General features: G+C 37.1%; 2 long non-coding RNA genes across 3 annotated transcripts; both read left to right on the top strand.

Annotated features, from left to right (window-relative positions):
- The first annotated feature begins 16,898 nt into the window (after nucleotides 1-16,898).
- Nucleotides 16,899-42,915, top strand: LOC136285983 (uncharacterized). Of its 2 annotated transcripts, none has more exons than XR_010719644.1 (3): nucleotides 16,899-17,183; nucleotides 26,247-26,368; nucleotides 42,686-42,915. It is a non-coding gene; the product is annotated as an uncharacterized lncRNA (long non-coding RNA). The 2 variants fall into 2 exon arrangements; XR_010719643.1 differs by having other exon boundaries at nucleotides 16,899-17,190.
- A 13,783-nt stretch (nucleotides 42,916-56,698) lies between these two features.
- LOC136285982 (uncharacterized) lies at nucleotides 56,699-59,500 on the top strand. Its single transcript, XR_010719642.1, has 3 exons — nucleotides 56,699-57,250; nucleotides 57,864-57,956; nucleotides 58,776-59,500. It is a non-coding gene; the product is annotated as an uncharacterized lncRNA (long non-coding RNA).
- Nucleotides 59,501-72,089: the final 12,589 nt, after the last annotated feature.

Genomic DNA, 72,089 nt, shown 5'->3' with positions numbered 1-72,089 from the left:
CCATATCTACTATAATGCTACAGCTTTCCACACTCCCCCTGCTGAGTTTCTAATGCAAACTATCACAGTGTGTGGTCCCCACTACTATAAACATGAATTTCCTTCTCATTGTGACTTTTTATCTTCTGCACTGATTATAATGACTCTCTATCAGCTCAAAGCTGTCAATGTGCACCTGAAAGAAGAGTTAATGGCAGAAAAAAGGCAAAAAAAAAGTCTTGGATACCTAAAAAATATAAAGTGCAACTAGAATCAGGAAAAGTTCAAATTTCTTTTACTGCTTAGTTTGATATAAATGAGTACATGTTTATATATGCTGCTTCCTTTCTCTCTTTTTTTTCTTTTTCTCCTTTTTTTTTTTTTTTCTTTAAGTAATCTGAATAATTTAATGCAGGGAGTAGCTCTTCCCCTCCATTTCATATATTTTGGAGACATAAAGATGCATACATCACACAGTCGATCTATTCCATCAGTTTCTGTCCTTGCCAACATCAGTTTGCATTTATTATGTTCATCCACCCCACTTCAATATTAGATGTGAAGCAGGTCTGCTTTCTTAGATTGGAAACCTTATCCATGGTTAGTATCACTTACCTGTACCTATCAAAGGCAAAGCACTGACGAGGATGTCAAATTCTTTTTGCACAGAAGAGGACATTTTATTATTGCAAGAAAGAAAATAATAATGTCACAATGTAAAGCTACTGTGTATCTCCTTCATCAGCCACAGCAGGAAGCAATACAGTATGTGGTAGTTTAAACCTTCCTAAGTGATTTGACAGCCTCCAACAGAGTAAAAGAGTCCACATCCTCAGAGGGAATTAAAGGACTTGGAGCACCAGCCTTGGACTTCAAGAACTTGGAGTTACAGCACAAGCATGTGTCGCCCCGCCTTTGCCTGCTTTTCAGAGTTTGCATTTTGTTCTCACGCAGCTTCAAGAAAACAATGTATATTTTTAGAATTTATCTTTTTGTTTACATATTTCTCCTCTGGGAGGAGAAAGGTGACTGATGGTGGTCTTCACCAACGAGGTCAAAGAGGTGGCAACCTATGCAGCCAATCTTGTGCCTTCTGAAAGAATTGTATATAAGATGGAGTCAGAAAATTAAAGATGGAACTTTCCAGCTGACCTTCTTGCTGCCTGCCTCATTCTTTCGTGTCTCTACCGGAGACATTTGGTGACGCCGACGTGATCATCTGGTGACGCCACTGAGGGGCATCGGGTGACCCCCTCGACGTGGGATTTCTAAGTTGCTGTGTGTCTGAGATAACAAGTGGTAAAACACGATGGATTCCTCGGATCCCCTCGTTTTGGACCTTTGGTTTGAGGTCCTAGAGAGGGAGGGTACCTCCGTTCACAGAGAGGACTTCCAAGAATTGTTTTATTATGCTAGAAGCCATGGTTTCTTTTGCAGCGCTCAGGCTGCATTTTCCACAGAAAAGTGGGAGGTTTTGGGTGAGCATTTGTTGCAGTTTTTTTCTGCTGATTGCAGCGTGGAGTTTTTAGGGCTGGTCATGACCTGGAAGAGACTGGAAGTGCTGCTGCGTAATTCGCAGCTTTTCAGTCCTGGGGTTTCAGAGGATGACTCCAGCCTGGTCCTCTCTCCCGGGCTAGGTGCCAAGGGAGATGGCGGAGCCGTTCCTCCTGTTCCTGCCCCGCGGACGCGGCGCTGGAGTGGAGGGGATTTAGCACCCCCCGCACGCCCGCGGGGCCGGCGGGGACACCGATTCCGGCCCCACGCAGGCGCCGAAGTGCGGAAAGTCTCCCTTCTCTCAGCAAAGGCGCTGAGGAGGGCGCGGGGTCCGGGGAGCGGACTTCGCCCGTGCCTGCACCCCGCAGATGCTGGAGTGCAGGAGATCTCGGGACTTGCTGAACCCCTGAGGGACCAGCGCCGCTGGAGCCCCTGACCCCCGTGCCGCGGCGGCAAAGGGAGGTCTCTTCCCCCCCATGCATTCCCAGCGCTAGCAGCGCCGAAAGCGCGTTTGGATCGGGGAGGGGGGATGGTCACAGCGGTTTGCCCCCAGTGTGACAATTCTACCAGGTATTTTTTGGAAGAGGACGGCGCGACGGCCCCGGACCCCCGCGGCGGGGACTCGCAGCGCCCGTGCAGCTCCGGGCGCCGCTCCGGGCAGTCAGCCAAATTTGCTCAGAAAGGCGCGGTCCCGGAGAGTGGGAGACCCGCCCCGCAGCGGCTGGGGAAGCAGCCCGCCATCGGGGGCCGGGGGACTGGCGGGACCTTGTTGGGAGCGGTCCCCGCAGCCCCTGATGCGGCGGCGGGGTGGCGCTCGGCTGGCCCCCGAGCTGCCTCTTCTGCGAGTTCATCTCCCCCCGCGAGACCCCCTTCTTCCCGCGGTGCCCGCTGCCCCCCCCCCCCCAAGGCGTCTCCTCCCTGCTCGCCCGCGTCCTTGAAAAGCGGCGCTTGGCAGTGCCGCTGCGCCGCGCTCCCCCCCCGCGCTGAGTCGAAGCGGCGCTGCGTGCGCCGCCGCCGCCACCGCCAGGGCAGCGGTGGATCCCGGCTCCGCGGTGTTCACTTTTAGAGGGGATGGCACAGATGCCGACAGGCCGGTGTCCTCCCATGGCAAGGGGTCCCGGGACAACAGGTCGCCTTCGGCTGGCCATTGGACGCTGCCCCCGTGCCAGGTCACGGTCCAGCCACGGGACCGTGCACGGTTTTGGAAGGACGTCCGAACCAAGCCTGGTGCAGTGGGCGGCCGTGGTTTTGCACGGCGCCCCTTGCAGGGCAGGGGTGAATTCCCTAGCTCTGCTGGTGCTGCGAGAGCCTGTGCAAGAATAAAGCAGACACAGGTGAATGCTCAGGCCGGCAAGACCACCCTGCGGCCACCCTGGAAGGGGCAGCAGGGCGGGAAGCAGAAACAAGCAAATGCTCAGGCCGGCAAGAAAAAACGTAAGAAAGTGCAAAAGGAGACCACTCCTTTGTTTCTCAAAAAAGGGAAGAAGGTGCAAATGGGGATCACTCCTTTGTTTCTTTGTGGATGGTGTGGAAGGCCAAATCACATGGCCAATGCTTGTAAGGCAACAGTTCATGTGAATGGCCAGCCTCTATCAGGCTCAGGAAACGGGCAGTGGAGTGCGAAGAGAAGGCGCGCTCAGACACGAGTGTCTTCCCAATCACCAGAGCCGATGGAGATTGGCTGGGCAAGTTCACAGCCAGCCCCTGCGGTTTGGCAGGCCTAGATGTCTGCACCGCTGAAACTTTCCACACCCACCCTCCCCTGTCACTGACCCTGATGGAACAAAATTGCTCAACTTGCGGGTTTTTTTGAGTTTTCTGTTCACAGGACAGAGAGCCAGTGATGAGAAGAAGGCTGCTCTGACACTACGGGGCTGCCTCGAGTTCACTGGACTGTTGTTCTGACCAGAGACTGTCCTGAAATGATTTGTACCTCGTCTGTCTCTGGAGCGGACATTGCATTTCTCTTCCTTGCCATTTGGCATCTGGAATGGACCATTTTCTCAAGATGAATTAGTCGCCCTTCATGACTTGGTTTGGGATCTGTTGGACCAGGATCATCTGGTACTTTCTGTCAGCCCCTGGGACACTCCTGCTTTCTACATCGAACAGAAGTCTGGGAAGTGGAGGTTGTTACAGGACCTTCGAATAGTTACTTCATTGTGAATCCGAATGATTGTCTTAATGTGATTCATTTGCATCCTGCAGGTATCGTTGGCCAATGGAAATGAATGGTCCGATTCCTTGCACATTTTGGACTGGGTCTTTCTGCCCCATCAGCCGCAAAGGATGGCAAATACATTTTTTGAGCCCATTGCTCATCTGATAGTTAAATGCAGGCAACAGTGCTTGCACTTGATGGGAGTGGATTTTGCAAAATTCATACTCTTGGTATTACGGGGGAAATTTGATTGGATCTTTGCAAGGAGTGTTTCTCTGCCAAATGCTCTGGAAAATTTTTCAGGGCAGATCGCTTGTTATCTGCCCAGCCATGAGCTCTTGCAAGTGGCAAAATTCTTTGAAATTTTCTTTGCGGCCCAAAATATAGCCAGAAGTCAGTGCAAGGACCCATCGTCTTTTACTGACGGTTTGGGAAGACAAGACAGGCCATTGTTACTTGGAAGGATGGATGCAAGTTTTGGAAGGTCATGAGGATGGGGCAGCCCAATTGTTTGATTTGAGGGCTGCATGTTTGGCATTTCCAAAGTTTCCCAGGAACCTTTCGATTTTGTCATGGATTCCGTTTCTGTGGCCGACATGGCACAGTGGTTGGGTCATTCCATTTGAAGGGAGGCTGCAATGTTGTTTTGTTCCATTTGATGAAAACCTGTGTTATCCCACTGAGGCCCGGGTTCTTCAAAAACAAAAACGGGGAATGTAGGGTGAAACCCTGCACGGCCAGTTGGTAAAAGCAAAAATGGGGAATGCAGGGTGAAACCTCATCCAGGAGTCAATTGGCAAAGGCTTTCTATGCCATCAAGCACTGTAAGGTGCTGCAGAATTTTAATAACCCTGTCATGTTGGAAGCTGGAAACCGTGATCAAATGAAAAGCAATGAATGGATGAACCATGGAGTGACTCTGATGTCGATGACACGAGTGATCACTCCGATGGCCCTTTCATGGGAAGAAATTGAACACTGTTCATTTTCTTTTTTTCCTTTTCTTTTTGTAATGGTAAAAGGGTGAGATGTTGCCCCAACTTTGCCTGCTTTTCAGAGTTTGCATTTTGTTCTCACGCAGCTTCAAGAAAACAATGTATATTTTTAGAATTTATCTTTTTGTTTACATATTTCTCCTCTGGGAGGAGAAAGGTGACTGATGGTGGTCTTCACCAACGAGGTCAAAGAGGTGGCAACCTATGCAGCCAATCTTGTGCCTTCTGAAAGAATTGTATATAAGATGGAGTCAGAAAATTAAAGATATAACTATCCTGCTGACCTTCTTGCTGCCTGCCTCATTCTTTCGTGTCTCTACCGGAGACAAGCATGTGATCTCATGAGATTTTCACATAAACCTGGCAATAATGGTGAGCTGTGTTTTAACAGTGTTTCATGAGAAAGAAGCAACAATATTGTTTTTTTTATGAGGCAGAAGCAGTTCTCTCATTATTTTGAATATGAAGAATTTCAGGGACTCTAAGTGTGGACTATCTTTTTCTTAAATATATTAATTTCTCTATCAAAATTGAAGAAAATATGTAAGCATTGATGGATTTCTGCTACAAACCTGCACTATTCAGCTATGAAAAGTTCTTAATCTATGGTCTACTCCTGGAACAAACTTGGTCATAACATATCTCACACTTCCAAACAAGAAGTTCAGGTGGTAAAGAGCAGTTATTTTGTTTTAGCAACAGTTAGTGTCTACTTTCATTAATTACAGAAGGGATGAGAATCAGACAGCTTATCTACTATTAATTGAAATAAGCAAGTGATCAATGTGACTGTTAATTGCACAAAGGGCAGCAAATACCCTGGATACCTTCCCACAGGGTTACCAACTGAAGATAATTTTTGTTCTGCTGCATTCTTTACACCAATCATACTCATAGGAAAAGAAAGCACAACACTGATGTTCAGTAGACTAAATTTAGTGGTGTTCAGTGATAATCAGGGCCTTCAGATACAATACTAATAGTAATGTCAAGCACAATTATATTTTCAGACTTATGTGAAATTATTGAAATGCTATTTGCTATAATTTTTTCCAAGGTTCATCCAGTTGTTTATGCAGCATGTCAATATTGATTCTACATAGTAAAGTGTTTATAGCAGGGGCTCGGTGGCTAGTACATCCAACATGTCCAGTGCCAGCAGCAAGTGATTTCTGCCAAGGATTGGTGGCAGCATGCCAAGCCATCCAATGCACAATTCATTTTTGCTATCCTATCTGGCTTTGTATTATTGTGGGGTTTTTTAATTACTTGTTTTTCTCCTGAATATTTTTTCCTTTTACCTAACAGACCATGCAAAAAACTGCAAAACTACAGAGGCAGATAAAGGTCTTTTTGAGGGCTATTTCTCAATGTAAAAAAAAAAAAACAAAAAAACCAAAAAAACCCCCCATATCTAGTAAAGATACCACTTGAGTCGTTAGTGCCGTTATATGTGATTGGTGCTGTGTCATTTAGCAAAGTGTTGCTCAGTGGGTACAGCAGCTGGTATATATGATTTCCTATACCACCTGCGAAAATATCCCATACCATATAATCAACCACCTGGATAAAAAAAGAAAGGTAGCGAGACACTGTTTATTATGTAGCAGCACCCATATTTTCCTTAAACTTGTGAGTACATAAACAGACTGATAGTACAGGATGTGTACAGGATAAGGTTTGTTAAAGCTTTTCTGTTCAATAAAGCATCTACTGCCTGCTGTTCAGATAGTATTGAACAGATTTGCTTATTTCTAATGAAGGTGTTTGGGCAATTTTCTGGCACAAATGAAGTAAAATTATGTACTTTAAATGTTCATTAAAAAAAAAAAAAAGGCATTCAACCAGCCACCACCATTTTCCTGTAACAGATTGGAAACTACAAAACATACAAACGGAACCTCAGTGATGAATTGGTATCATTAGTACTGTTGGGATTACTTATTTGCTTAGAAAGATCCTGTCCAGTGGCAACATTTCAAACAACTGTTTTAACAACTTCTGATTAGCAAGCCGCCCTCTGACACAGGCAAGAGGTACCTCAGATCATCATTGCTCAGCCAGCTCCCTCCCCACAGTTCCCACTGCTATTACATTTGCAGTGGCCACTGTGATTCATTTCCATGAAGCTACAGCAGTTTAGTCCTGCTGGAAATCTGGCACTTCGTCTTCAGCCTCTAATACAACACACCTTTCCACAGCCTAATAATGCTTTGAGTGAGCCAGAAGGAGTTTTAATAAAGGCTTTGAAAGACATGTAATCTGGCTGCATGAGGTTTTTATGTATCTGTGATTCATTAGTAACACAAATTTTAATGCTGCATTACTGCCCAAATGAGGCTAAGGGTACCACATAGGAAGTTCTTGGGTGATCTTAGTTATCTGACATTAACAAATGTCTTGTAGCTTTTGTTTACTTTTTTTTATGCCTAAGTTCTCAGCATCCTTCACAACTGATACTTTGAAGGCAACATCATTTATTGAGCCAATAAAATAATGAGGTGTATAATAAAATAAAATAGTGAAGTAAGTAGACAAATTTTTCTTTCAGTTTTACTATGGTGGTTAGATTTGGTTTTTTTTTCAAAAGATTGTTTTTATATTACAATAACAAAAATATTTAAATAGAAATTTTAAATAGAAAATTTGCATTTATATATGAAAAAGAAAAAGTGTAGGATACAGACTCTTTCAACTTCAGGTCTCTAATTTGTGTCTGCTGAAGTAATACCTAACTTGGAATTTTGCCATCTGTTGGTTTGATGTTCTGCATAAAATGAGCAGAAAATCTGATTCCTGGTTCTGGTGGACCAGTAAAATCAAATGTGACTCCAACTGATACTTTAGTCTGTAAAGACAAAGAGTAATCAAAATTTCTAAATGAAGAGGAAAAATTGTTCTGCCAAGATCAGTCTGGCCAGGAGAGAAAAGAAATAAACTTAGAGAAAAAAAAAACAGGAGTCCAAAAATCATAAACGGAAATGAGGATAAAAGTTTTGGCGGAGAAAAAAGCATTTTCAGGACTATTAGCAGTATTCCATTAGAACAATGTATTTGTATAAACTGCAAAACTTCATGAACAGAATACATGAAATAATGCTAAACATAGCTTATCATGGAGAGGAAAAGCATAAAAATACCTACTGTTATCCCACCCTTAGGAAAAAGAGTTTATTCATTTAGAGCAGTAACACCAATTCTGTTTGCCTGATTTTAGAGAGCTTAACAGGTTATTTTCCTGGAAGTTCTTGCTTAACAGCTAGTGGAGAATGAAGCCTAGATAGTCACACACTTAGGAACTTAGAACAAGAACTATCACAGCAGATCAACAAAGAGATAGTAAAAATGGCAATAAAACAAAAACTAGAAAAACTCCCACCCTGATCGGTAAAACTGGTTGAGTTCTAGCCTTATACAGAATCATTGTATAGCTTCAAAGGGAGGTTGATTTTTCAGGGTTGTCAACTCAATATCTTACCCTGTTAAAAAAAAAACTCTTCAGGAATAAAAAAAATAAAAATAAAACAAAATGAATAGTGCTAAAACACTAATTAAGGCTGTTTTCAAATTATGTTAATGAAACTACAAAGAAAATGCAAATCTAGAAGTCTCCAGAAATTCTAACAGTTGTGGTGTAGCACCATGGCTGGTAGTCCCACAGCAATACTTCCATTGCCCCCAGGAGAATACCATATTAGTGGTTCACAAATGTGCATTAAATTAATCTGTTTGATCAGTAAGTGTTTTCAATTTTTTTGGCGAGCAGGGATTTATTTTGAATTCCATTCTGTGGGATTCAAAAAATTTGGAGTAATGCTGCCATTTGAGTCACAGAAGTAAAGTGAGCAAAAATCTGCCACCATTCATAACACTAATATCATTCTTCAAGCCTCATGACATCAGCCAGCAAGATTCTCTTCATTTTAAGTAAGATATAAGTACACTTATAAGTAATGCTATTTCAGCCCACTAGAAGTCTAAGAGGTCCCACTACAGCAGTATAACAGTCACAAGACTAGTGATGCAGCACTTTAGAAGTGCTTTGCCTGCCTAATCATATTATAAACATATTCATAGTAGTCCCATGGAAGTCCAAGACTGCTTTTGTAGTACGGTACTTATGCAGTACAAATGAAGCTCACTTTGTCACTGAGGAGAGGCTTTTTAACATTTTCTTTGGCACATGGGACTCCTGTTGCTACAAGTTTCCCATTATGTTTTTCCATACACAAACACCAACCATATACTTTGTCAGATTGACCTTTCTTTGGTATTAATTGAACAACAAAACAAACAAGAACAAAGCCGAGCATCTGTAAGAAAGCATGAGAGTGTGTATGTCTTTGCACTGTACTAAGCACAAACAAAAATAAAGCAGCAGCAATCTCTAAATAGAAGGGGGACATTCTTTTTTATGTAAAAATCAAGACAGAAAAAAGGACAATTTCTTATGCACATTGTATTCACATTCATTTTAATGGTTGTCTACAGCTCTGTTAAACCAGACTTATCTTTATTCCCTTATAACCTGAAGACCTCAGTTTATCTAAGGAAATCAGTTTGTTTGGAATGGACAGAAATAATCAATGGTCTATGTATATATATCAGTCCTCTTCTCTTTGTGTTTCTTCATCCCTTTTATAAGTAATATAAAACTGGAATTTCAATGGTCTTGTGTGCAAGAAATGCAAGAAATCTTCCCAAGGATACTGAAAAGTACATGAGGATACTAAATGATGAAATTTTGTTGATTCAGGTCTCCTTCAAATATCCAGCCTCCAGCTACTTTTAAAAAAGCTATTAATTACTTATTTAGGTACTTGACTTGATGTAAAGGAGGCTCTTAAATTTTCAAGTGAGCTCTCTAAAACTCTAATTCCTGTTAAACTACAGTGTGGTTAAAGCTTTCTTTGCCATTTGCAGAAGCAGTGGTTGGCCCTTGGATACTTGTCATGGGTCCTTCGTTAACTATAGGTTGCATATTGTCCATTGGTTACTGCCCTGAGCACTGATTTTTGGTTTCATTTACTTTTCAATTCTAGGCCTACTAGCCATCAAATGTTTGAGTTCTTTTAGATTTTTTTTTTAATATCTGTAATGCATATTTTTATGTATTATATATGTATAATATCTGTAATGCATATATGGTATGTGTGTATTACTAAGAATAACAATATGTACATAGAAGTTTATAAATGAGAATGAAATAACTGATACGAAGTCTAACACTAACATAAGGAATTTATAAGAGTTACGAATTTCAAAGCTTGAGCATAACTACTCACTTAAAACACAAGATTCTTTAAAGTATTCAAGTAAGGGATATTCTGGTCATTCTTTTCTATCTTTTTGCTTTGCTTCTTTTTTTGTAAGCCTTTTATAATAAGTGTCTGAATTCCATAAAATCAGGTATTTATTCTTCACATCACAATTCTAAGGAATAGAAGAGACACGCAATTCAATTTTCTGCTTTGATTCTGTTTTATAATTTGTAGTAACCAAACATTGTTTCTTTAACTGGTACTCCAGAATAAGAACCACTATAGTTTTCAAATTCAGTAAGCCAAGTGGTGAAAATGGACATTTCTTCACATGGGAGTAATTGCAGATTCTTCACAGGAACTTCTACACTGGAGGTATAGAAGTCAGTTCTATTTTTTTTTTTTTTTAATGAGCATGTAATTAGTCATTTTATGGTGTCTATTTACCACAACATTCTTTTCTAGCAGTATGATGATTTCTTCTCAGGTGCTAGAAATCTGAAGATGGAATAGGAAGGTAGAAGTTGGAATAATTTAGTTTTTGAGTGCTTTTTCAATGAGTCCTCTTACATTCATATATCACAGTAAGATGTTTTTGGAAAACTTAAAGATTGTTGTCACGTAATGATTCCTTTGAATATGCAGTAATGTGAAGTTATCCCACTGTGCATCCTTTCAGTACCTGAAAGTCTGCTTCTGAGAGTGTCAGATTGAGACTGAGTAAAGGTTGCAAGAATCATAGAAGTTACAAAATGAAAAGGTGTATTGTGTGCTCCCCCCTTCCACTCAGTCCAGCTGATTTCTTTTCTCCTCCATATAGATTTTATACTAGCCTGTTTTCCACTCTAAAAAAAAAAAAAAGAAAAAAAAAAAAAAGAAGGATCAGTAAAGTACTTATTTTTTCCAATAATACCTTTCAGTCTCTCCAGATTAAAGGTCAGAAATATAACTGATATAATGCATCAGAATTAGTGTAAATGCAAACAATATTGTCCTCAGAAAGTGGATGCTTAAGGAAAGAGTGTGGGAAAGAAGCTCTCTATTCAGTAATTTTTCCTTAATGTACCAGCTGAACTTTTGAAGCCACCAGTTAGGGGCTCCCTGAGCTGAAGACAGCACCAATACAGAACATCTAAAGGTCTAATCCTCATTATTTTGTCCAATTTCTTTCTGAACTAGGCCTCATTTTTTTCTTTTCATTTATTCAGTAGGGTCTTAGAGCTACCCTTTGGGAAGGTTGAGCCATTATGGCCCATTGGCAGAGATGCCCCCTTGAGGCTGGGTGTAGTTACCACGGCTGAGTAGATTGGTAAAGACAAAGAAACACTATCCTGCGAGCAGGGTTTGCCTCTTTCCCTCATCTAACACCCAGCTTGTAGTCTGGAGTGTTGGATGCACTGGGCAGCTGTTGCAAATGACCCTCTGCCAGAGACTGAAATATTATTGGTTTTGACTTAAACATTTTCATGGAGGACTTTCAGAACTGTGAATACCACCACACCCTGAATGGGCCTTTGGAGTGAGGCCCTGTGCAGCTCACTGATGAAGATAAGATAAAATTCGGAGTGGGGACATTCACAAAGCACAAGTTTAGAACCTTCAGGCTGCTATTAGCTGCCAAGCTCCCACAGACCCTCTCACCAAAGGGTGGGAGGAGAGAGGCTTTGGGTGTGTGTTGGAAAGCCTCTGGTAAGGCAGTGAACGCCCCTCCTCTGATGTGCAGACCAGCTCAGTTGAGGGGCCCTTCACTTGGGAAAAGCTTATCCACAGCAGAGAGTGTCATGGCCCATCAGAGGGCCCCCAAAGGGGTCCCCAGACCCTGCACCAGAGCACCAGAGATGATGCAACAGATCCTCAGTGTTGCAAGGGACAGTGTCAAACCAGGCCCCTGCAAGGGAGGCACGTAGACATTCCCGCCCGGCCCAAAGCCTGTATTAATTCACAGAATTCTATGCTCTTCACCGTGGTGTGGTGTGTGGCAGCGGCAACGGGGGACCCTCACCACCAAGAAGACCAGATAGAGGGGAGCAACATTGTGACCCTTGGATAGGTGAAATGTTTCCACCTAACCCCTGTCCCTCTGTCCCTGTCCCACCTCCCACCACTCCCCCACATACTCCTTCCTTCCTTCCTTCCTTCCCTCCTTCCCTCCTTCCCTCCTTCCCTCCTTCCCTCCTTCCCTCCTTCCCTCCTTCCCTCCTTCCCTCCTTCCTTCCTTCCTTCCTTCCCTCCTTCCTTCCCTCCTTCCTTCCCTCCTTCCTTCCCTCCTTCCTTCCCTCCTTCCTTCCTTCCTTCCTTCCCTCCTTCCTTCCCTCCTTCCTTCCCTCCTTCCTTCCCTCCTTCCTTCCTTCTCACAGTTGGCAACGGCACAGTTGAAAGCGTCTAGGTGAGAATCGAGGGGCAAAAAAAATGCATTCCGCTGGATGAACACATCATGCTGTAGATAAGCAACTGGCTCACAGGTTGGCATAAAGGGTCTCAGTAAATGGGGTGACATCAGACCAGCAATCTGTCACTGTTGGGCTACCTCAGGGCTCCACCCTCAGGTCTCTTCTCTTCAACATCTTCATAAATGACTTGGACACTGTACTGGAAGGGTTACTGAGCAAGTTCACTGTTGCTACAAAACTGGGAGGAGCTGTTGACTCCCTTAAAGGCAGGGAGGCCCAGCAGAGAGACCTTGACAAATCAGAGGAATGGACAATCACCAATTGTATGGAGTTCAACAAGGAGAAGTGCTGAATCCTGCACCTGGGGTGGGGCAACCCTGAATGTATGGATAGACTGGGGAATGAGGGGCTGGAAAGCAGACCCACAGAAAGGAACCTAGGGGACCTGGTCAATGGCAAGTTGAACATGAGTCAGCAGTGCCCTGGCAGCCAGGAGGGCCAACCCTGTCCTGAGTCCATCAGGCACAGCATGGCCAGCCAGGCAAGGGAAGGAATTGTCCCAGTCTGTTCGGCACTGGGGCAGCCTCACCTTGAATATTGTGTGCAGTTTTGAGCACCACAGTATGAAAAGGACATAAGGCTATTAAAGAGTGTCCAAAGGAGGGCAACATTGCAGTCTACAACATCCTCATGAGGGGAAGTTGAGGGGCACACACTCAATTTTTTGTTCTCTTCTCTGTGCTAACCAGTGACAGCACCTGAGGGAATGGCCTGAAGTTGTGTCAGGGAAGATTTAGCTTGGATATAAGAAAAGGTTCAGAGGGTGGTTGGGCACTGGAACAGGCTCCACAGGGAAGTGGTCACACCACAAAGCCTGATAGAGCTCAAGAAACATTTGGACAATATTCTTGGGCATATGATGTGACTTTTGGGGATGGTGCTCTGCAGGGCTAGGAGTTGGACTCTGTGATCCTCGTGGATCCCTTCCAACTCAGCTTATTCTGTGCTTCTGTGATTTGTCTGACCAGCATGGTCTGTCTTACCATCTAATTGCTTTTACTTCTAACTCTCTCCTGGGTTAGAGGGACTCTGTTTTGTGTGCATCTGTGTGTGTATGGGAGCCTGAAAGCAGTGGATCAGACTACAGGTTGTAGGGATTGTGTGTCCATGATGGCAGCAACTATCTATATCTATCTGTCTATCTATCTATCTGTCTATCTGTCTATCTGTCATCTATGTATCTCTATACACATGTGCATGTTCCTTATAGGATTACATCATCAGCCTTGCTACAGATTTAATCTGGAAGCAGGAAGAAGCAAGTCTTAACTGTCTTGTATTGTTGAATCCAGCATGATACGTTTTGCTGAAACTATAGAGCTCTATAATGCTATTTTATTTTTCAGCTTACTAGTGAAAGAAGAAGTAAAATGAAGCAAAAAAAATAATTAATGCTAAATTTTGTCTTGAATCACCACCACTCTTTGCTGCTGGAGTCATTTAGTTCTCTGCAAAATAAAGAAAAGGCTATCAGGTGGAGATAGCAGCATTGCTATCTTCTTTTCATAATCACAAATGACTACTTCAGGTGCACCACAAGTGGATTTTCAACAGCGTTCACTAAATGTGTGAACATAATGAAACTTTATTTAGTCAAATAGGATGAATTTCCCTACTCATTCTTGGGACTGTATTGGGATGAATCCTTTCAGCATGGTGCAATTTTTGTAGTAATGCTAGAGCATAGAACTAATTTAAAGAACTAGTATTCTGCTGGAATGCTCTGATTCAGAGTCCTTAACTTGACACATGGGACGAGGCTCCGTGCCCATTGTGCTTTATGCACCAGATTTGGTAACTGTCGGCTCATGGAGCATAAGCTCTTTCCCTTCACTGTCTGGGGGGCTACCTATGACAAATTTTAAACTCAGAAAACATTTCTCTAATATAGTGAGGGACTAGCTCCAATGTCCTGACTAGCCATTATCTTTCTCATTAAAATAATTATTGCGTCCTGGGTAGAATGTGAACTATTGTGTGTTATGACTGTGCATTTGTCTACAAAGTCATTGCGCTCCTGGAAGCTATTGTGGCACATTTCTATAGGAAACCTTCTTATTATCTTGACTGTGAAGGGGAGTGGGGAAGGAGGGAATTCTGCCTTTTCCATATTCTGCATTTATTAAACATCATCTAAAAGAAAATATTTTAAACCCATAAAAGCTTTTATATGCATTCTGCATCCAAGGGAACATATTTATTTTTTCTGCTATTAAGCAGTATGTATGTGGTGATGCTATTTTAAAGAAAATAGGTCAGGACCATTTTCAGCCTTTGTGAAGACAGAAGCATTTCACATTGTGCTGGGAAAAATAGTGGTCTTGCATTTTCTTGCATTCCTTAACTACAAAAAGTGTCCATGTATTTAGAAATCTCCAAACTGCATTATTTCCTACAAATGTCAGAAGTGACTAGAGATACTTCAGATTGCTTTAATATCTCTCAGCTAGTACAAAGTCAGCACCATAAAACCCTTTATATAAGTAGGATTTTCTTATATACTGTCCCACACTGGTAAAATTGAACAACCATGGCGATCACTTATGGTCCTAATCTGTCTTCTGAAGCAATTTTTTTTTCAATTTTTGGATACAAATCAAAATTTTCAGGCTAAACATCTGTGCATATCCTCCAGTTACAGATAAAGTAAATTATTTGTATATAATAACAAAATCTCCAACTTTTCCCTCCTTCACATCCTCAAAATTCCAACTTTGGTTATGTTGTTTATCAGCAGCTTGTATGTATCCATAATTATTTCAGTCACCCTCTGTTCTGGGAAATCTGTTCCAGTAGTTGATGAACTTAATAAAACAATCTTCCTTGTATCCAGACTGAATATACCATTGCTCCCTGTCCTATCACAACAGCTACTAAAGTTTGTCTCCATCTTTCTAAGAAGTCCCCTTTAAATTCTGAAAGACTACGATGAGGTCTCCCCAGAACCTTCTATTCTCCATACTGAGCAACTCCAGCTCTCTCAGTCTTTTGTCATAGGAGAGATATTCCATCCCTCCAATCATCTTCATGGTCCTCCTCTGGATCCATTACAACAGGTCCAAGTCTTTCCTGTGGTAAGGACTCAAGAGCTAGATCCAGTACTCCAGTTTGAGTCTCAAAAGAACAGGGTAGAAGGACACGATCAACTCCCTCGACCTATGGGCCATGCTTCTTTTGATGCAGCCCAGGATAAGATTGGCTTTCTGGGCTGCAAGCACACATTGCCAGCTCATGTTGAGTTTCTCACCTACCAGTACCCCAAAGTATGACAGCCTGCTCTCAATCCCATCATTCCCTAGTCTATGTGGATACTTGTCCTTGCAGGACTTTGCACTTGGCCTTTTTGAAACTTACGATGTTCCCATAGGCCCATTTCTTGAGCTTGGCTAAGTCCCTCTGTGTGGTATCCCACCCCTTGGGCATATTACTTGCACCATTCAGCTTGGTGTCTTCTGCAAACTCACTGGGTGTGCACCTGATCTCTTTGCCTGTGTCATTGTTGAAGAAAGCAGTAGTGGTCCCAGTGCAAACACCTGATGGACATAATTCATTACTGATCTCCATCTGGACAGTGAGCAATTGATCACCTTCATTTCGGTATGAAGGTACCTCATTCCTTTGAAGTTTAACTCCTGAACAGAGGATGTTGAAAGAAAAATCAGTGCAAATATCAAGTTTGAGATTTAGTCTAACAGTAATGCTGTTACTGTCACAGAGAAACACACCTGGCTAATGATATTTGCATGAATGCCAAAAGGCCACAGGACACCCACTGCCTAATTAGCAGAAATAGAGGTTATAATGACCTGATCTAGGTTTCAATGCCCACTTCAAAGGTATTTTCATTTTGCAAGCTTGGTATTTAGGCATTTATAATTAAAAGGATCAAAGACAAATCAAGATGAAAATAAAGAAAAACTATTTATACATCTAAAAGAGTATAACAATGCATGGTTATTTATTAATAAATATGAGTGACTTTTAAGACATTTTGACACATGCACTTATAGTGACAATTAGAATACGGATTTATCTAAGATTATTTTCTCATTTCTGTTCTGGTGTTTCTTGCCAACTTTACATCGGACACAATATGCACAACCACTGGATGAAAAAATTTGAATTAATTTAAAAAATTATTTCATGTGAAATGTAAATAATAATTTATGTTATAACAGTATGTATATGAATGTACATATACATGTGTTTTCATATGTACCATAAAAGACACTGCAAAAATTTTGTTTATCAGTTCACTGGAATGTTTGATTGAAAAAGGCTTCAGAGTTTGGTTGGCCCAACCTCCTTCACTGAGGCAGGCTCAAAGACATCTGTAAAGATTTTCATGTATATTATTAAATAAAAATCGATACAAATCCATTTCAGATTTGTCCTAGGGTGACTTTATGATGCCTGTATCTCCAGTCACCTGTTCTGTTTATCCTGGATATTAAGTTCTGCACCTTTAAGACTGGTTCTGAGAGTGAAGGGAGGAAAGAAGCGCGCAGTTTGTTTTCAGACACTGCACTTGCTCCCACGCATTCCAGCTCACGGGCTGTGTTGTCTGCAGCAGGGGAAGCGGGACAGAGCTCTCCTTTGTTTTTGCGTAGTTTTTTAGCTAGCTGAGGCAGAGAAGTTCCCCTGACTGTGGCATTTCGTTTTCTTGGAACTAATAGGCCTGCTCTGGACTGAAAACCCAGAAAACCACCAGGAGCTCACACCTGTGGCCCACCAGGGCCCAGGATGTGGCATTTACCAGCACCAGAGGGACTGATAAGAGACTGAGCCAGCCATGCTATACCCCATGACAAGGACTTGCTGAAGTTGCCATCTCTTCAGAACAGTGAGAGGTTTTATTTTTTAAGATTATTCTTTTTTTATACTTGTGAATATTTTGCTTGTTAAATAAAAAACTTCGCATGTTAACAAGAAAGGTTTTTTTCCACTTTCCTTCAAGGAAATTTTTCCTGAACCAGCTGGGGGAGGGGCTGCTTGAATCTGCTTTCTAGAGGGACCATTTGGAAGTTTCCTCCCAAATTTCCCCATAACCAGGACAAAATTAAATCAGAAATTATGACAGCAAATATATTGCCTAACTGAACAACAAACTGCCAGAGTGATTTAAATTAAGTAAAAGAAGTACTGCCCCCAATCTGGTAAGATGATGGAGTACTGACTAAGTATTTAGAAAAGTGCTTAGGAGTATTTTCCTAAGTTTCAAGAGCAATTCCTTTCCTCAAATGGAAAAAAAAAAAAAAAATTGCTTCTTTGTAAGTTTAATGACAAACTGATTGGAAGTTAAAGAGAAAGGACTGATTTTTTTTCCCCTTCTATTCTATGAGGGAAAAAATAAATGTTATGTATATGGGATGAGTGAGAGGTATTATATGCTGATTGTAGGAAATTAATCAACCTGTGAAACACAGATAATACTTTGTCTTGCCGAGTAAAACTAAGGCAGAATTAATAAAATATTTTTTACACTTGAACACAATTAAGAGTTTTACTTAAGTAATGAAAACCATCAAAAAAGGCATTTTATGCGTTTAATTTGTATTTACTTTGATTCAAATTTAGTTGCTGGAATTTTTAAGTGAATTAAACTTTGCCAACATTTCTCAGCATATTAAAAATAATAAATTAGAAAATGGAATAAATATTTGTGGGGTAATGCAACTACCTAAATGTGAATTGGCAAGATATATATTTCTGGGTAACAAGTAGGAATGTACTAACCTAAACCTTCGGTAGGACAATCATTAAGACATACGAGGATAGGAGTTTTTCTTGCCCAACTTAGACTTTTAAAGTTAACAGAGAGTAACCAGCCTTTCTGAAAGTCTCTTCTCTTTCAGAAATTCTCCATGCTCACCCTAAGTGAAGGGGTTGGATTTATACAAGTTACTCTTAAATGTGTAAGGCACTTGAGAAGATTCCTACCTGCATTTAGTTATTGATATTGGGGGGTGTGAGGCTCATAGATTTAAAGAGCATTGAAAGTCATAGGCAAGTCTAATTCCCTGATGAAAATCGAGAGCAGCCATGCAGTTCCTTTTGAATTTGCCCTTCTAGTTCTCAAAAAGTAATTTTCAGAGCTCTTTCATCCTCTTGTGGTGGGATAATAAAATGGACTCATGACTTCTCTTTTTCTCCTTCTTATCATATACAGTTTGGCTCACCCTCAAATGATGCTTGTGGACTGGGTTTTCTTTCAGGTTTTGGTGTCTTTTTTAAAGTGTTATCTACAGTAATAAGGAAAAATCTTATTGGCACAGCAACTGAAAGGATCTGTTCTTATCATTCCTCAATGTAACCAGTTGTTTGATTAATCAAAGCCACAGAAAAACAAGACTTTCCTCCTCTGTTGAACTGTCATGACACCTTTGCCAAAATTTGACTGTAATTTGACCCAAGCTGGAGTTAACATATTTTGTGTAGAGGAGAAAAAGCAGACACTAGCAAGAGTTAATTCCAGAAACATATAGCTCCTATAATAAGTCATGCTAACACATATAGCACATTTGCACACTTGAGTGGACACTTTCTGGTAGTTGACAGAATCTAACACCCTTTTTTCTTTGTCTGATTCATTGCTATTAGACTGGTTAGTTCATGTGTCTTTGTGCACATCCATAAATCCTCAGGTTTTTTTTGCTCCTTCTAGGAAAATTCTTGTTTATTTGCTATAATTTTAAGTTAGTATTATCATTAGCACCATTTGTAAAAAAAAAAAAAAAAAAACCAACCAAAACAACCCAAAAAACCAAACCTATCTAATGAAACAAAGAGAAGTAGTTTTCATTGCTATTTAGTCATAGTTAAAAGAGTAGAATTTTTAAAAAAATATGACTGAGGGTCTTCCTTCAAAGGATAGATTTCTATGACCTTTTCTTTTATTACTACTTGAATGTGGTTGAGTAGCCTCATTGAAACTATTTTAAATATTCAAGTTAACTCTGGTACAAGATCAGTTCTCTAGCCAAACTCTTCTGTGTCCATCTGTTCAGTACAAGGGGTGACTCTCTTTGACTAAAGCCTAAGATTTCTCAAAATTAGATGCCAGAAATGTGGATAAAGGCTAGGAAGATTCCTTCAACTGAAATCGAAATGTATATTATTAGTGTGAAATGGCGACTAGAAACATAATGAGAAAAGTTTTATGAAAATTATATAGACTTTTAGACAGAAAAGCATTCCTCCTTTGCCCCCTTTTTTACACTGGCCTGTAAAATTTAACAGAAAATAAGATAATCCAGTGTGTAAACTAGTGTTTCTACTGATTTGTATGAAATGATTCTACAAAGAAGTTTTTTTTTTTAATTTCACATACACTTTTCCTGTTATTTATGGAGCAGCAAACAAAATAATCATGTTAACTACTATGAATGGCAAATACGCTTTCATAATCAAGGACTTGTTTCTAAACTCTCAGTGGAAATTGACTTTATAGGTGAATGCAACCTCTTCCTAAGAATGCTTATAAATGTTTGCAATTCAGCTTAAAATTCTTGTGGGTTTTTTCCCCATCATTTTTTTAAACAATAAAAAATAGCCGTTGATATTGAAAGGAAAATGTTAACATCATTTGCCATTAGTCAGAAGTGTAACTTCATTAAAGCAGAAGGCCATATAATCCCTACAGGAGCTCTCTGCAGGAAGTACTTTATTCTTACTTAGCATATCTGTGAATTCTATCAGCATTAGTGTCTTTCACAATGTTTGTTTCTCCTGAATATTTATGAAGGACTGTCCAGTGACCTGCTTAGAATCTCCAGGCTTGCTCTGCCTTAACAATCTCTCAAGTAGAATGCAATCAGAAGACTCATTCTCCCTCAACAGTGATCAATATGGCAGAGGCCAAGGAAATGTCTGCAGAAAAGAGATTTCTATCAATGAAATGGAAGAAAGAAAACAAAATATAGGATTGACTATAACTCACAAAAGAAGTCCTAATACCTAAGTCATGATAGTCTCTCCTTTGTTCATTGTATAATCACATCACTACATTATAATGTTCACCACAAAAAAACTCTCCACAGAAAAAAAGATGTAGTTCTTTTAATAACAAATTAAGAGAGCTTTTGAGATCAGAGAAACAGTGTTTCTTCTTGACTTAGATACATAATAATTAATAATTAAAAAGTTTGGACTAATTCATTAGGACCAGAAGGTTTGAGGGTTTTTTGCTGTTTTTGGCATATTTAATTTTAATATTATTGCAACTCTTTGTTAAACATAAGTACTCAGTCACTATTAAGCTATGGGTTTTGTTATCCTCCTGAAAATTATGTCCCAATTTCCCAAATACATGCATGTTGCAAGCAGTGTTTGAGAATGTTGATGTAACACTAAGCTACACGTAACACTCTTGATATAACACTGTCATCTCATTGACTTTGTAACCTCCCACCCCCAGTAGATGAATTCCCTTGTAATTATTAGCATCTAAAACATTATCAGTTTTTCTTGTTTTAATTCCTCTGGAAGATTGTACACCTACGTTTGGTTGCACATTTTTATAGCTGTTGTTTGCGTTTACTGTCATGCCGAAGAGCTATCCCCAGCATTATATACAGATACTCCCTAGATATGTTCACATTAACCAACGCATTTTTTCATTTTCACAGAATCACAGAGTAAGAAAGGTTGGAAGGGACCAACCTCTCTGCTCAGGCATGGTCATCCTAGAGCACCTTTCACAGGATTGCATCCAGATAGTTCTTGAATACCTCCAGTGAGGGAGACTTCACAACTTCTCTGGGCAATCTGTTCCAGTGTGTGGTCACTCGCACAATAAAGTTCTTCTTTATGTTCAGGTGAACTTCCTGTGCATCAGTTTCTGTCCATTGCCTCTTGTCCTATTTGTTGACACCACTGAGAAGAGCCTGGGTCCATCCTCTTGATCCCCTCCATTTAGATACTTACAGACAATGAGGTCAATGAGGTGCCCGCTCACTTGTCTCTTCTGAAGTCTGTACAGGACCAGCTTTATCATCCTTCCTTCTAAGAGAGTTTCTACAGACCCTTGATCAACTTTGTAGCTCTCCACTGGACCCACTTCAGGAGCTCCATGTCTTGTCCTGAGGAGTCCAGAACTAGACACAGCACTCCAGACATGGCCTCACCAGGGTTGAGTAGGGGGCAGGATCACCTCCCTTGACCTGCTGGCAATGCTCTTCCTAATGCACCCCAGGATACCTTTGGTCTCCTTGACCCCCAGGTCACTCTGCTGACTCATGGACAGCTTGTTGTCCACCAGGACTGCCAGCTCCTTCTCCGCAGAGCTGCTTCCCAGCAGGTCAGCCCCCAGCCTATGTTGCCGCATGGGGTTACTCTTCCCCAGGTACAGGACCCTGCATTTCCCTTTGCTGAATTTTAGAGAGTTCCTCTCTGCCCATCTTTCCAGTCTGTCAGGATCCCTCTGAAGGGCTGTGCAGCTCTCTGGGCCATTCCTGCCAGCTTTGTGTCACCAGTGAACTTGCTGAGGGGGCATCTGTTCCTTCATTCAAGTCACTGATGTGTAAGTCAAACAATGCTGGGCCAAGTATTGAACCTTGGCGGACACCACTGGTGACAGGCCTCCAATTGGTCTCTGTGTCACCAAGAACAACCCTCTGGGATCTGCTGTTCAGCCGGCTCTCAATCCACCTCACTGTCCACTTATCCAGTGCACACTTCCTGACTTTGCCTATGAGGATTTCATGAGAGACAGAGTTGAAAGCCTTGCTGAAATCAAGGTAAACAATATTCACTGTTCTTCTCTCATCCATCCAGGTAGTTTTTTCATCATAGAAGGCAATCAGGTTGGTCAAGCATGATTTATCTTTAGTGAATCCATGCTGACTATCCTAATATCCTTCCTGTCCTCCATGCTGATAGAGATGGCCTCCAGAGTGAGGCTTCTCATCACCTTTCCAGGGATTGTGGTAAGGCTGAGGTAGTTCTCATCTCACACTTTTTGAAGACCAGGGTGAAATTTGCTTTCTTTCAGTCCTCAGGCACCTCCCCTGATCACCATGACCTTTAAAAGATGATCATGAGAAGTCTCGTTATGATGTCTGATCTCTCAGCATTCATGGATGCATCCCATCAGGGTCCATTCTGCAAATAAACTCTTAGGAAAATAGAACTAAATCTTCCAGGAAATACTTTGTCCTGTGTAGCGGCTAACTACACCTTGGCCCACAGACTACAACTTCTGGAAACTAAAAGTGACTGCTGAAAATTTTTTATGGTACATATCTAATGTTAACTGTACGAACAGGAAACATAAACCAATTTTAGGATATCATAGGGTAAAGATACATTTAACAAGAAAAATCAGGAGAAGGGCAATTTTATTGAAAACAAATATATTATTTTAGGTTTCCCGGAAGACAGTAACAATCAAGTAGAAGTAAACTGCTTCTTGTTTATAATCCCGCCCCATTTTGACTTCAATTTACTCCACATTACTTTTGTTTTCTAATTCTATGTTGGCGGATGAAATTCTTTTTTAAAGTGAAAAATAGATGTGGTTAGAGAGTGAATATTGTTATGTATTATATAAATTATTATGAAAAACCTTTCAGTTCAAGAAAAAATTTGAAAAACCATCACATTAAGTTATAAAATCATAAGGCTAAAACAATAGGGGTTTTTTACTTAAAGCAGGGGAGTACTATTAGATTTCAAAACAAATATACATGGGTATGTGCAGGTTAAAAAAGAAAAAGGAAAATTATCAAATGCATGAGGGTGAGAAGTTTGCCTGAGAACTCTGGATAACACTGAAAGCTTCAAGTGAGAGACTGTTGAGATTAAAGTGCTTTTCTCTATTTGACTATTCAGAAACACTCAAGTTTGTTATTCTTTGTAAATACAGACTGTTTTGACAGAAATAACTTGGCTTTATCTTGTTATTCTCTTGAGTATATTGGTTATTTTTCCTTACACATTTGAACAAAAGTGCTTGTTTTCTGAAAATGGAGCCTGCACAGAACATCCTATGATGACATATTCTGTGAATATTAAAGTTGATATAAATTTTGAGTTGATATAAATTATCAAAATAAACAAGTTCTGATTTACTTAGAACAAAAACGATCATATACTAATTCAAGAAAATAAAATAAAAAACCCCCAGACTCTTCATAACTACATGTGATAAGACCTTTGTTTTCTGTAACACCTAAGAGACTTAACTCTTAGTTTCAAAATTGACTCAAGTTCTGGTCAGTCCTACTGCTCCACCCAAAAAGTTTGTATAACTGAGGGAAGCTCTGGTATTCTTTCTATCTCATTCAGGTCACAGGTGTCTGTTGTTTTCCATTTTGACAGCTCTTGCTATCCACAATCTCACTCAGTTCAGCTCAGTTTCTAGATCACCTACAAGGCGAAGAACGTGAAAGAAAGACAAAGTTTTTTTACCATCATCCTGAAATTATGAAGACTTACAGTATCTTGGAAACACTACCTAATATGACTTTGAGATTGAGAATTACATATGAATGTATAATATATATATATACATTATATATATTATATGGCTAGGAATATGAAGATTGCTCTTTCCTTCTATAAGTAGGAATCTAAATAGAAAGACTACTTTCAAAACCAGACCAGAAAGTCCAGTCACTATAATCAAATCCTATAATACAGGACATTCCCTATGGGAGGCTCGTAAAATGTTTTGAGAATTGATCCAGCTGTTTAATTTTCCTTCAGTTTTGAGCAGTATGCTTAATACAAGCCATCCTGACAAAATGCTGCAATGCTGGTTGAGTATTGACACACAAGGAAGTCTGATGTGCAGAAGATGGTCAACATTACTTCCTACAGTAGCTCTTTTTCCTTTTGTTTCCTTTTTCTTTTTCTTTTGAATTTGCTATCTAGGTATTGGCAGCTTTCCTACTGTTTGGCTTGTAAAGGCTGACGAGAACAGCCCAAGGTTTATATGGCTGCACTTCATATAAATCCTGCAGACTTTAGGTGATACTACAGCCAACCAGTCATGCACACAGAAGTCATAATGCTCTTTACCTCTTGGAGAAGCAGCATACTGATTGAAACACAATTATTCAAGTTTATGAGGAAGGGTAATATCACATGGTCAAGTAAATCCCAAACATTGATAATACTTAAAATTTCTGTAATTTTAGGACTACTATATTTTCTTGTTGCAAATACTGATGAGGAGAGTGTTTTAAATTGCACCTTTCCCCCGAACTGGGACTTGCCACTTCAGACATTTTACATCAGAAATACACTCCTATTTCACAATTTCTCATCTGTTGTGTACTAAGGCATGAAGTGTTCCACTTAATACCACAGCTTACACAAATAAATGTGTTTGATTTTGATGAATCCTGAGCTTGCTTTTTAATGAATACTATTGAGACAGCTCATTAAAAACTAGGCTTTATTTTTTTTTCTTCACTTTGGTCACATTACTATCGAGAACAAAGTCAGATTGCTCTGCAAGAAAGAAAAGATTATATAATGACTCGGATTTCACCTCTGCTTATTAAAACAACATCAGAGCCATGTGCTGCATTTTGTAAGAGAAGAATTGATGCAGTCATGACAGTCGATGGTGTTTAACATTTATTGTCACAAGTTTCACTAGATGCTTTTCTGTTAGCAGGGGGAGCTTCAGGCAATCTGGTTCTGTGAGCAAAGCAGGGTTGGCATTACCAGTATCAAAGGCAAACCACCAGGTTTGGGATCAGGAGAAGCGGTATAGCCATGGACATGGTGCTTGACCTAAAGTCACAAACCTTGCAGAGTACAAGTGATGAGGCTACGTGGAGCTCTGCACCAGTGTGGCTGTACTAGTTCCACTAAGAAATGTTCTTAAAGCTTGCCTGAATAGTTTTGCTGCATTACATCCTTTGTGTGACCTGAATTCCCATTTTTTTTAACAGAGGGTTTGATGAACAAAGTTCATCATTTTTTTGTCCTCTTTTGTAATGCAAATATAATCTGAAATTTCTAAATATTTGTTAAAAGTCTTTATTGTCTGGCTCTATTAATTATTTATCTTTCAGAGTCTGTCTTTAGTAGGGTTCAATGGAGAAGGTCCAGGAGGTAGGAACATAATTCCTTCCATTTAGCGTGTAGCTGACACAGAGACTTTGAGCGGCTTATTTGAAAGCGGTGATAAAAGTGGAAAAAAAAGCTGCAAATTTTCTCTTAGTTTCTATATCACAGAGTTTCTGAAGCAAAATAAAAAAAAAAAAAATCTGTGATCAATGTATCAATAAAGCTATTCCTAAAATTGACAGCTTCTGATTACTCTCTTTTCTGGGCATATTTTATCCATAAATAAATGTGAATTATGTCACTTCAAGACCTTGTTTCTCATGAGTGTCACAAATTAGGAAACATGGTAAATGGAAAGACCAAGAGATATGTGCATGTACCTTGATGGAAATAATCTCAAGGTCGCAAGCCTGAAGATTATTTTGTTGTGGTCAGATGTCAGTTTTAGAGTAAAACTTTGAGGCTTTTTTTCCTCCTTTATGAAAACCACAGTAATAAATTAAAAAATTCAAAATTATTTAGATTTTAGCTGTTCCACTTTTGCTGCTGCTAATTCTGATAGCTAGTGTGGAACAGAGCACTGAAATATATTGAGAGCTTATTTACTTAATTCAAAACCAGGTAATATTCCACCAGAAGGGTGAGTGGAAAAAACCCATCTTTTTATATAAACTAAGCATACTCATCAAAGAAAGAAAGAAGAAATCCCACAATGTCATGTCAATACAGCTGTAAAATTATTGATTGATAATTAGTTGTATTTTTCAAGTCTAAATATATATGTGAAAATTTGTATACATTGTTTTATCAAAGTTGGACATTCTATTTTCTTTGAAAGGTTGAATACAGTGATGACTGCTGAGTTACTTATCTTGGTTTTCAGTATGTGACATGAGAAGAACCACAGAAGACTGAAACATGAAGTGGTGCTGTTAGCTCAGTTTTGATTTGACACTACTGAAAAAAATAATTTCTTCAGTGGACCATTCTTTCACAGACATTGCTGTAAGTATAAAGCTTATGTTGGTCTGATTATATATCTTGTATCACTAACAACGTCTAAGGAATTTCATCCCCAAACACTTAAGAATTGAAGGCTATACTCAGCTGATGGATGTTTTTAAGACTATAGATCTATATAACCTATACAGATAGGTATTGAACTACCCAGCCCAGTTCATGGAGAATTATAAAAGCGCCTGGAGTGTAGGACAAGAAGGAGAGAACACAACTTCAGCTAGACTGTGGCTCAGCTCCAAACATTTAATAAGCAAGTAGATTTTTGAGAAAACTAAATACTAACAGTTGATAAAAAATTGAACCTGCTTTTAAAATTTCTGCTTTCAGGCAGAAATAGAAATGGATGTGCTAGATGCTGCTGACAGTAATTTTCTCACATTATTATGTTCGGGCAAAGATAATTTAAGGAAGATTTCACAAGAACAACAACTTCTGTGTGGTCTACTAAAAAGTTTAGCCTATGATTTTGTAAATTATAAATGTAAACAATGTTTATTTTACATTTTCAGTACAATGGTATATGTTAATTTCTGTCAATATTTCTATTAAGTACTTTCATGAAAATAAAAGTTTTTCCTGCTTGTTTTCTATCCTAGGAAAGGACTGTGTTTATCCTGTTGATAGGATTTGTTTTCTTTTTCACAACAGGTGCAGCTAATGATGGCTAGGTTGTTACTTCCAAAGTAAAACATAAGAAAAAAAGTTTTGAGATGAAAACTGCAAATTTTTTAGTGGACAAGTGAATCCACACGTGAGGTTTATCACTGAATTCCCCTTTATGGAGAGATTCACTACTCTCACAAGATTTCCTCTGCAATATGCTATTTTATTGTTCCGGTGGGAAGCAACCTGACACAGTATTATGGGCCACAGGAAGGCAGGATATCTTAAGCAGGTCAGTCACAGAGGACTTTGAATTGCTTTTTATAGTTAGTTAAGAACAAGTGAATGGTGACCTACATAGCTGAGAGAATTCTGGTGTTTGTTTGAAGTAATTGGAGCTTTTCAGGATATATGTCTCAGCTGCTAGAGGGAAGCTAAAATAATTAAGTCTAAATCTTGTGTCTAGATCTGTGTCCAAAAGCACAGACTACAGTAATCTCCTAAGAATGTAAGGGGTAGATACTTGGTGTTTGACTGTTTTTATTACAATGTTTGATACAACTCCTCACAGAAATAAGGAAACCGAAAAGACCACAAGATAGTAAACCAACTTAAAAATGCCCTCAGCTGTGAGGATTATTATGGAGAAGATAAATCTCTTTCAAATGGTATTCCTACTTGCATCTATGGCTACCTGGTTATCCTGTTGATTTTAGTGATGGGAATCACCACAAAGCTGCAGTAGATATCTGAAATAAAGGAACATGGAGTTTGTGTTTCACCTCTGGATATCCCACATCTTTTACTATGTGTCTTGTGATAAGTAACGTGAAGGTCATGTGATTCTTGTGGGACAGTAAAAAACAGCAGACCATACTTTATTGTATTTAATATAAATAGAGAAAAATATAAAATTTTTAATATTTTTTAGAGTCAACTGGAAGAGTCAAATAAAAATTTGGGGTGCAAATACATAACGTGATGGAATATTGCACAGGAATATGACTGCACTTATCCCTTGCTCACAGACCAAAGCAGTCACCTATTGAAGATTGTGTAGGTCTCTGTTTCTTTAGTTGTGCCTGCATATCTAATGATTCAAGATTTTGTTAATTTGATTGTAATTTTTTTGTTACTCTTTTATTACATATTAGAAATGGGAGACAGATACACTGTTGCCCAATACTTTCCAAGAGATCAATATTATAGAACGTGAGTGATTCAAAGTATTAATAATTACTTTTATGATGAGTTTTAAAGAAAAATAAAGATAGGATAATTAGTTACAGATTCATAAAATATTTAATTTTAAAGGAAAATATTTTGGAAACCTTACCAATGGTAAATTCATACAAATGGTAAATTATTCCAATTCATTCCAAATTTGAATGTTTCTTAAGTCCTGAGAACTGATTTGAACATATTTCTTTGAAGTTTTTGATAATTTTTTACATTGACAGGTATTTTGGTAATCTTTAAGATACCTGTCTTTTAATGGGCTACAAAGAAGTATGACAAAATGGGTATAATATCAACAAATACTTGAAAATATCCAATACAATGAAATAATATGGATTATTTTTATTGAGATTAAAAACTGTTACATTAATATTCTTTATTAGCTTTTTTGTCCAGTAAAAAGTTGCATTCAATAAAATCTACATATGACTTATTATTTTTATTCTTATAATTTTAATTGAAAGAGAAAAGAAAAATAAGACAGGTCACTGTTAATTCAGGCCTTGAATGGTGGCTATTGTAGGTGTCTGGTTTTTGAGGATTACAGAGCTGTTTGGAACAGTCATAATAAGTGACCCTGACATTATCTCCATGCTATTGATTTTCACATGGGACCATAGGTTTTGTGAGAAAACTGAACAATGTATAAGCATGCCCAGGAGTTTCCTATTGTATAACTTTTTCTTGAAAAAATCTTCCCAAGTATTTGCAGTCAGTCTTTCATGCTGCTTGAATCTGTAGATCAGGTGTCTTGGACTCATATTTTGGCAAGAGATTTACAGTTGTCAAAACTTGTTCTTGAAAACTTTGTGGGCGTGGGTTTTGTTCTGTTCTCTATTGTTTTGTTCTGGTTTGGTGTGGTTGGTCTGAGATTTTTTTTCTCCCTCATTAAAATCTGGCTTTTGAATTGATTTTAGCAAAGGACTTGCCTCACTCATGTGGACTTCAAGACTGAGTAAAAAGGTTCATATAAGGAGCAATAGCTTTGAACAACCATAGATATTTCCAATTTATTAATGTAAGGTAAAGTGGCTGAAATTCACTCACTGGGAATACATTTCTATTTTAAAGACAAACAAAAAAAACCCAAACTAACAAACTCCCCAAAAATCAAGAACTTTTAAAATTTAAAACAGATATGCTTATCTTACAGTTTAAAAATAATAAAAGATTTGACATTCTATTAATTTTCTATTATTTCTTTAAATTTATGCTATTCAGTAATCTATCCTACACATATTGCTAACATTTATGTGGACATAACATTGATTCACATAATTTACCCAATGTGTAGAAAATTAATTTTGGGAGGAGAAGAAGGAAGAAAATGGAAGTCAATATCCATTTCTACTCATGGATTCAGCCAGCTGTGCCATTTGAATTGTATTTTGGATCTAAGCGGGCCATTCCATGGTACTCATGAAATTTCTATGGCTCAGCCACTTTCAAAAGTCTCTTTAGTGCTGAAAGGAGTCCTTAAGCTTTACAATCCTGTTAAAGCCTTCATTTTCCACTCAGATTAACCTTTATACTTTGAATCATTGGGGTATTCATCCTTGCTTGAAAGAAAACCGAGGAAGCTATGGGAAGTAAGAGACAGGAGTTCATCGTTTTGAGGTTTGGATTTTTGTTTTAATGTGGGGGAAAAAAAACCCTCTCTTTCTGAGCCCTACAAATAAAAATGCCTCATTCTAAGGAAGAGACATAAACTATCAAATGTAATGAAATGTTTTTGTTAAATAATAAGCAACAGAAGCATAAAGAAATAAATATTTTTCATAGAGGTAAAATATATACAACTATAAAATCATAAATATACTGGAGAATTATAATATGAATTTGTAAATTGTATGCAAATAGCTTGAAACCAGATCTACAAAGACATAAATAAAGCAACAAGACTGAAAGGTTTATATGTTGGCTTGTTTATAGAGTTGCACAAACATTTTTCTTTTTTAATTGGCAATTAATTTTCGGCAGCCATCTAGGTACTTTCATGTCAAATTACTTTCCCTATACTAAACAAGATTAGGCATCCAAGCAGCAAAGCACTTATGTGAAAAGTGAGAAACTGACTGTCAAGTAGATACTTTCCACATATAACCAATTAAAATGTTTCCTTTGTGATAAATGGATGTTGTAATTCCACATCTTGTATTTCCACTTTGGTCTGCACACCTGCCTAACTTCATGGTTGTAATGTCTGAAGATAGATAAAGGCAATACTGAGTTCTCTTACTGTTCCTCTTCCTCTTTAACTCCAGGACAAATGTGGTATACAAGCATCTGTTATTGAGGTCTGAGTCATAAATAATATATCCAACCAGTAATGCTGCCCATACATATTTTAGTTCAGATGAATACCCACAATACAATGGATGAATGTAAGCTTTTTAGCAGGTCATTGCTTTGATGATTTTTTTCTTTTGCATCACTTCAATTTTTTTTCAAGGTATCTCTACATTTAAATGTAGGGCTACTGACACATAAGGCATAAAGTAATGTATTATTGATACTCTTCAAATGAATGACATAAAAAGGAAAATATTGATTTTAAAAAGATGTATCATTTTTCTTATTTCACAGAAGACTGATGCAGGTTCATGTGGCTATCAATATTATTTGAATTAATGCATATTCCTTACTATTGATTGCTTTAACAATGATTGTCATAACTGATTTATGGGCACTTAGGCATGTTAAATTTTTAAAAAAGCAAATATCAGATTTGTATATATAGATGGATTGACTTGAATAAACAAGATTGCTAAATGTTAATGACACAGTGTTTGATGGAATTTACATTATAATACATTATGTTCAATACTTTGTTTTTTAAAGTGCTACTAAAAAACCTCAAAGTTTTCTTTAAGAAATTTTACCATAGGACAGTTTCTGTTACTCTCATTCATGGTATCCTATTCAACAAGTCATACCTTTGATTTCAGTGGTATTTACTTTGTATATACTTTATTATAGGTAAATACCTTATTATAAGTAAATACTTTATTATAAGAAAATAAAATAAAGAGAAAAGGCTAAATGTACCTTAAAAATCAAGGGTGACACCTATTCATCTGGAACCTAAAGAGAAAAAATGTGTGGGAGAGAGGGAACCCAAACTTTTCACATGAGGTGCCTGTCTTTAAAACAGAAGTAAACACAGGTCAGGAAGAATGACCAGAACACAGTGATGGAAGTGAGTGTAAAGAATTTACAGTACCTAGAAGCAAAATTCTCTCTTGCAGAGGAAACACCTTGAATTACAGAGAAAAATCCTGGACAGCACAGTACAGCGACTTGAACTACCCAGGTGCCCTGTTGTAGTGAATAAACTGTTTGGGGGACCATCTAGAAGGAGTATGAATTTGTTTTCCTGTGTGTATGTCTAAAGGACCAATATTGGCTGATGTTGGACTCAGAAGATTGTGCCAGAGAAAAAGTAAGGATTCATTTCACATTAAGTTCAGTATCTATAGGGTTGTTGCTAGTTTTCTAAGATGAATCAATTCACCCACACATAATAAATGGAGGTAAAACACCTGAAAGACAATGCATCTCAACTTTAAATGGGTTACAAAATAGGTGATACTTGTGAACCATTTTTTCTTTCCATTGATTGGAAAGGGAAGCCAAGATGATTACCTTAGCTTTACAAGACTATGTGGTAAATATTTCAAATTAGGTGAAATGAATTCCATTTATTTGGAGAGTCCTTATAAATGTCCCAGTAAGTAAAAATGCCTGGATTCTACTAGGATTCAAGGAAATTAAGAATTTCCAGGGTTTAAATTAGTAGCCAGGACAAGAGTCTGAAATATGTCCATCAAGGCCATTTCACTAGGATAGTTATCACATTTGCTTGACACCAGTTAACCAACATTTCTGTCAGAATAAATGCTGAACTAAGCAGAGGAGCATTTAAGGAATATTTTGTTCCATCCAAACCTTAACTGAGAGAATAACTTTCGAGTTTATCTTTAATCATGTCAGTATCTTTCTGACTTAGTTGTATCATGCTGTGTTTAGAGATAATATTGCACTTATATTGCTGTTTGTTTGGTTCATTTATTTGCTTTGGTTTTGGTTGTTTTGGATTTTTGAAGAGACATACATAAAAATTTGATCAAGAAAAGAACATTAGGGTTAGAGAAAGAGCATGGTGTAGCTTTTTAAGCATGCACTTTTTAAAAGGTAGTACCTCACCTCAAAATCTTGAGGGGAAACTATCCTGAATTCACATGTGATTTAACTGTAAAAATATTTATTGCAGTTACTAATACACAAAATGTCTAGACTGCATCTATATCAAAAACATTTGGATGGGTTTTTTTTTGTAGTCATCTTTTTAAATTGCAATTGCAGTATTTCTGATGTGTAGTAACTTCATATCTAGAGCTCAGTTGCATCCCACTCTTACCATTGTTGCAACAAAGCAGCTGATATCTGATAATCCTTGAGATGCTCTGAGTTCTGTCACTCTTTTATGACCCAGATTTGGATTAAATAGACCACAAAGAAACTTGCCTTTTTTTTTTTTTGTGTTCACAACTTCTTTACTACGTAATTGCATAGTAAGTGCAGTACAATTACAAGAAAATCAGGGGTATTAGCTCAGTTTAAAAAGTAGGACATTCTGCAGCTAATACTGTGAGAATCATGGCAATTGCACTACAAAAATTAAATATCATATAATTAAAAGTATGTACTGTAGGTTTTATTTAGTAGAACAGAGTCACAGAGACCATCACCTTAGTTTTTGAATTTTCACAGCATTTCATGTAATGATTAAGAAAATTTTATATTCTTTTATATACTCATACCGTACCTTTCCCACACAAGGGATAAATTAATCTTTGCAATGTATTCAAAGTGTACACCAGAAAAAAATATAATAGTCATTGGCAAAGCATGATTAGAAGATAGTTTTGAAAGCTGGTGGTGTGACTCAGAAAAGCAGTTTGTTTCCCAGTACACACAGACTTTTTCCTGTATCTTATCTCTTATTATGCTTTTGTGTCAACCTCTAGGCTAAGGAACATGAAAGCATCTCTTGCATCCCACGATCATATATTCACACCAGTTGTATCCTAAATTTATGTTAGGTGAGACATGGGTGTATTTCACTGTGTATTGTTGTTGCTACTCTTAGGAGTTTTCAACCAGCTTTCACAAAGAATAAATTTTGAGGAGACCTTGATTAGATAGCATCCATAGCTGGCTCTAAAACCTAGGAATCCTCAACAGTGTGAGGAATGGGATACTGGGTAAAAGAATAAGTCTAGATCTCATACAAGACCTTGAAACCACTATGGCTTATCTTATCTGACTGTGAAACAAGGAAAAAATTTTTTCACAACATGAAGACAGGAAGATGGCGGTATCAATACTAGCAGTATGTGCTCACTGGTTAGAAGTAAGCAAAGCTTACTTATTTGTACATGGTATTGCTCTAGTAGGGTCCTAAATGGCTACAGTAATAGAAAACAGGCAAGTCTCTGTGAGGCCTTCAGTATATCCCCTGAACGAATCTAATCCTTACATCTGAAAAATTCTTACCCTGTAAAGTCTCACACAAAAAATTAAAAATCCATTACTACAGCATTTCTATCATGATACAGAATATGCTGCAGTCTTAACTAGTTTAGACATCCTCTCTGGAGAACAATTTTTTCCCACAGGAAGTGCCATTTGAGGAGGATCACAAAGTCCCATTGAAAAAGTAGTTTCTCTATGGATAATGACTTACAAGAAAGAAGAGGTATGTTAGCCCTTCAAAAGTAAGTCTTCATGACTGATGAGTGAAATTTTGGGTGTTGTCTTTGTCCTTCTTCTTCACCCTCTTCTTCCTTCTTCTTCATGGGTTTAGGTGGTTTTCTGTAATTGGGTGAAAAAAGTCCGCATTGCAGGCCTTGGGTGGTCATTATTGGGTCAAAAGTATAAATGATATAGGTGTCACCTTGGTATTGGGCAATTCTCACTTCAAAGACCTTGGAAAGGGTTAGAAGCTCTCCATTTTACCTTGTTTTTCTAGCTTGCTGGATTGAGCTCATGGCTCGTGAGTCTGTAAATACTATAAATAGATAAGATACAATAAACATTCCAAGTCTGAACTCTATCCTTTGTTTCCTGTGTTATTCATCCTGACCTTGGCAGAGACAAAAACCGTTGCAAATGATTCTGAAATCACATCAGTACAAAGCAAGAAAATACTGTCTCTCTCTTCCTGATGTGACTTTATCAGCAAAGCCTTCATACCTTCATGTGCCAGAGCAGCTTGGAGAAAGAAAAGAGTTATAAGATTCATTAAACTATCATTATTTGCTAAGTCAGTGATGCTACCTACTATGGTCTTTACTCTGGTGATGATCTAAGCTACTGTGCTTGGCTTTGCAATGAAATTGGCCAAGATTATCTATTGGATCAACTACTACACTTCAGAGAAAAGGGAAATAACTAGTTTCTGAGGAGTGAAAATTTCTTAGATTATATGAATTTGTCTGTGAGGGTAATTTGAGACAGTTTAGTTAGCCCATTGGAAATCCTGGACATAATTGATGGAAATCTGGAGAGCAACATTCTGTTTTACCGACTGGAAATGCAAATCAAAAAGACGAAAAACAAATTTTCTGAAGTCCAGTTCAACAATGGTTCTGATAACAGCAACGTGTGTTATGCTTACGATATGAATCCATTCTGGTTACTAAAAAGTGTGTCATTTCTGAATTATAGATGGATTCAGGCACACAGACAACTGACCCCTTTTTAATCAGAAAAAAAAAAAAAGAAAAAAAAAAAAGTAAATCCATACAGACTTTATAGAATAAAGAGACATCAAAATTGTCTTGAATGATGACATTAATATTTTTCCATTGCTCTTGGAATTTTGCTTATTGCACCCAACATATCCTGTTTGTCTTTTTGTCAGTTACATTATGCTGATATGTCTTGATGATTTCTGTGGTTCTGATATCATTCTAAAGACAGTTTTCATTGTATAAACAGTGCATAAACACTGAGAGCAGTTATTTTTGTTTTGGGCTGGAGTCCATAGTTATTTTAAAACCTGCAAACATATTTCACTTTGCCAGTCCAACTGAATCTTTTTCAGACATCCTGTACCAAATAATGCATGACCTCCTCGTTTCACAACATAAGGATTTAACATATGTTGTTTACAGTTATATGTTACCTTCACCAGTATAACACTCAGGGGAGTGAGGGGTTTTGTAGTATATGTTTTAGAAACACTGAAATTTTCTGCAATTTCACCTTCTTAAGTAGCCTCTGACAAACCTGCCATGAGATTACAATAAGCAGAGGACTCTGGATAAAGCTCAATTTTATATTGCATTGCTTTCACTTGCAAAGGAATTCAAATAATAACTTCTAAATTAAACAGCTGTGGAGATGTTAAGGTATTCTCCATGGACTCTTTGCTGTCGTCTGCAAGCTGATGATTCTGGAATTTTCAGGTATTGTCCCCATGAGGTGCTTTTTGCACTGACCTGTACATCTTTTCTGTGTATGTCCCAGTTTCTTTGCACAGTGTTTGTCCTTGAACCAGCAAAAATTGGCACTGTGAGACTGTGTTTCATAATAAAAATATACAACCTGTAATGTTCCCTACACTGTACTTCCTGCTCTCCTCCTGGTGTATTTGTTGCCAAACAGATTTTCTGATACTGTTGTGACCCTTTGCCATCTTCAGTAGCGGTCCAAATTAAAACAGTAATATCAAATATATATTTTATGAAAGCAACCACAAATAGAAGATTATTTGTGTTTTCTTAATTTTGAAAGCAATGTATGACATGTCCCTTCAGACTTAAGAATTGTCCCTTAACTTTTCATTGAAATCACTTGTCTACTGCATATGCATTTCTTTAGTTCAGCAACAGCAAGTTATTAATGGCTGAGTTTTTGGTTTTGTTTTCATTAACCAGTCTGTAAACGTTCTACAATCTCTTCAAGTCTGCAGCTTCTGAATTAAGGTAAATTTGTAGAATTTCTGCAATTTCAGCAACAGTTTAGGGCTGTGTTTTTGTGAAGCAGCAGAAGATATGCAACAATTTCTAAGTTCAACTCCAGCTGCACTCCATAAAACTGCCACCTTTTTCTCATCACTAATATAATTATTGACAATATCTTGTTAAATTCTTTCTGTATAGGTGCTTCAGTCCTCTAACTGAACCTTCAAATGAAAATGCTTTCCCCAGGCAGATAGCTCAAGCTTCTTTTCCTGCTGTATTTGAGCTGCACTCCACCAGAGCTGCAGAGTGTGGTTTTAGCCCTACTTTTAATCTCCAAATAATTTGTCTTTTACTGTACATGTGGAATAGCATCTTGGGTTTGTCAGTAGTTAGTGTGTCTTGCTTACTTGTGGCAGAGAATCTCAAATAATGGCATGTATTACCTGTGTCGGAGTGCACACAATATGTGGCTATCTCAGGGTTGCAATCCTTACAGCTTGTGACAAGCAGATAACTCCATGGCTCTTGAAACACAGTTGGTTCTTTGAAAAGATGTTCATTTCACAGAAGGAGATTGTGTTATCCAAACTGAACACTGAAGCTGTGTACCAGGTAGTAGACATTAACAAATATCCAACACTCTCCTGCATCTAACTTACAGGGGATGTGCGCTAGAGTTTGCCTTTTTAATATTTACAGCCCAAAAGGTATTTTATTTGTAACTAGAATCCATTTTGAGGTTATCAGGATAAGCTATAAGGATGAAGCTCAACAGCAAAATAATAAACCGTGTTTTAGGTAGGCTTATATCTTAAAGGAAGAGATAAATATCCTAGTCATATATTTTGCACTTATTTATTAATACTGAGAGATTCTACATGAAGCATCACTCTTACTCAATTCTCAACCTTCTTCTGAGTGTGAAGGGATGTTTGGGTATACATAACAGTGTTAATTTTCAGGAGAAGACTGGTTTCGTGGAATTGCTGTATTATAAAGGAGGTGTTAGCCTGTCAGGTTCCTGAGAGAGGGGAGTTTGTGGATCATTGTTCAGACATTTAAGCCTTAAGTACTTAACAAATAGAAGAAAAAACTATGCTTTACCTCTCACTAAGTTGGCTTTTTAAGAGAAGCACTTAGCTGCACAAGAAAGAGATCTAAATGGATACTGCCGTCAAGCAGTTAGGCTATCACTCTATGTGCTACCACCAAAAGTATTTTGGTCTCCATATTTATACAAAGGAGGCTAAATAGGGAGAAAGCTTTTAATGGTAGTGAAGCCAAGCAATACTGGATCCCTGTCCCAGTATGCAGGCATTGACAAAGAGATTGGGAAAAGCACAGAAACTCTCAGTCTCTGCAGGCAACTCCTATCAAGTGAGAAGCAAAGGTATTTTCTCAAGGATGATCTCTTACTGCACTGAGATGCAAAGAACACCATGGAGCAAGGTATCCAGTAGCTGAGAGAATTAGCTGTGTTGGAGGTAGTCTATCAGGATTCAAAGAATGAGCAATCCCCTTATAAATGGAGGTGAAGTCCAGTGTCTACAATCCTCATGGTGGAACTTCCTACGGAGTGTGCCATAGCCATATGGCACTCCTTGGCAACTCTATGGCACTCATACATAACTCCTTGGCAATGATGTCTTGGAAAGAAGCAGAACAAAGAATGGGTCATTTGGTTACCGAACTCAGCTATATGAAGCAGGTATATCTTTCCTAATACAAGCCTGTGTCTTCCCCGTGGAAAAACTGTTCAAGAATCTCCAGCAATATAAATAAGTGTCTCATGCCCTACCAGCACAGAAACAGATCTTCTGCTACTGGGAGCAGGTGACACTGATGCCTTAAGTTTTAACTTTCTTATTTTCCAGATTCTGTACTGCATTAGTATATAACTCTGAACTTCATATAAAGTGTTAGTAAGTTCTCCTCACAGTGTAGTTAGACAAAACAATCCTTCTCCAGCCCAAGAACCAAGGACACTGTTGCAACTTCAGGTTTAAGATGTGTAAACAACAGTGAATAGAGGCGAATGATCTGGGAGGATGGGACTTCATAACCTGAAGCTGTAATTGGACAATTAACCCCAATATGTAAATGAACCAAAACTTATAAAAGTGTGAAAACGTGTGACCCATTGTCCGTCTTGGGTGTGTCCTCGGCCAGGCTCTTGTACTATCCAAGGTGTATCCTTTGAAGGCCTTTTAATAAATCACTACTTTATTCCTTTAACACTGTCTAGCCTCTGTTCTAGGCAGCCTCTCAAGGCATCACGCCCCCCCCCCCCCCCCCCATTCGAGATCATCTAGAATCTCTGTAATCATAGGGAGAAATGAGATCCTCCAGGTTTTAAAACAGGTAGGAAGATTGCCTCTCCATTGACTGCAGAGGGAGCCAGGAAAACCAGCTTAAGCAATACAATTAAATTTCAGATGTCTTAATTTATGTGAGATTAATCTCTTCCCATGAGTGAGAGATTTCTTAATGACTCTTTTTAAGTAGGGAAAAGCCTAATATCTTTCTATGCCAGAGATATTATTAGGCCAAATTAATATTCTTCAAGTTATTTTCATCTTACTATCTTGAATGTATTGTCAAAATCCAACCTGAACTTACAATATCACAATTGTAATACTATTGTAAGGACAAACACATAGTATTGAGGAACTTTTAATACATGAATAAAGTAAAAATTTCATATTATAAAGTTTATTCTCTTTCAAGAGAATTCTAGATATAAGATAGCTAATAATGAACTATGAAGCTTAATAGAAAACTATATCTATGTCAGCATTTTTATGAGTGGATTTATTCCCCTTTTTATCCCTTTAAGATATCTAATAGACATGTAAATCACGAAGCCCTTCTTTTTTCCTAATAAAAATCCACACAGAACTGGCAGATACGATACAGAGAACCTGTACCTTTCCAAAATGGCAGCTGAAATTGAGGTAGGACACTAGTGATCTCACATAGTGTTTGTGTTTAAGCAACTGAACCACGTTATTATGAACTACCACATGACTAAAATCATGGAAGAGCTAATGGAACTGTAAAGCATTTTCTGAACTTATTAAATGTGTTTTGTTTTTGCACAGTCAAGCTTAATTTTTTACTTTCCTTCTTTGATTGTGCAATTGCAATTTTTATATTGGCAATTAAAAGTCAAAACGCAAAAATATTTGGTTCATATGACAAGCAAAAATGAGCCTTTCATGGGTCAAAATTATCAGAGCACAGATTATCAAATACGGCCTGAATTTACAATCACTTTTTGCACAGAATTAATAAGGGTTCGTGGTAAAGGAACATCCACCCTTGAAATCACTGATGAAATATTTCTGTAAGGTAGTTGTGGAACATTTGCAAATGTAGTGTATTTATCTGATAAATACACTGCTGCGGAGTGCTTTTTCCCATAGATTGGACAGAACATCTCCTAATGAAGAATCCTGCCTTTGATGCAATAATTGTGCCACCTGAAGAGAAGAAAGAGAATGAGCTTTACCTTAGGAGACATGCAAATGGTATAAATTCTAGTCCTAATTGCTAATGAATCAATTTTCATTGCAAAATTCAGAACAGAATGTTTGCAGTACATCCTCTGAAGTTCTGTCATGTCATGTTTTAACTTATTTACTCAATTGTCCTGGGAAAATGATTTCATATGCTGACATCTACAGCACAATATGTAGCCACATGCTCTGTTAGTCAGGAGCTACTATTAAATCTTCTTATAAGCTCTTATACTGTATGTTGGAACACTAGTGCAGTCGACATGTTGCTTAATTGCTGTCTAAGTCCTAATAACCTCAAAGAGAATAAGAGCAGCTACTGGCAATTTAACAGCACTAACATCGCGAGATGAATCTAGGTAATGGATATAACATGTGAGGGACCAGTGGGCTAATTTACTTAAAACAAAATGTGATTAAATGATCTGAATACAAAATATCTTCAGCGGGTCAGGTACTTCTATACTGCGTGACAAACTGTTAGATGGATGCCCAAACCAGCTCTGGAAAGCTAGTATTTCTAAACTGTCAGTTCAGAAAACAAATGCATTATAGCCTGGAGCAAACCACTTTTTCTGAGGCAAAGGTGAGTCAGAAGTATTGCATTAGAAGTGCTGCTATGAAGCTCTGAGGAATGTGATCAAAATAAGTTCCAAGTAGAGAGACAGAGGAAATGGGAAGACCTGAAGTATGATTTGCCTGACATATTTAGATGTCTAACTTAGAAGAGGTGGATTGTACCCTAGAGTGCCTGCTTATTTCCTTGGTGTATAGGTGAACTATACATATATATATAGGGAAAAATCTGGCTTGATTCATTTGGATGCCACAACAGTTCAGAGATGTGACACAGTCTTAGAAGGGTCGGTTCCCTTCTGCTGTGGTAGCCATGGGCCAGATGGAATTAGAACATCTCAGTTGGTATTACTAGCCTCTGTTGTAAAAGCAAACTCAACAGCACGGTGTAAGTGTGAGAAAATGAGATTGTATGCATCCATATCTCAATCACTGAATGTGAATATCTATCTGAGGGTTCTATTTCCAAGCACTCATTACATTCCATTTCCTTGTAAGAGAAGAGATTTTGTTGTTTAAGAATCTTAGTGTAATTTTTTTCCTATATTAGTGTCAGGTGTTACTGCTGAATGTGTACTCATAGGCATTTGAGAGAGTTGGTAGAGATAAATACACAAAAATCCAGTGCCTTTTGCTGAGTTTTTCTTGACTCCTTCATCCTGCCGTGATTTAGTGTCTGAAACTGAACTCCAACAAAGTCTGAATTTAACACAGAGACAGGTCAATCCTGAAACTATATGAAAACTAATATGCCTTGTGGTAAATGTAGCACAAATCAGCAGGTGAAGAGAAGGCTGCATTCTAGCTAAACTTATTACTTCCCACTTGGGACATATCTTCTCCATTTTCTGCTAGATTTTACCTTGTACAATGTGTGTTTTTGAGTGGTTTGATGGTATCATTTTTCAGACTGGAACAATGCTAAGATTGAATTATAAGCCTTCTCAACTGAATAAAGTGCCCAGAGTTTAAGTGTGAAAAAACACACATTAAAAAAATGGCTCAACTCAGGCCTGGAATATGCAGAACTGAAAAAATCTTATCAACTCTTTGAAGAAGTCTGGATTGTCTCTTCATTAAGTTCTTGTTTCTAGGATTTTTTTTTTGCTGAAAAGCAGCTGTCTCATCCCTGTGTTAGCAATATTGCAAAGTGGTTCATGAGCTGATTTTGCCTCTGTTCTCTGTAAAATGTGAATTATACTTCCCTGCCAAGTGAGCGGAAACTGAAGATAAAGAGTAAATTTTGGTTTTTTTTTTTAAGGTGAAAACCACAGAAAATGCTTTAATGCAAAAAGAATTTACCTTTGAATACAAATACAGAGGCTCTTCACTTACTAGTAAATAATGAGGAAAACTTAAAAAAAAATAGAATATATAAAAAAAAAAATCACCATCGTTCTCTTGACCAAATGATTCCATTAGTGATCTTGCCATCTAGGAATGAAGTTTAATCATTATCTGTTTAGGTCAATCTTAATGTGGGCTGTATGTTCATAATGCAGTATTTCAACCTCCTTGTGTTTTAATTGCCATGTGAGACTGGCAATTCTCACGGTGTGAGAATACCATGCAGGATTTTAGCTTGAGATCTACTGTGTGTTGCCAACATTTCCTTAATTTAGTAAGGCTTATAAAAGTAAGACATAGTTAAGTTGGCATGATTTCTCTGCGACTACTATATTGTGGCTACATTTTATCACCTTACTTTCCTCTAGGTGCTTACACACTGACTGCTTTAATAAATGTTCTAGCAATTTACTAGCTATTGAATTTAAACTTGCTGTTCTGTAATTTCCTAGATTGATTCCTCTGCTGTTTTAGTGGAGGCTATCCAATATTTTAGGGAATCCATTTCCCAGAAAAGAAAATGTAACACTGAATGCTCTTTAGTATCACCTTTTTTTATCTCAGGTGTACTCTCATGATTCTCTAGTGTCAGTTTTAGAATATCTGTGCATGGTATGAACCTCTGCTGTAGTTCTTGGTCCTTGGTCCCTTGTCCTTCTGAGTTACATTTTAATCCAGAAGAATTCCATTGAAATGCCTTCAGTCTGTGTAAATTGCCTAAAAACCTGAGAAGAAAATAAAGCCTTAGGAGCTCTGGGTATGAAATTCCTACTTCATGTAACTGTATAAAGTGGGGTCACAAACTCTGAAATATGACAGCATTTGCCATTCTTTGTGATGAATGCTTTGTTTAATTTGCTTCCACACTGTATAGAATGTAAATAAATAATTAATAATAAATAAAAAATGAAAGAATATTTTTTGTATCAAAACTTTCTAATGGACAGAGTATTTCTTTATAATTAATATCAGAGATAAAAAGTTGTGGTTCAGTTGAATGCATCTATATTCCAAGTGACTACCTTTTTTTTACACCTCTACTCCAGGGAGAAGTGGCTTGTACCAGCTGCTGAGCAACAGAAGGTGATGAAAAGTTTAACACCAATAAAATACTTGTGTAAGGACATAACCTTATAGGAAAAAAAGAGAAAGAGGAAGAGGAAGAGGAAGAGGAAGAGGAAGAGAAAGAGAAAGAGAAAGAGAAAGAGAAAGAGAAAGAGAAAGAGAAAGAGAAAGAGAAAGAGAAAGAGAAAGAGAAAGAGAAAGAGAAAGAGAAAGAGAAAGAGAAAGAGAAAGAGAGAGAAAGAGAGAAAGAAAGAAAGAGGGAAAGAGAGAAAGAGAGAGAAAGAATAAGAGTAAGAAGGAGAGAAAGAGAGAAAGAGAGAGAGAGAGAAAAAGAGAAAGAAAAAGAAAGAAAGAGAAAGAGAGAAAGAGAGAAAGAGAGAGAGAGAGAGAGAAAGAGAGAGAGAGAGAGAGAGAAAGAAAGAAAGAAAGAAAGAAAGAAAGAAAGAGAGAGAGAAAGAAAGAAAGAAAGAAAGAAAGAAAGAAAGAAAGAAAGAAAGAAAGAAAGAAAGAAAGAGGAAAAAGAAAAGGAGAAAAAGAGACATCAGGGGACTGCAAATCTATGCTAGTTCCAGAAGACACATCAACATCTCTCTCAACTTGCTAGGCTTGCCAAATTCACTGGAGTAATGTCCATTATAATAACATCTTCCAGCAAACAGCAGTGCCAGGTTGCTGCTGTCTGCCAAAACAAGGCAGCAAGTCCTCAGAACAGTATGACTTGCATCTAGGTTCTTCCCCAAACACAAAAAATGCAATGACTCCCTCAAAAACTATCACACAGGAAAAACAGGAAGTGCACAAAGCTTTTGTATTTTCTTCATTTGTAATGCATACAGTGAAGATACTGTTCACCATTCAGGACATTTCATTAAAAAGAATTCTTGACACTTTATCATATTCTTAGTGAAATTCCTCATAGTATAGATCTAAAAGCTAGCCCCTTAGTTAACTTGCTGTAATTACACTTAGTAATTAAATGAGCAATTGACTGGCCTGATAAAAAGGACTCCACATAAGCATGGGTGAGCTCATGCTAATTGTAAGAAAACACTTGGCAGAAAACACACCTATTCTGCATGACCAGAAAATGTTATGTTTTGTCATGAAATGTCTATTCATGGCTCCAAGATCCTTTAGGCTGGTGTTTTACCAACTGCCTGCTGATACCTGTCTTTCATCAGGGTTATACTCTCGGTCTATTTATGGTGTGTTTTTTTGGTTTTATCCTATATGTTTGTGGGACATCTGAGGTCTTTCCATGATTTTGCAATTAGTGAAAAGATGAAGAATCAGCATCTTACTTTTCAGTCACTAAGCTGTAAGCGAGGCATGCTTTGGTCACACAATTTTTTGTTCCCCTGTCATATTTTTATGTATTTTGCATTAAATGATAAGTTTATTAAAAATTAGAAAAAGTGCAGAGACTGGATTTCAGACCGGTGATCTTCAGACTGGGTTCAGAACTGGCAGTCTTGAGGTCACAGAAATGCAGCTCTGAGTGAAACATTTAATTTTTTAGGTAATGTTGATGGTAAATCATAAACTTTGACTAGGAGAGCCTCACATCATGGTTCTCATGGTGCTAGAGCCTAGAAAAAATAGTTATATGAATAGTTTTGAGACTAGAAGCTTCAGGTTATAAGTAAAGTTACATAGATTCAGTTTCTGGTTGAAGGCATTGTACTCATTTAACTTGAATTCAGCTTCTTTGCTGATAACCAGGATTCAAGTAACATTCCAATTAAAGGTAAAGCAGGAAAAAAAAGGCAGCATAATTTCTAATATGGTTAACAATCGGACTTCCTGATATTAAATATGTTTCTGTTTCCTAATAATCATATGGCCTTTTCTTCTTTTGCTCCAAGAGAAAATATGATTTCAATCCTCAGGTGAAATCCAAGGTTGAAACAAGGATAAAAATCTGTAATAAATTGCTTTCTTGTATGAATCAAACCTGACAATTTTTATCAGTCCTTGCCTTGGCACAACCTTCTCAAATCTATGCAAAACATGTTTGAGAAATAATCAAGTCACACAGTTATTAAGTCATCATGCCTTTACTTTGCATACATGGATGTATGCATCGTCAGATGAAAAAGAATGGAAAATGAACCGGACCTAGTGCCTATAGATTAAACATCCTGCTGTAACTATTGATGTGTATTTTTAATTTTTCTTTTCTTTTTACTTTCTATATGAAAGCATCTTAAAAATGCAAGTTACAAAGCTAGAATTCTTACCCATTATAGATGTAGTAATAACTTCCTAACTAGAGAATTCATTGCTGCACAGCATAATCAGCTTGTTGAAGGCATGCATTATAGTAAAAGAAAAAACAACCACTCAATAATAACATATCTGTCCCATTAAAGTCTTGATTAACTTTACAACAATAATGCAATATCATTATACTTTCATAAATTAGAAGACAAATTGTATCTATATCAACTAATGCACTTGTATCTTTTCAAAAGGATGCATGTTTAATTTAAAGTAAAATAACTCCAATGACATTAATTTCCTAAGAAGGAGGGTGACATGTATAAACTCTACACAAATATATAAACCAAATATTTCAACAGCTCAACTGTATTATGTAAGGGCTTCAAAGAAAGCTGTAATATACAATATCAATGACTAAATATATATATATATGCATGTATTTGTCACATGAATGACATAGAGTAACATCAAAAGCAGTAGATATGAGCAATGATAATTGAGATTATCTATTGCAGGTAGACTGACCTATCCGGGTTGAGTCCCACTGCTCCTGTTCGGTCAGCAGGCACCTTTTACCATCTGCTCTACTTATATTGGCTCAATCTTTTCTTTCATTATACAACAGAGATATGGCCAGATGGCTATTTGGATCCAAAATGCAGTCTGGAAATTACAGAATTTTTAAACTCAGATTAAAAACTTAGATTAAGTTTATAAGACTTTAAAACAGGACAGTACTGATAGCTAAACATGAAGTTTGTATGCATATTTATAAGTAAGAAAACAAAGACTGGTTTCCATATAGCAGAATTTTATATCCAATACCAAGGTAACTGAATAAAATGTTCATAGTTTAACCAGAACCTAGGCAAAAGGTTCTTAAAGACGATCTCAAAAAGACTATAAATATATATATATATATTCTAGGATCAAAATTCCTCTTACCCCACAAAAACCCCTCTACATCATTGCTCTGTAACTATTCCAATAACATTTTTGAAACTATACTGCATAGTATCAACTCAGAAATTGAATAACAAAATGGTTTTCTTACAATCATTAGATAATCAACCAGTGATTTAAAAGACTCTGTACAGAAGTTCAGTCTAAAAGAGGCATATGACCATAAGAAGAAGACTGCAGATACACAAAGAAGGCTGGGCCAAAGCCCCAGAGCATATCTGAGCGCCCACACGGCTGGCAATTTACTTTAAAATGTAGCTAATAAATATTTGTCCATGCTTGCTCCTCTCCTCAAGAGAGCACAGAGTTCTAAAATTTGATATGCTTTCTATTATGTTTATACGGTACCTCATACATAGGATAGAAGGAAGATCCCAACTTTCATCTTGTATTAAAGTGAATCTTTGTATAGGAGAAAATAAAACATTTTATCAACAATTTCTTCAAGAAGATATCTATTACACTGGAAATCTGAATCACATTAGAGTAATGAAATATATCTATTAGCTTTTTTTGTTGTTGTCCCTTTCCCAGATTGTTCTGCAAGGCATTAATTCTGCCTTATCCTTGGAGAAATCATTTCAGTTTCTTTCTCCCTTGCTTTCAGCTCATAGAGATATCTTTGGGAGAAACTTTGTTGTTATTTAGATTTTTTTGGAAGTGTTACAGAACAGAAACCATGAGCTAGCTAAAAGCAATGGGATTCTAGTGAATAAGACATCACATCAGTATCCTAATCATTTCACAGCCTAAAGACAACTGCAGTGAAGCCAACAAAAGAGCAAGTAGAGCCTGCCAATAAGCCAGATGCTACTGTTGAAAAAGAAATTTCTACAGCTTAACATCTGGGCACTGTGAATACCTTTCAGAAATGAAGGAAAGAACTATTCTACACTGAGACACAGAGAATGTTTATTAAAACATTTCACCAGCAGATACTCTTATTACAAAATTATCATTAGAAGGCATTTATTTTGTAACTGAATTTTTAAAACTAAAAGGAATATAGAAGAACATCCTCTATATTTTACAGCAGTCCTTGTCCTCAGTTTGAGTTAGCAAGAGTGGTTGATAGGAATCTTGAAATCAATATGGCAGCTAATGTGTGGGTATCACATACTTGATTTTATTTGACTTGTAAGCATGGCTTTACTTGTGATGTTAATGCATCTTCTACAGGTAATCTGGAGATGTTTTTTTGGTTTTTTTTTCTGCCTAGCAGTCCCATATTGGACGCAAACTTTATCAAAGGTGTTGACTAAAACAGAGATTAAATGAATGCTGCACAAGGTAACTTTGATGTGTGGTTTCTTAAGGACCGTAGCTTGAAGATTTTTTTTCCACTTGTGTAGGAAGATAAGAAGTGGAATTTTGGGCATAAAGATGGATGCTACATTGCATTGGCCATCTTCTCCAACAAAAATAACAAGCAGATGGGGTGCCTGTATATTTGACACTTTCCAGTCTGTAAAAGACCAGTTCAAGCAAATTGGCACAGGCTTTCCATTACCACAGCACACACTTCGAATAAAACTTTTACAGAAACATGAAATCCTAACAAGCCACAATTTTGACCTGATAGAGGAAAAAATTGTTATGTGAAGTCCTTAACTACGTTTTCATTCACTATTGATTTTATGTGGGAAGCAGAATAGTGGCAACGGACACCATAATGAAATTGTGGTACAGTTGAGCCATGCTCTATTATCACTGTCATTATGGCATCACCAGCATTACCATGATGTCTTAGAGTACACAAACCTAAAGTTGTATCTTTTATGACTCTGGTTTTATGACTCTGGTTGACATCTAGACTACTAATCCCTTCTATTTCTATTTCTATTTCTATTTCTATTTCTATTTCTATTTCTATTTCTATTCTATTCTATTCTATTCTATTCTATTCTATTCTATTCTATTCTATTCTATTCTATTTCATTATCTAAAAAAATAATAGTTTTTAAATTTATGCCCTAATGTCTTCAAATAAAGAGAGAGTGTCTGATAAAGCAAATGGTACAACATTACCTTTTTTCAAATGAGAAGAAATGTATCAAGAATAAATAATATCTAGTTTCCAAGTAAGAGTTTTGTGAAATACTGAGCAGGGAAAAGAAAATTTACCACAGTTCAAGAATAATGCTCATAGCCTTTATTTTCACATCACAGTCAGAATTTCAGGTCTCAGTAATTTTTTTTTCTCCCTTGGGTAATATTTTAGAGCCACCGACCTTAGAGCAAGTCACTATTTATTTGCTTTTCTTTTTTGCCTTTTTTTTTTTCCTAGTGCAACATACACAATTTCATGTTTCAGGTAGTGTGCTTGAGAAGCATTAAAACAAGGTAGAAGAATAAGAAAATGGTTCCCAAATGCTGAAAGAAGCTGAGAAAATGTGAAAACCTCAAACCTTAAGTGGGCTGCAGCAGGTTGTGTATCTTGTGCTCAAAAATTGCTGGTTTAAGTCATACAGCTCTTGTAAAACCATTGCTAGATGTTCAATATAGGAAAAAACCCCAAGCTGAACACCAAGCTGTGCTACAAAATTTCCTTTATTAATTATTCTTTAGGTTCTTCAACCCTATGTCAGCCCATTGAATTGTGTTTGTCTCTTAAGATGATTGAATCCAGACCCACAGTTCTTGACCTTGGTTACCACACACACCTTAGGTGAGGAATCTCACTGGCCCATATGAAGCAATTGCCTACTAGTCAAATTTTAGACTTTTTCAATGTTTGTGGCTCTGAATTCAATTACAGATCTTCATTAAAGCATCTTGGAAGTACCTATGGTAGGCTAGAAAGACCGGGTAAGAACTACAACATGTTACTTGTGTAAATATGGAAGAAAATGCAACCATTAAGATTTTATAATTTCTATAAGATTTGTTGTTGCATAAAATAATATTTCAATGTACGTTGTTTATATTTTCAATAGAATTAGATTTTCATTCATTTACTTCTAAATGCTGGTTCCATTTTGTGGGCTCTGTCATTTGCAGCAGATGAGTAAATATACTTACATGACTTTGAAACTACCCTATTTCTGACTGCAGTTTTGTTACTACTATGAATGACTTTCACAACAGGAACGCAGGCCAATTTAAAGTCCAGGCACCAAGCAATTTGAGATCCACCAGCTTTATGCAGTAATATAATTATTCCCTCCGAGGCTCTTAATTGTATTCATCACACCATGATTTCTGCACAAATTAAGCATGCATTTACTGCTATATATAACTTGCTTTGCAGTTAACATCCTGGAAACAAATTTCAAGGAGATGGAATCTTGAACTTAGTCATCCCATGAAATCTCTAGTTTCACTGCTCGGAAAAGTCACTTAGACTGTAAGGTCATTATATTTTTACATTGCCAAATCATATACAGAGAAGTGAAAAAAGAGTGATAAAAAGTGATAAAAAGATCACAGAACTTAAACAAATATTTTGTTCAGACTTTAAATGGTAAAACCCCTGACAAAAATACCTTTAGATGTATTTTTAAGACACACAGCAAAAAATTCCTACTGTCAAAAAACTTTACAGTCCGTAGAAGACAAAATGTCTGAAATTCAGATTCTGAAAAATTATGCTTGATATCACATATAGATATGTGTGCATATGATTTATGAATGTGTGTATGTGTACCATTCTGACCTTTTTATTTTCTACTCTTACAAAAGTAAAACACTCTATGAGTGTTTTTAAAAAAACTCGAGCCTAAATCTTATAGGACTTCACATAATTGCCCAAGTAATGAATGACAATGAATGTGTGTACATTTGAGCTTCCTCGTATAAGGGCATATATACTCTGTTCACCAGGTAATTTTGAAATAAATGTTTTTGTAAGCACAGCACTGTTGGTCTATGTGAAATTAAAAAAAAAGAAAAAAAAAGCCAGTGTATTTTTTTCTTGCTAAACTATTTTCTTTGCAGGGTGGGATAGGGGAATGGAAGGGAAAACACTCTGACACTATGCCTATCAAAACGTGATAGATATGGGAGCCTAGACTTTCTTTTTATTGTTTTCTTTCTGTGGACATTTCTCTATACCTGCAGTTGTAGGAGGTACTCATCAAGAAAAGAAGGAATAAACAGGATACAGAACTTATGATCCATTTCAACCTTTCCATACTCATTCTTCTGGAATTTTAAATTAGAGTACCATTTTGACATGTCAGTAAACTACTATAATTTATATTTCTTTAGTTTAAATTCCTATTATTTAATTATAATTATTATTTTTAAAAAATATATATTGTGTAAATTGTCCTGTGTCCCACAGAATTAAGAATCAAGATTTTAGCAAGGTTCAGAGTTGTTGTGGGTAGTAGAAATGTCCAAAATTAATGTCAGAGTTAAGCGCTAGAAAAAATAAGAAAGAAAGAAAGAAAGAAGGAAAGAAGGAAAGAAAGAAAGAAAGAAAAAGAAAGAAAGAAAGAAAAAGCTCTGTGATTTGAATTGGCCTCTAGATATTCAAGCTCAAACCAGAGAACTTCTCTGGAGTGTGAGTGGCTGGTGAGCATCAGAAAAGCAAAACTGGACTAATACAATTAAGATGGTGACTCTTACTTCCTTGCAATATTATTTTCTCTGACTTTCATCTTTTTTTCCCCTATTTTTCCTTTATTGTTTTTAATATCTTTTCTGAGTCAAGAATCCATAAAATTTTTCAGGGTTTATTCTATTTGTATGTGTGAAATTGTAACCACTGATGGTTATAGAACAATGTTAACCTCCTGTTCTAATTGCTGGAGGTACCAATAAATTAATGAAAATATCAAACATATTCATAATCAACTCAGCTCAGTAAAGGATTAACTTGGTCTTGGTGACTGACTAGACTCAATGTCTAAGATCATAAGAATCATTTCTACTTTTGGAAGAAGCTCTAATCTCCAATGTCAATGAAAAACACCTATTGACTAATAAAATTAAATTGGATATTGCCACACGTAATGTCAGTAGAATTGCAGTGATATACTGGGAGATCAGATATCTCATCTCACCATGCATGATAATTTAGAAATATTTCTGCATTTGTTGCATACATGAGGGACAACCTTTGTTAGAAAACTGGGAAAATTCCCTTAAAGATCTGTAAGATATTTGCCTGACTAAAGTCCTAAATTTGAAGTTTCAATGGCCTACAGGGAGCACCTCCCTCACAATTAATATACCTAAGAATTATGGGAACAGCATGGAAGTGACTTGGAATGTTATATTGTGGCCAAGGGACTCTTTAATTTAATGATCTCTTTTAGTTGCAGTTCACATGTATGAATCCTCTACCCTTCAGTCTGATATGAGCATTCTCTCAGAGCACTGTATAGTGTGAATAAGCAGATAACATTTCTATATTTACAGTGCAGAAATATTCCTTCAAAACCTATAGAAGATATCAGGCCACCAATTATAGAAATAATAATCCCTAAGCATAGAGAAGAAAATAGCAACAAATTTTTGCCAAAATATAACAACCAGTCAGCAAAAGTCTATTTATTGGCAATGAAAACTGTCAGGCCTTTAAGCTTGCCAAATGAAGCCCCTTCCTCAACAAACCTCAACTCCCTGCATGCATCTGTTCAATATGACTGGCTTTGTAAAAATCTGATAAGGATAACATTATTCTTGAACAAGAAGGAAGAGAGCTACAGGAACATCATGGAAAATTGGGCACCAGCATTCTTTTTGCTCCCATCATAGGATTTTTAATTGTCTTCTCATTAATTGGAAAGACTGGTAGGATTGGGAAAAAACCTTCTCCTGAGTGCATTGCCCAATGCCATTTTGACCCTCAGAAGTCAGAAGCAGTACTCTAGAATCTTCCTGGAAAGAGGAGACAGACATTGAATTTGTAGAACTATTTCTTCATCTGTCATTAAAAAATGTTATCTAAAATGTAATGGAACTCACTTTTATTTTTCTCCCTCAAACCAATGTCTTCTAAATAGATGCTGAGCTGGTAGTGAAGCACATTACAGTTATCCAGTGGAGAAAATCTGAACATGGGCTATTATATTCTGATTCTAAGAAAGAACAACGGATTCAGTTACTGCTGCTGTTTGTTTATGTAAAACAGGTAGGAGTGTATCTGGTCACAAAATCAGTAAGATCTGGCAAATGACAATGAGCCAGGTGTTGCAGGAGACTTTCTTACTCAGAAAGGACAAAGAGGTGGCCACACCTGGGTTTCATTCTTAGCATCCTAACCTACAACAGAAACACATGGATGCATCCTAAACTGTATACAAATATTCACTTACACAATAATATTCCTTTACTGACTTCAGCCTTAATACTCAATTTCATTTTAATCCAGTCTTTCTAGTTCCAAATACTTTCCTTTATTTCTTCATTCCCTGATGAGGAAGATTTTGTCCACTGTTTATTAACATGATAAAACTGAAACTCTAACGTCAATGCATATATATATTTCTTGGTTTGTGGGGTATGTAAATGTTACTTGATTATTTGGATTCTGAGCTCAAATACTTTGTAAGCTCTTATTGGTTTGCTTAGGGTACTGCCACTTCTGCCCAGATCTTACAATTTGGATAAAGAATTTATGTTTCTCTCTGATAATCAAGACTACTTTGAACTGTATCAGAGCGTTTTCACATCACTGTGTAATATATGTTCATATAGCAAAATGAAGACAAGATTGTAACATGTTGAGTAAATCTGTTTTTCCAATCTAATAATAGCATTTCAGGCATGGTGCCCAAGCCTTGACATCTACTATTGGCCAAAGTACAGGCTCCCTGTTCTATATATGCTGTTATCCAAGTTGCTGCTATGTACTGAAGCAAATGTCCTCATCTTCATTTCTTTTGTTGCCCTTGTTAAGCAGATAACAGCAGAACATTTTTACTTTGCTCCTTTGTCACTTTATCTATGTGGAGAAAACGAGACTTTTTTATTTTATGCACCCTGATTCTTCAAAGTCCTGCCAGATTGAAAGAACAATGTATTTGATAAAAAATGAAATTAAAATAATAGTTTTATTAACTTATTGAAATAACTTTGGATCACATCTCTTGTAGAGTCCGATCCAGTGACTGTTGAGGCTGGTAGAATTCAGTAGCCACTAATCACAGAACTACGGCTTTTTCACATACACACCCTTATAAAGGTATCTGTACATTTGTCACCTAATCAGTGTAGATTTTATTTCAGCAATGAGAGAAATCTGAAGCCAGTTACTTTTAACCGAAAGTATGACAGAAGTTCTGAGCAATCAGACAAAGCAGCACAATTAATGTAATAAAAAGCTTCAACAGGAAGTCTGTTGTGTCAGTTTCCCACTTAATCAGCTATAACATTATAAAGGAATTACAGGCACTACAAAGTCACATGAGAAAAATCTCACAGACATTTTCTTTGCTATTGTAGGAGAAAAAATAATGTGAAAAGAAAAGTAATTTTCTCAGGTGCTTCTGAAATTTTCAGTTTTGAGGAATGAAAATCTGGCTTTCATGCTATTCTTTTAATACCTGCATTCTGACATTAAAATAATAGAGCCAATGAAGTGAACATATTTCTAAATTTCTGTCACACACATCACTCTGTCAGTTAGTAATTGACATAATGACAAAGTGGCCAGGGAAAATGTAAGTGGAAAAAAAAGGATTGGAACAAACAGGATGTGCAAAAGAAACAGTCTAGAGAGTCTGCATGCATTCAATGGCATGACTAGCTGCATTCCCATTGTATTGCTTAAAAAAAAAAAAATCAAATATTCTAGGTCTTGTGGGTATAAAGTGAGTCCAATAAACAGAAACCTTCTAATTTTCTAATTTCAAAGAAAGGTCTATCAAGGTTAATGCTGACGGTTCCTGAAGAATTTTGATTGGCACTGAGCAATAGTTTGGGAAGCATAACTGAAGAAAATGAAACAATAGGTTACTGAAATATCAAGGGAACTCAGAGTGCTAGCAGTTTTCATACAGCAGTGTACACCATGGCATTCTGGATGTGAATATTCATGCTGCTACAGTTACATATGCTCAAAAGCCTTAAAAAGTTCCCTGAGATATTATTATGCTGTAACTACTAACCCCAGTTAATATGTCCGGAGAAAGACTAAGGTCTGGAACTACACAAAAGGTAACTTTTACTGACAATACTTGGTTTACACAGGAAACTTGTTTATTTGTACACATGGCTTTGAACTCTGGCATGATGGCAGGAAAAGTGTTTGGTTGTTTCCTAGAGTAGGACTACATAAGTTATGTTCATATGGTGTTCAATTCTCTTGCTTCCCAAAACAATGATTTTGTGAAAGGATTTGAGTCTGAGCTCTGGCCCTACTCAATGTACAAACAGAGAACAGTTAAACTCAGAGTTCTAATAAAGATATGCATGGATGTGCATAGCTGTAACTGGTTTTAACTTGCTGTTTGGTTGTGTTTTTTGATTAGCTCTCTGTTTGCTGGTTTGTTTGTTTTGCTTTGTTGTTTCTTTCGTCTTAGGTTTTTTTTTGGGTTTGTTGGTTTTTTGGTTTTTTTTTTGGGTGACTCTCCTCAAAAACAAACTGGTACAGAAGCTATCCATAAGCAATGTCAGCCTGTAGATCACTGATTCCCTCCCTCTTTTATTTAAAAGCAAATTTACAATAGAAAACACTGTTTGGTCGGAAACAGTCTGTAGTGGAAAAAGGGGAAAAGCAGCACAATCTCTAGAAGGCAGCTCAGAAGCATCCCTGCTTGTAGCACTTCCTAATGCCTGTTCTCTACGAGACTTCAGTAATGTGCTTCCTAGACTGTTTTATGGGAGACACTTTAGCCACACTGCTGAATATATGAAGAATATCACTACTTAGTTTATATAATCAAACACATTTGTTCACGATTGTATGCAAAAATGTCAGGTTTTGGCATTTATAATTGTTATATATATAGGCTCTTTCACTGCATATATGTGACTCACATTACTGATCATTTCTAAATGCATTACAAAGATGTATGATATAAAATTATAAATCCTTATGAAGATATTTTAACCATTGCTGAACTATATCTCATATAGATCGGCAGAACACTAAATTAAATAAAAAAGAGTTACTTAGAGGATGGAAAAGTCTCCAGTTTCATTTTCAAGCCTATATAAAACATAGCACCTCAAAAATTGTTCATCTGATGTACATTCATAAATAATATGCAGTTACTTTAAAACAGAGGGGGTTTTTTTACATGGTTGACATAATACATATTTATTCATAGTTAAAGAAGCCCAGGAATTCATTATTATAAAATAATATTTACAATCTTATTTGTAATAGAATTCTGTCATTATTAGAAAGACATTTTGATAGAAAATACTATTTAGTTCTACACAATAATCCAAGTCCAGCAATAAGTACATGAAAGACCCATTAAAATTTTCTCCTACTTGCCTCATTAGGTTCAATGTGCAAAGGAGATCAATGACTCCAAGGTGAATTGGTGAAATGTGTATTTTATCATTTGCTTGTGCCCTGCCTTAAACAGAGCAAAAGATTTAGGTTTTATTTATTTTCTGAAGCATTTCTACTTTCATTTTTCTAAGTATACCACATTCAGATGCTTTCACACTCTTTCTGTTTTACTAGCAATCTGTTAGTGATCTTTTCCTTTCATCTCTCCACATACACATCCTAATGAAATCATTATGGCTGAACTCTTAGTTTTCAGCCTTTTCTATTTCTGCTGCATATGGTGGTAATGATCTCATTTTATTTTGATACACTGACATTAAAACTGTCCTTTTCATCCCCCCAAAATTTCTGGGGGTCTCTTTAAATATATACATTTAATTATTCAAATCACACAGCTGTATAATATCACTTGATGTGAAAACATTTGAATATCAGATATGGGATACTGACATGGTTGCTAACATTTGTTTTGCTGTGTAAATTACAAGTTGTTAAGCAATAATACCCTGAACTGCAGTGTGAAATAAAGGAAAAAAAAGCCAAAAGCAAGAAAAAGAGAAAAATATTTAAGGATGGTTTAGAAGGTTTTGCAATTGAAGGGGAAGTGTGACTCCTTTTACATCTTCTTGCATAATCTGCCTGCATTATCTTGCAATTTAACTTTGAGAACAATAAGTATCCTATTGTGAGTTTATTTTACATTTAGTCTAAGGACTTAACTGAAATGTGTAAGTCTTACCAAAACAAGGATTGGAAAATTAGTGAAATATCTCTTAGTTGATCACTGTGTGAACAGAGGAGTTTCACTAATTTCTCTCTATTTCAGGGGGATGTATGTTCTGGAACTTGGGAACAAGTGGAAACTTGAATCACCTTTTTTTTGGGGGGGGGGAGGTGTTTGTATGTTTGTTTGTTTTTGTTTCGGTTACCCACAGAAGGGTTGTTTTTGACTTTGTTGATACTACTGGTTGGCTTTCCATCATTAACTACATACAGTAAGACCTAGGAAGAGGGGTCTTTATTGCTTTTGGTCTTCTCCTTTTCCATGGTACATAAGGCACTGTTGAAATGTTCCTTAAAAATGCATGGTTTCCCAGAAGGTAAATGAATAAGGAAGAGGGATTTTCCACCTCCTCCCCTTTCCTGTCTGTACTTCCCCACATTCAATGATGGGAAGAGACTGCTCCTTAATGGGGAAATTGTATGGTTTGGGAAAATGGATAAGAACAACCCTTCAGCTGTCATTTGCTGGAAACTATCACTAACTGATTTGAAATATCATAGCTCATAATTTTTATCTGAAATGTCTCATCTGAGTCAGGAAAACCTGAACCAAACCCTGTATTTCACAAAAAAAAAAAAAAATCAATAAACAAGAGTAAAAGGGTATTTTAACATTTCAGACATGGAGTATTTGATTAGCTCAATTCCCAGTATTACATTTGCCCAATGCTACTCCTACAATAAACAGGTTTGTTTGGAAAATGACATGCTAAAAATATATATTTGAACCTTTTTTTTCTGTAACACATTTTGAAATAAATTATGGTTTTGAGCTTTCCTTAAAAATAAAATTTGTAGTTTATGCTTGAAGAAACAAAATATCTTCATAGGCCATACACTAGAGACTTGAATCCTGCATAAGAAAAAAGGGGAATGATATATGACCAAAAAAAAAAAAAAAAATCAAATAATGTGTCTCCTCAAAATAAGGAAAATGTTTCAGAGTCCCATGAATTACAAAGTTATAAAACAAGCTACAGGTGAGAATAAAGTGTACGACCAGGGACAGGTGCATACTCTTATTTCAGTCTCAGCTTTCTCAAAATGTTGAGTGCTACCATATTAGAGTACAGAGAATTAAATAAATGTTTGCAATTCAAGGGTCTTACTTTATCAGATTCATACTTTGTGTGAGAAATATCCATTTTTCAGAGATCAGGTAAATGTTCACATAAGAATTATATTTCTTTTATTCTGAAAGAGAGAAAGGGTTTCATCAGTACCTGAGTTTATGCTAGACTTTTATAATGGAATAAAACTTATTCATTGACTTCATTGTTATAATTGAAATAGCTGCCTGAATAGATTACTATTCCATGTGAGTAAGTGGAACAGATCCAGGACTATGTTATTTTACTATCAATCAGAGAAAGAACTCAGAAACCTTGTAACTTTGTAGCATCATCATATTTTAATAAGAGAAATCTGGTGAGAGTAATAGAAGAGAATGTGTAAAAAAGAAAATATATTGGGCATTGGAAAGCAAATATGCTTTTGTGTTTGAACTTCATGAAGTATTTTATGTGTATGTCAAAAAAAAAAAAAAAAAAAAAAAAAAAAAACAAACCCAAACCAAAGCATTATTTTTCTCATTTACACAAACAGGATGATGGTATTATTCTGTAAATAAACTGATTTTTGTTTGAGGTCAGAGATGTAAACATAATGGGTGTATGAATGATCTAGATATATGTTTTTTATATATACGCTAAGATGAATATATAGATGATTATGGTACTGTAACAGATATTTCTATTTTATTTCTGATTTAGATAGTATTCTATGTCATCATCTAAAGTCTGGGAATGACATGACAAGAGTAATGTTGATCAGGACAAAATACTTTGCTGTATTTTCACTAAAGGGTGTGTATCTCTCAGTAATATTGTTTGTAGAGTCCCTTTCGGATATATTTCTCCTACAGGTATTATTTCTCTCAATCTTTTCTGGTCTTATGCTTTCTCCTTTAATCCTTACTTTGTCACTGTACTCATTTGTATGGAGTCTTTGGAGTGGAACTCTTTCCCACACCTGACATTTATTAAATATGTGAGAAGAGGTTACTCTTTGAGAAAATACCTGTCTTAATGAATGGATAGTGAGTGACTTTAAAAGTGATCTAAAATAAGTAATTTTCTTGTCTACAGTTCTTATTTCCATACATAAATATTTTTGATTGATTTTTACACTTTCTGCATATTAATATTGTGCTTGATTTCTGGAATTTATGTTCAATTACAATGAATTTATACCATTAAACTCCTCTCACTTCCAAAATTACACACCTACATACTCTATTTCCACAGCTCCTGAAAGTAAATGTTTAAAAAAAAGATTATCTGGGTCCCTATGGCAAAGGCCAGCTGAATGGAACTCTTGCAAATTCACAGGGAAGATGGAATTGAGATTCAAGTAATGTTAACTACAGTTGCACAAATAATTTCTGGAAGCTCTCTTATCCTGTGCTCATTAATTTGCTCTCCCCCTATTCAGACATACAGTTTGCATTTAGATAATTTTTATTTTCTGTGTGAGTCTTTTAATCTGGAAGATGTTTGAACTTCTTCTGCCAAAAAAACCTCCGTTCTTTAAGCCAACATGTTTTAAATTACTTGCAATCAATAGTGTAAAATGATGAACATAGTGCTCTTTGCTCAATGGATTTCTTGAATTTTTTCTTACAGACTCAGAGTTACAGTGATCATGGAACCTTCACCTTGACCTTAGAGTTTGCAACCTTTGGGTCTCACATCTTTCACACCAATAGTTCACTGAGGTATTTTCTTCAGTAAAAGAACTTCCAAGACTATTATTGAAATGCTTTGGAAAAAAATGTGAACTTTGGTGAACATTATACAGGAATTCCTGAAGAACTTTAGTGACATCCAGTTGCCAATAATCTGGCTTCAAATTTCTCTGATAGTATTCAGTCTGAAATAATCTTAATTTTTTTTTTCTTAATTTTATTTACCAGTTGTGTTATGGGTTTTTTTTTTCCTCCCTTTCCCATTTCCCTTTTCCCTGGAATCACATGAGTTCAATTTTCTTGAATTAAAGGAGCTAAAGTCTCCCAGGTTTGAAAAACAAGGCTGGTTTGTGATTGAGGTTTTTTGTTTGTTTGTTTGTGGGGTTTTGTTTGTTTGAGGGTTGTTTGTTTGTGTGTTGATTGTTTTTATTTAACTCCTCATTTCCTCTTTTGCAACAAGCTCCTGACAGTGTTTCAGACACCAATGAACAGGAGGTTGATGTTAATTCTGTTTATTATCCTAGAGTATTTTAAAATTAGAAAAACATTAACATTGTCTTAAGCCATGCAAATTGCTTCGGTCACACAGAAGTTGAGTCACTTCAACTAAATAAGTATTAATTTAATTTCTTTAAATTGGCTCAACCTTTTAATGGAATAGCCCTCCATTAATTTAGGATTTCCTTGCATCAGTTTAGATTGCAGTTCTGAGACCATGTCTTGAATAAATGTATACTTTTGTGATCAGTTTGATGATTTTATTCTTAACTCTTCTGATATTTCAGCTTTTGATATCAGTGAATACTTGCTTTTTAAGGTAAAGTTTTGTTCAAATATAGTCTGTTTTGATGCACTGGTATCTTCTTTTATTGATCCTATAACACCCGAAGTAGATTTGTACAAGGTGGATATATGTGAGCAACTTTACAGTAAAAAACATATACAAAGAAAAATGGTTCACCTATAATGGATATTTTCCTTTTCTATTCCAGTTGCTGGCTTCTGCTTCAGTGGACTTTTAGGGTTCTCATGGAACTTGATTATGTTTGTCTTGATGCTCTCATGTCTACTTTTTATAAAAGAATGCATATGCCTGTGACTGCATGGTACAATTTTTAAAGAGACTTCACAAATTTTAATTTCTTCTCCTTTGATGTCCTTGGGCATTCCTGATATGTTTTTTCATGGTTTGTAATCCTTTCCTAAAGGGTTACCCTGTCTAAACTTAGGTAAAGTCCCTTTCCTGAGGATGTTGAATGTAGTCATATTGTTCAAAAATGTATTCTTTTAAGTCTTGTTCCACTTGTGCACTTGACATGCTATGCAGATGAAGCTACACAGCTTATTGCATTTTATAGACAGCTCCATAGTGGTCTTCATAGAAAAGTTGTCTCAGCTGAGAAATTGATTTCTTTTTCCAATTAACACAACATTCATAGGCAGCATTTTGGTGAGCATCTTACAGGATGAGTCAAAGGGTAAGATCTGGTATTAATTTTCATTTTGGGTCATGCTCATAGAAATTACAAAAATTGGTCCTTGATAATTGTGTAAAATACTTCCTTACACTTTCATCAGTAATTTCATAAGGAGTGACTGTCCTTTTAATACTGTGAGATAGACATGACTCCAAAGTATGGGGAAATAGAGGAAAAACAGGAGCAGTCTAGAGTTTTGGTTTATTTTTTTTCTTTTCTTTCATGGCAGTTAAGAGTTTGCTTGGGCTTCTGATCTGAAAATGAGTAAGAGAAAAGTCTTTCCAAAGTAGGCTCTTGAAAGTCTGATAGCTCTAACAGGAATAGCCTTATAAAATATCCTCTGTTTTCCTCTGGAAGTAGATTTGGGTGTTTTGGGTTTTTTTCTATAATAAAGACCTAAGCCAGAACTAGTACTTCCATTTCTTTGCTGTAATAGAAATCTGTGCCAGAGGATGAAGATATACACATGGTTTTCCTCATAAGATTTATGAAGACCAAAGTCAATGGGAAGGATGCAGAAAACCTGGTGTGTTTGTGGTAGGATGTGTGGCTTCCTGTACTTCCTGTGTATTTCTATCCCAGTGGAAGTGGAAAGTATTAATTCCAGATTGTCCCATTTCATGCATACAAAGCTGGACCATGATTTTGTGGAGAACTTTCTACTGCCTGACTGTTAAAAATGGCCCATGATGCAGTCAGATACAAGGTATCTGTTCACTTCATGTTAACTTAAAACTATATGATGTCCATGGGTTTTGGTTTCTGCTGCTAAGATATTTTAAAATTGTTACTGTAATTGTCATTCTTATTGCCTTTGGGAAAACTGATATGCCAGTGTGAAGAGCATTTATCGGTAGGAAATACGGGCTTTCCAGTTTTACTCCTCCGTGCTTCATGTTTGTTTCTTAGGCAGCCTGAATTACATCAACAACACATAAAGACCAAACAGAACAAGATCAGCTGCTGAGCAGTGGAAAAACCTATAGATTTTGAGAAATTACTTCTGTGACTGAATAATGAGCCTTGGATTCTGCAACCTGGCACCCGTCATCAGTATTGTATTAATGAAAAGGAAAACCCTTAGAATTGTTATGGAGGCATAAAAACTGGTGTTTCAGAGTGGTGAATCAAGCAGTAGCCTTTATGAATAGATACCGTGGTGTTTTACAATAATGATCAAAAGCACTACAGCTTGTAACACTGTTACAGCACTCTTTATGGAAAAGAAGCATTACTCTGCTAAGAATTTTTATTGGTCTGAACCTACCATGCTTTGTCATAAGCAGCCCTTTGTAAAAGTCTTTAAGTTAATACCAGTATTTTATGCTGTACTATCTTTGCTGTGAAGCCAATGTCTCCATTCATTTCTATTTATTATATTTTGATATGTGTAACTGTAGGGCTAGATCCAAGAAAAAGGATTTGAGTGAACTTAGGGTTTTATCTGGCAACTGTGATCTGGAAAATCCCATCTGCAATTTTACCTAAAGTATTTTTTGTCAAAATTTTCAAGGTATATAGGTATATAGGACTCATTTCAATGAGTCCTCTAGGATCCCTGAATTCTTCTTCAAGGCAGGTGTACAAGAAATGTGACTTTGTCACCTAGTGGGTAAATTGCTAAACTGTGAGACCAGAGACCTACAATCTATTTTATGTCTATTTCCATCCACAAACTCTTACTATAAAATACATTTTGGGTTTTAGCAGCCAGTCAGGATTTTACCACCTACAATTTACAAACTACTGTATCTAAGCCTTTATAACAGAGATCTTCATTGAATCTAGCCTTCCTTAAATTCATAGCTTTAGCACTTACTGGGAACATATCAGTAATTGAAAAGGTAATGTCATTTAATGATGTATAAAGTACACACCATTCAGGGGTTTCTTCTTTGAGATTTCTGTGATTCTAGAGTACTTCTTCCTACAGAGAACCATTTTAAATGTAACTGATGTAAAGGATGTTATGGGATATAACCTTAGGATCATGTCTATAGGAGTTTATGTTTATATGGTTATAGTCACATGGTTACAATATAGGCTGCAAGTGGCAGTGGGAAAGACTAGGTTTTCTGCTTTATTTTGGCACATAACCAGCCATTTGGTCCTCTTTCTTTTTTTCCCAATCTTCTTAAAAGATTGAAATCTTTTAAATTCAAGATCCTTCTGATAATACTGCAGTGATATATGTCATTTAAAAGATAGACAGCTGTGGATTTGGCAGCATGCTACCTCTAGTTACAGAGTAAATATGTAATGTATTGAAGACTTCAGGAATTCTGCTGTCGACAATGAACTTGCCAGGCGAGAAAGACTATTTTAAATGGACAACACCTATTTTAAAGTCTGTTCAATTTCCATGGGGGGAATAAATCACAAGGATTCAAAAGACTGTGAAAGGCTGACCTCTTTTGATGCTTCAACTGTTTCAGGCAAGAAGTCCATTTAAGGATTCTCATTCACCTTATCATTATTCCTTTAACTGACACTTCCCTGTTGGTTGTACTACCACTAGGAATTTCTGCTGAAACATGTACAGGCTAATTTCTGTTGACAGGATTAACAAAACTCTACCTTATCTGCATCAACCAGTGAATAGATGAAGGTAACAATGTCATTTCCCCAAATCCTTTCCCATCCTTAGATTCATGCAATTAATATCTTTCTTTTCTTGTACTTTAAGAAAACACAGTAAAATCAAATATAAAACATAACTCAGTAAACACGTCCTGAGCTCATCCTATTCATTTCTTATGTGTGGCAGTGCAAGAGACTTTATAAATTTAAAGTATTACAGTTGTGTTATGTACTTTGGTTTCATGTATTTCAGTTCACTGTTCACTGTACCCCAGTTCTATTTTTAGTCTCCCTCATGTCACAACCTCCCCCTCTGTCTCCCTCTGCCTCTCCTGGTTTTCCCCAGTTCCAGCACCCAACTGGTTACCCTTTCCTGCCTTGTGTAACTGTCTGTCATCCCTCAGGGAGATTCCCCCTCCCTGCCAGTCACCCAGGGCCTGTCCCACAGGTCTGGAAGCTTCGATAGGAGCTTCCAGGTGACTGGCTGGCTGGAGGGCTCTCCCCTCCCTCTCTTTGATGATAAGTTTATGTTGTTGTCAGTTATGATAATGAATCCCCTCCTCTCTCTCCCCAGTGGTTATGTATGTACCCACCCCGAGTCTCCACCTCCTGTATTAAACCCCCTGCCTCCCAGGGCTCAGGGTCTCTCTGAGGCTCTGGGCTAAAGGCGAGGATCCCCCTCAATAAAGCCTGACTCCCAGATAAACCTCCGAGAGTCCCGTCTCTCATTACCTCCACCGTAGCTAAGCGGCAGGACGAAGCTGGCCAAAAAGATCCCACTGATACCCTGTGGGGGCGTGTCAGGGGCTAGCCTGGCATATGGAGACATGCACCGCTGCACTTATGGCCACGTTACTCGTATGTCAATGCGATAAGTGTTTTCTATGCTGCGTGTGCCAGGACATATGAGGAGTATATGAGCTTAAGATGGTTATAGTACTATTTTGAAAGGGCCTTTTCTGGTCTTTTAAGATAAAAATTAATTTTATATGTGTATATATATATGGATCATTTGATACATTATAAAAAATTCTGCAAATAGCTGAAAGAGTTCAGTGTAACTAAATGTACTGAATGTCACCAATGTTAGCACAACTTCATTAAGAAACAACACAAAATCTGTCTAATATCGTATCTTCTCACAAAATGCAATAGTGGGAATGCAGTCTTCCATTAAGACACTGCAGCAACTTTCAGTTTGCAAGCCTATATGGTACAAATCACAGAGTTCTCTGACATTAGAGGACTCTCTGATAGCAGTTAGGATGAGCTGTGAAATGTCAAATCTCTTTATCCAGTTCAAACTAATTTGAAGTTCAAAAAATGCTTGGGATACTGTTTCCTGTATTGCTTGTAAATCTTGACACTTTACTTAAGTGAGATGGAAAATGTATCATGAATTTCTACAGTAATCAGCACAGAGTTTATTTTTCTCTGTTCATGGAACATACTTCAGGTATTTTAGGAAGCCTCATTTTAACAGGTACCTTCAAAATAATCCTGAATGGTGGCAGTGATTCTAATGCAAAATGCTAGACTTAACAAAGTTGTCCAGAGAGTCTTCAAATGCTTAAGTGAAATGCTTCATATTGACAGCTGTGGAGACATTATAAAACCTCATTGACTGTCCCCAGATGAGACTCTTGTCTCAACAGCTGGTCTAGAAAATGGGTTACTAAGCCATAGAAACATATCTTTGTATCATGGAATTCCATGAAAATATCTATGACAATATTTTATCTTGGAAAGATATTGTGATAGCATTTAGGTATGTTCAGACTGAGGGAGGTTCCTCAGAAAATAAAATGTTCTTTACTCTTCCATGTAGATAAGGAATCCCTCTAGCTCTGTTTAAAAAGAAGGATTATTTTGGGTCTTCTTATGACATAAGTATTCTTTACATAGCAAAGTAGGTATTAAAAAGGTTTTGAAAGTACTAAAGCATCAAAAACAAAGATACTGTTAAAGAAAAGTTAATTTAGGCAAGTGGTGACAATATATAGATACCAGACACAACTTGAAAAACACTTTTTTTTTTTAGTTAAATTTTAGTTTTAAAAATTTCAGGAACCATACTCGTTACAATTCTTAAATAATAAGATTTCAAAGGCAGAAATATACATCACTATCAAAACTACAAGTAAGTATCCCTAAGATAAAACTAAAGAAAAAACTGAACCACAACATATCCAAACAACTTTGCTTTTCAAGAACATGCGTGTATTTTGTGGTTGTTTTTCAGACTTGGAGTTGCCCCCTATAAAAAAATTCCTATTTTCTATTCACACTACAGGAGAGAATTAGTTTTAGAATGTTGTTTTTACAGTTACAAAATGGAAAAAAAAAGATAAGCATTACAAGGTAAAAATATTTAAAAAAAAAAAAAGTATTTACACAGGACTGCTTCATAATTGAGTTTTTACAGTCATTCTCTTTTTCCATTCTTATATTGAGATCCACATTACTACCGAATAATGCACAGCTTCTGAAAAGTATGTTTATTCACAGGAAAATGGGAAAAACAATCACTGACTTACTAGTGTTTATTAGGCAAGGAAAATAGTATCTGGTAACTATGACATAAAGCAAATTATCAGAACATAATTGAATATTTTCTTCTGCACAAAACTAATTGATGTTGTAGGTTTTGCAATAATTACTGTGTACATACACAAAGTTATTCAAAATGTTTAACACTGGATATTTAACTTCAGAAGCTGTATTAGAGAGCCAAACTGCCTACATGATCTATGAAACCTATAAAGGAAAATTCATAGCATGTACACTAGGAGTTGACTTGTCCCATTAACAAGAACCTGATGCTTTAACCTGCTGCTTAAATACAAGGAGTATGTAACCCCTAGCAGTGTGAGGTTGCTTCCATTTTGTGACTTGCCTGTGGTGGAAAGATCTACATTGACAACCTTCTTTTTGGCTGTACTAGGGTAATCTTTTTACTATAGCACATGAGAACATGTAGTGCAGTGGTCAGAGAAAAGTAATAAAAGAAAAAGTGTTAGGATGTGTTACTTCTGGATATGTTACTTCTGTCTGGTCTGAGAGGCTTCAGACGGAATTGCATGATACTATTTTGAGAAGGTGAGTATCTTGAAAGCACAGGTGAGACTTTTAACAGCCCATATATCTGAAAGCAGAAATTTTGATGGGTGGAAACAGGACAGAAATGTGTGCAAGAAAGAACAACTTTCTATGCTTCTAGAGTGTGAAATAAGCTCTTTTCCCCATGTAAGTAAGGAAAGGGACTGCTACATCATCAAATGTTTCATGTAGGCCTATAGTCAGTTATAAGAAATTATTTTTTCCTTCCCTTATTCAGAAGCCCTTCACTGAGTTCCCTACATTTTCCAAGGTAATAGATACAAAAGCTCCTGTAGTGCCATGGTGCGGTGCTTCTCCCGGGTACCCACATCCTGTTCCTGGCTAGCTCTGGCACCGACGCTGCAGTAATGGTACTGTTCTGTATCCTGGGATACGTTCCCAATCCTGTGGGCTCTTGTCTTCAACAGAAGCGTGAACAGTGGCAAGGAATAAGGGAGGACTCGAGAGAATTTCAGCTGGGTTTTATTAAGCCTACGCAGGACTTGTGCACACCCAGAGAGACAGCCCACAAAAGCATGTCTCCTCTCTGTACAGCACCTTAAGTATGGGGGTGGAGAAATGGGAAGGGGACAGCTTGGAACCAATCCAAAAGGTGAAGGGAGTGACCCTGAACATAAATGACAGCCAATAGAACAAATCAATAAATCAAGGGAAGGGAGAACCCGGGATCCTGCCAATCACTTGATGTCCTCGCTAGAACTTTCTAGACATCAGGGCAAGGCTGTAAAGTGATGGACAGGACCCATAATTGTGATTGACACTTGACAATCACTTGGGGGAAACCAAGAAGGGGTTGACATGGGGGTACATGGAGCAAACCATTAGAACTTCTATAAAACAGTATAAAACAAAGAACAAATGCATGCAGAAAACTGGTAAACCCAAAAATGCACCACTACACTGGAGCTTCTGAATTCACAGCTGTATTGTGTTAAATAGCTGTTTCCATCATCAGTTTCTCACACCACTGACAAAATTTCCAAGCATGTAGTCATGGCCAAACTGGGAAAACAAAAGAATCATAATTTTTTGGCTCTTAGTAGACTAACCATGACATGTGCAAAATAAATGCACAATGGTGTACGCACAGTTCCAACTGGTAGATCTCTTTGTCATATCTGAGAATCCCTAGGCTGTGTAATCACACCAAAGATAATATCCATGTGGTTTATAAAAATATTTTGGCATGCTGGTTTTCTCCTGGATAATTTTTTGTGAAGCTAGTGAGTGTTTAAGCCTCTGAAGTAAGATGAATCATAAAAGAGCATTCAGATATTTGTGAAATATTTGGCTCAAACAAGAGTTGTTGCCAAAGATGCAGGCTGTTTGCCAGGCAGCATTGGGATCACATGAATTCTGGAGGGAAATCAAAGGGCTGAATGCTTGTTGTACAGGGCTTTAAAATGTGTGAGATATAAACAGATGAAATAACACAAAAGTATTGAGAGGAAGCGAGCAAAGGAACTTTAGAAATACCCATAGAAACAGGAATTATTCTGTAATTGAATAGTCTGGAATAGTATCCTGTATCCTCCATTGTGATTTATTGCTTTTGTCTAGTCTTTGCAGGAACCTATGTGAGCCTTGTACAATACTGACAGAATGTTGAAGATTGCTTATGAAAAGAGAGAGTTAGTTTTGCTTAGGTAAGAGAGTTAGTTTTGCTTATGAAGTTAGTTTTGTTTAGGTACCATGCTCAGGCATCTGAGAAAAAGATCAGATGCCTGAGCATGGTACCTAAGCAAAACTAACTTCATTTGGGGATAGTAGATGATCTACTTGGAAACAGCAGTTAAGGATGAGGAAAGATACCTCAGGACTTCCCAGATGGCATTTCTCAACAATGCTTAGGTAATGGAAAAATTCATTTGGCCTTTGGCTGTGTTGATTTAATTGTGTAAAACTAGAGAAAAATTGGAAATGGTCTATGTATCTGAAATTGCGATTCTGCCAGGTACCTATGCAAAGCAAAAAACTTCAATATAGTATTATAGCAAACAGAAAGAAAATGGACAATAAGACATCTTCTACTATATCTCTGATTTGACAAAACTTCCTAAAAGAGATAAGATAGGGAGAAATTTCTAGAATTGTTCTTGCAATTTCTGATGTGTATCCTTTTGAGACTCAGGGTTGGATGATGGTACAGCCGAGATACTCAGTAAAATGAGTAGCACATTGGAGAGTGGGCAGTGGACACAGTGCACAGGTACAACACAGCACCATAGCCCAGAACCAGGAATTGGTTGTTAGCCAGCTGATGCTTTTCTGTGCTCATGTTTATGATTAGTCGACCCTGTTTCTCCTTGTTGGGCCCTTGTACATTTAATGGAAGTTATTTTGCAGCATCATGTTCACATATTTAAAAATGTCATTACTTGTTATTAGCTGTATTGATTATATACCCCCAGCTGCATTCAGAACTTTATTTTCCACTGATGTTTTCTACTATTTATCCATCCACAAGTGAAAGTAGAACTCCTCCCCTGCCTTCATCAGCCTGAACTTTGCTATATCAGAGCTCCAGGGCTTTGTGAGGAAACTGTCTGGGGGTTTATAACCCAAACAACCTCAAACTGTTCAATAAAATGTTTAAAATGTAAGTACTGTACCACTAGTGTCATTAGGACCTCAAATGTACAGCTCTGTGGCCATCCTATTTCTAATACAATATGAAATTATGGATGTTTCTACATAATATTGATTTATGAGATGTAGCAATAAAGTAACATATGGAGATGGTTTCTAGAATGCACTTGGAGCACCTCAGAAAGATTCTCACAGTAAGCAGCACCTTTGCATAGTAGGAAAAACTCCAGAGACAAGTGTGCTACATTAGTATCAGTGTCAAGCTGACATTTCAGGGTTAGTGAATAAATATCCTAAAGCCCAAGTGTTTATTTTTGAGAAATTTCATATATAGTGACCTTGACTTTACATTGTTTTTTAGGTACGCATATGACCTCTTTCCAAATCACAGTTTACAGTGGTTTACTTCAGAAATATTATTCCTACACTATTAAAAAGAATTAATCAAACCTTGATACAGTGCTTTTTCTTTCCCATTTGTGCTTTTATTCTTTCTCATGTTTTGATGAAATAGCGAAAGGATTTAGAATTATTAAAGCACATGCACCCACACAGTCATCCTCACATATATGTTCATATATATATATATATATATATATAGGATTTATTTCCCTGATCTCCAGTTTGTAACCATATGATACATAAAAATGTATAAAAATAAGGAAGATCCAGTTCACTATCAAACCAGCTGGTAATTTTTCATGTAAGCACAGTGAGGTTACTTTCCTGCTTAGTCTTAAGGGTGAAAGTAACTATTCAAAGAGATTTTTATAGAATTTACCCTAAAAGAGGTTGCTATAAAACTTGTATTTGATCATAGAAGATACAAAGGTGTAGTCGCCAAACGCTAGAGACCTGCAGATTATGATTTTACTTATCTTTATGCTCATAAAAAGAGTTTTTCACAATTTTTCTGAGAACAGAACCATGTTCTCCAGTGAAAAAATAATCCTTTTATTAATAATAATACTTGGAACATTCTAACATATAGTAAGTCACCCACCTAGACAATCCCCAACCATGTGAAGTTTAACAAGACTAAGTCCATATTCTCCACCTGGGGCAGAGTAATCCTGGTTATACCTTCAAACTGGGACAAGAGGATGAAGAGCAGCCCTGTAGAAAGACATCTGAGAGTCCTGGTCCATGGCAAGCTGAACATGAGTCCACAGTGCCCTGGAAGCCACAAGGGCCAATCCTGTCCTGGGGAGCATTAGGAACAGCATGGCCAGCCAGGCAAGGGAGGGCAAGGTTCCATTCTACTCTGTGATGGTCTACCCTTCCCCTGAGTGGAGTTTTTGAGCATCTCAATATAAGAATATAAGAAAGAACTCAGTATGAGAAAGGCATCAAGCATTTCATTCCTTCTTATATAGAAGTAGACATCTTTGTGCTGCATCAGAAATTATCTTACCAATTTAACCCCCTGGCTGAAATCTCAGTTCTTTAAAACTTGTGGGTATTTTCCCAGAGTTTCAGTGATGTGCAATTTCATTTTGATATCTGTTTAGGACATGACCTTTATGTTTCATAGCCAGTTCTTTTGTTTTCATGAATTCATGATGCATGGAATTTTTGAGTTGGAATTTAATAGATTGAAAGATTCTGCTATTCCATACTCTGATATTTTTGTAGTGGCTGTTTTCAATTAATATCTTAGAAAACATTTTTTAATTTCACCTTGCATTTAAATTTTGCATAGTAGAAACTTGGGTTCTGTGAGACTGATAAAGACTGAAGTATTTTTAAGAGGAGATATTTACAGATATTATGCATTACTCTCATCTTTTATTTTTTTCCTTCCTATAAGAATTTGTCTAAGAATATTCTCAAGCAGTGTACCAGTTCTATTTAACTGTCACTCCTTAGTGCAATATTTTTGAACATTTGTGTCCAGTCTAGGATGAGGATTTTCCAACTGGCATTACCCTTCTCTGTAAAACATGAGACCAAACACCAATATTTTAAATTGGTTCATCTACCTGTTTTTATTATGGCTGATACTTTTGAACATCAAAGACTTGAATAAGAACACTAACTACCTTGATAGCTGCTACAGGTATCTAATTTTCCATGTTATGGATATATTGGTATTCACAGGGATGGTTACTGATGATCTTAACTGGAATATTTGGCTCTCAACTACCTTTTAAGCATTCGTAAATAGTTACCTCACAAAACCTCTCTTATTTATCCATCTTTTCAGATGGGAAAACACTTTTCTCAGAATTGATGACTACTTATTTTTCTGCTAAAGTAAATACAGATCTATATCTCTTTTCATTTGTGCAAGAAGCTGACACATTCTGTCACAACATAGCAAAAGTAAATGGGAAAGTGACAGCTTCCTGGCAAAATTTTAAAGAGATAAACATCTATTTTTGTTTAAACAGCTACTAAAAAAATGGATAGAAGCTTTCCAAGTTGAAAGACTGTGGAATATATGAATGTTGCAAACTGGCAAATAAATGCACAAGATCTGGATACTAATTATTACCCCTGCAGTTTTCACTGTATTTGTCCATTACCTAGTATGAAAAGTTTAAGTAATGTACTTAACATTATTAGTTTAGGTATGTGAAACCATACACTAAACTCTGCATTCTATTATTTTTCAAAAGAATCAATAACCAAATTTAAGAAACCCAAACAACCTCTTTTTAGCAGTAATGTATTTTTGCATTCAATTTATGTGGAAAGGTTTTGGTAGTGGAGAAAAGGGGTATAGAGGTTTGCATTCTGTAAAAATAGACCGGGAGCTGCCTCCAGGTTGGGCAGAGCTCCAGAATGGACCTGCCATTGCCCACAACAGCCAAAGAGTGATGCTGGTGGTGCCTCTGTGATAACATTTAGAAAGTTGTGAGAGAGGAGTGAGAATATGTGAGAGGAATAGCCCTTCAGACACCCTGATCAGTGGAGAAGGAGAAGGAGGACGTGCTCCAGGCACCTGAGCTGAGGTCCACCTGCAGCCCATCGTAAAGACCATGGTGAGGCAGCTGTGCCCCTGCAGCTCATGGAGGACCACAGTGGAGCAAATATCCATGCTGAAGCAGGATATTTCTTCCAGAAGGAAGGCCATGCTGATGCAGGAGCTGTAGTCTGCAGCAAGCAACACATGCAGAACAGGTATTCTGGCATGATTGGTGGCCAATGGGGACCCATACCGGAGTCATCCACTCTTGAAGGACTGCAGGCTGTGGGAAGGATCCACACTGCAGCAGTTTGAAAGCGACTTTCTCCCATGGGAGAGACCCCACGCTGCAGTAGAAGAATATGAGGGGGCAGAGAGAAAGTGTTAGGGACTGACTCATTCCCCCTCTCCCTGTATAGCTCTGGGGGAGGAGACAGGCAAATCAGGGGTGAAGCTGAGTCTGGGAGAAAGGGAGAGTGGAGTTAAGGAGAGTTTAAATTTGACAATAAATTTAATTAACCTTAGTGGGAACCTGATGGTTTACTCACAACACACACTTAAAGTGCTTACAGAT

This window comes from Chamaea fasciata, unplaced genomic scaffold (assembly GCF_029207755.1).
Source record: "Chamaea fasciata isolate MVZ Bird 193981 ecotype frontalis unplaced genomic scaffold, bChaFas1.0.hap1 SCAF_2, whole genome shotgun sequence".
Lineage (NCBI taxonomy): Eukaryota > Metazoa > Chordata > Aves > Passeriformes > Sylviidae > Chamaea > Chamaea fasciata.
The sequence above is the reverse complement of the archived record's forward strand: the minus strand, read 5'-3'. Positions and strand labels throughout refer to the sequence as shown.